Source organism: Chrysemys picta, chromosome 2 (genome assembly GCF_011386835.1).
Source record: "Chrysemys picta bellii isolate R12L10 chromosome 2, ASM1138683v2, whole genome shotgun sequence".
NCBI lineage: Eukaryota > Metazoa > Chordata > Testudines > Emydidae > Chrysemys > Chrysemys picta.
Genome location: NC_088792.1, coordinates 285,469,735 through 285,540,959, shown reverse-complemented (window position 1 = coordinate 285,540,959; position 71,225 = coordinate 285,469,735). Strand labels below are relative to the sequence as shown.

Below are 71,225 nucleotides of genomic sequence, written 5' to 3'. Positions count from 1 at the left end.
ACATACAGCCATGCCAAGGGTTGTGTGAGAAGAAGATTAAAAGGGTGGAGCCATTTGTTCGGGCCTCCCTGCAGGGCAACGTAGCTCACCCTGTTGCTATGCTCTGGAGACGGCTGCTGGTGGTCTCTCCTTGCTTCTTGTATTTGCTCCCCTTTTTCACCTTTATTTTTCCCCGGAATGACTTAACAGTCAATGGGTGCCTTGGATGTCCAGTAATTGCAGGAGCAGCCGCTGACGCTCAGAAGGGTGAAGTTCTAGTGGATGGGATAACAGTAATTTTGGAAGTGAAGAGACTCTTTAATCCACTATTGAAATTAACATGAGCACAGGTGGCCCAGTTTATGTCTTTGAAGGAGAACGGTCCAGGAGGAAATGAAAAGGTAGTCACCAGATCTCAGGGCACAAGCTAATCACCAGTAATACAGTATTGCAGAAATACATGCATTATGTGAGATCTGTCTTTATGTCAAGCATCTGGCATTGACCACTGTCAGAAAGGCTGCACGGATCATTGGTCTCTCCAGTATGGGAATTACTGGGTAAGTATTACAAGCAGATTCATTTTCAGTAATTGCACACCAGGCCCACTGCCCAAGATACCTTGCAGGAGACAGTACAGTATACATTCACATACCCACACACCTCACACTCATCTCCCTCCAAAACACAGGACTTCCTTCACTCTCCTATACACTCTTCCCCAGGTAGATATTGACACACACTTCCCTTGAACTCACACACACTCCTTCCCCTCCCCCAGCACATTCTCACCCATATTCAATCAATCAGTCAGTCAGACACACTCCCTCTAGAGCACATACATACACCTACCCTCACCATAGGGTGACCAGACACCAAATATGAAAAATCAGGACAGGGGGTGGGGGGTAATAGGAGTTTATATAAGAAAAAGACCCCAAAATTGGGACTGTCCCTATAAAATCAGGACATCTGGTCACCCTACCTCACATACATGCACCAACAAAGGCAACAAACACACACTCATACAAATGTTCACACACTCTGAGAGTCTTTTAAAAGAACTTTTCCTCACGAATTTAGCTTTTGTACTGGAGGGCTGGGAACATGCTCCTAGACTTGAGAGCAGGAAGTGGAGCAGCACAAGTAAAACAAACACCATGAAATTTATTGTAGCAATCCTCCCACGCTGGGACTGGGATCTGCATGTCACCTAAGGCCTTCTTCATGCTGGCTAACAAATGAGTTGTAAACACATTGGCAGACAAATCAGTTTCTGACATGAGTTGTGCGGACTAAAGATAAACTATGTTAAACTCATGTTTTCAAAAAACCCCAAACAAGTGTGTGTCTAGATTTAATAGGGCTATTTTAAACATTATATAATTTGGTTGACCCATCCATCCCATTTATTTAAAAATGAATGTTGCAATTGTGGTCCCATTGAAGTCCATGGCAAAAATCCCAAAGATAAACCATTATGACCATAAGCCAGAACTATACTGTACTATAACATTCAGTCTTTCATTTATATACAAAATAGGTAGCACAGGACTGCTAAGCAGAAAGTAATATTTCTACACCAAATACCCATGTTTCCACCTGTGTATAAAAAACACTGCACCATCTAAGGCTTGGTCTACACTACCCCCCTAATTCGAACTAAGGTACGCAACTTCAGCTACGTGAATAACATAGCTGAAGTCGAAGTACCTTAGTTCGAACTTACCTTGGTCCACACTCGGCAGGCAGGCTCCCCCGTCGACTCCGCGGTACTCCTCTCGCCGAGCTGGAGTACCGCAGTCGACGGCAAGCACTTCCGGGTTCGACTTATCGCGTCCAGACTAGACGCGATAAGTCGAACCCAGAACTTCGATTTCCAGCCGTCGAACTAGCTGGTAAGTGTAGCCAAGGCCTAATTCTGGGGCCATCAGTATAGAATAAGATAGTGCCATGTACCTATGAATAACAATACAGTACTCTGTACTATATACATCTTTGTAGAACAATGTTGTACCAAGTGTCTGTATTCCAAAAAAAACAAAACAACCCCCACACCCAAAACAACAACAAAAACTGTCTAACAAAGAGTTAAGTGTGCTAAGTGATAGTGTACTTCCTTCTGACAACATTTACAAAATTCAAGCATTTAAAAGCAACAAAATGAATACTTAATATCAGCAAAATCCCTATGCTGCCTACACAATAAGCAAACACATTGTTATCAAGTGTAAAGAAATGCATATTCCATCACAACAGCTTTAAGTCTAACCCATGGGAAGTTATTGTATTTTATTTTTATGATCTTGGTTATAATATCTAAATATCTTGATTGTAGCAGCTAATTTTTTTCAGTGATGTTGTTAAATGTTAAATCGTATCAGTTACTTATCAACTAACAGTAGAACTTTGACAGGTTTCAGAGTAGCAGCCGTGTTAGTCTGTATCCGCAAAAAGAAGAACAGGAGGACTTGTGGCACCTTAGAGACTAACAAATTTATTAGAGCATAAGCTTTCGTGGACTACAGCCCACTTCTTCGGATGCATATAGAATGGAACATATATTGAGGAGATATATATACACACATACAGAGAGCATAAACAGGTGGGAGTTGTCTTACCAACTCTGAGAGGCCAATTAATTAAGAGAAAAAAAACTTTTGAAGTGATCTGTACTGGGCTATCTTGATTATCACTTCAAAAGTTTTTTTTCTCTTAATTAATTGGCCTCTCAGAGTTGGTAAGACAACTCCCACCTGTTTATGCTCTCTGTATGTGTGTATATATATCTCCTCAATATATGTTCCATTCTATATGCATCCGAAGAAGTGGGCTGTAGCCCACGAAAGCTTATGCTCTAATAAATTTGTTAGTCTCTAAGGTGCCACAAGTACTCCTGTTCTTCTTTTTTAATAGAACTTTGGGGGGAAATACTTGAAATTGAGAATAATTCCGTATATATGATTCAGCCAAAAAAATGCAAAACATCATTGGTTTACGGTAACCTGTATATATGTAAATGTATATTTGAGGCTGATCAATATGGATCATTAATGTATAAATTTGCAATGTTCATGTTACCCTTTCAAAAGGATTGTGTGTCTTGTTTATATTTTGAAGTTACTCATGAAATAATGCAGTTTATTCTGGATCACAGTTAAGGCTGTGGCATTACATTAAGGAATTTGAGGAGAACACAGTAATGTATTTATTATGTTGGCATTGTAAGAGTAATATAGTGTAATATCTTTAACTATTAATTTCCTTGCTAATAAGGGAACGGATTTTGTAAGTGATTAAATATGTTACTGTTGTCATTTAGCAACCTCCCCGCCCCCTTTTTTTAAAGCAAAGTTTGGTTTTGGAATTGTCTGGGGTTATTTTATTAAATATTTTTCCTCCCCTCACCTCCCCCCACACCATTAGTTTAGGTAAAAGAAGATACTGGGGTGAAATCCTAACCCCATTAAAGCCAATGGGATTTTTGCCATGGACTTCAACGGGACCACAATTGCAACATTCATTTTTAAATAAATGGGATGGATGGGTCAACCAAATTATATAATTAAAGGCGTGAACAGTGCTGGTCAAGTGAATAATGGATCCTGCATGGAGCTGCCTTGTTCCATGCACACATTCACTAGCACAGCTTACCTTCACACTGAACATTAGTAAAGAGTTCTAAAAACGCATTAAACATCAAGCCCCAGGGAGTGTGTTTCTTGAGGACTGTTGTGCTCCTTGATTACTGGCAGAAATCCGAAACCCAAGTGAGTTTAACTCTGCTGAGAAATTCAATATATAACCTCCAAGTGCCCTGTTTGAAACATCTTGATGCTGTTATGAAACTGAATTCACTAGTCCAGAAGAAGACATAGGCTGCCTTCTACTCCCTCTCCCTGGGCTGATCCTGCACCACTGGGATTTTTAGTATAGACTTCAATGACGTCAGAATCACGGCTGCTGTGTGTGTCTATGCTCCACTACGTTCTTCATCTCATTTGCAGTTTTCCATCTGCATGCTTTTTCTGAGTCACCCGTTACGCTGACCCCAGCCTTCCAATTAATATTCACCTCCCTATCTTCCTCTTTTTAAGAAACTCCAGAAAACCAGCATCTGTCGTGAAGATTCCAGCTGTAATACCCACATGCCATGTGGTTCACTGCTATTCAGGGCCGGCTCCAGCATTTCTGCCGCCCCAAGCAAAAAAAAAAAAAAAAAAAAGCCGCGATCGGCGGCGGCAGTTCAGCGGCAGGTCCTTCGCTCCTAGAGGGAGTGAGGGACCTGCCGCCCCCGAATTGCCACAGGTGCCGCCCCTCTCCCGTGGCCGCCCCAAGCACCTGCTTGTTAAGCTGGTGCCTGGAGCTGGCCCTGCCGGTCCCCACATCTAAAGTAAAAAGGTCACAGGAGAAGGAGAAACGCCTCTACCCTGGCCCCAGGCTGCTGTGGTGAGAGAGGCATGGGGGACGGGGGGTCCTCTCTCCCAGCCGCAGCCCCAGGGCAGCCTGCACTCCAAACCCCTCATCCCCGGCCCCAACCCAGAGCCCGCACCCCCAGCCTGAGCCCTCATCCCCCTCACTCCAACCCTCTGCCCTAGCCCTAAGCCCCGCATGGATCTGTAAGTCACTCATTTATACAGTTGGGGTCTTTGATCTGTGGAGATCATGAATGGGACATCAGCCAGACAATGGGCCACTCCTCAAGGCAAAGCTTCGATAGGGCCCAGTCTTTGCATAACCTGAGGGGTAATTTGCGTTCACTTCCCCCTAGGTATTTCTTGGGAACCTAACTTAACTTTGTTAGGCACATTGTTTAAAATAGTCCTTTGAAGCTCCCCACGGTTCATACTGGCCCTAGAGAAGTTACAGACAACTGCACTATACTATATAACTTTGCATTTTGAAGACACTGGACTCCAAAAATACTTAAACTGTGTGTGTTCAGGATATTGCAGGAAATTGCCAAATCTGTCACAAGTCATATCCAGGCTGAAGGAAAACAGAGGCATCTGGATCAATAGTTTTCAGCCTGTGGTTTGCAGACCCCAGGGGGTCCTCAGTCAATGTTTAAGGGGTCCGTGAAAGGTTGTCGTTACCACAGAACAGTGGTTTTCAATCTGTGGCCTGTGGACCCCTGGAAGTCTGCAGACTATGTCTAAGATTTCGAAAGGGGTTCGCACCTCTGTTTGAAATATTTTAGAGATCTGCAATTGAAAACCACTGAGCTAGATCATCTGAGAATGAAGCCTCTGCTCCTACCGAATTCTAAACCATGTTGTGTGCTCCTTTTGCAGGTCACTCGTTGATGTGCTACACATGCCAAGGGGAGACGTCTAACAAGTACTGTATGAAGATATCTATGTGCGCAAAAGAAGACAATTATTGTGTGACAATCAAGGATGTTGTAGGAGCTGGTACGTTTTGGAATCATCCATCGTTATAACGCATTATTTGTATTGTAGTGGTGTCTAGGGGCCACAGTCAGGGATTGGGGCGTTCTTGTGCTGGTTGCTGTACAGACATTCCATTAAATGACTGGCCCAAAGAGCTCATGATCTAGGCAATGACTAGATTCAACAGGTAGATGAGACAGACAGACTGGGGTGGGGAGAGGGCAAGGTAACAGGAAAGGATGGGGTTTTCAAAAGCACCTAAGTGGCTTAGGAGCTCAGGTCTCACTGACTTTCAATCCCAACCATGGTGAGCCTATTATACCCTAAACAGAGGTCTCTGCTCACCACTTTTGCCTAGCTTTAGAACTACCAGACCAGATCCTGAGCTGGAATAACTTGGGGTTTCTCCACTGAAGTCAAGAGAACTCTGCAGATTATACCAGCCGAGGCTCTGGCCCACCAAAGGTATTTCTAAGGCTCTAGTGAACATGGTGTCTAAGGGTAGGTCTACACTTACCCGGTAGTTCGGCGGCGAGTGATCGAACTTCTGGGTTCGACTTATCGCGTCTTGTCTGGACGCGATAAATCGAACCCGGAAGTGCTCGCCGTCAACTGCGGTACTCCAGTTAGACGAGAGGAGTACCGCGGAATCGACGGGGGAGCCTGCCTGCCGCGTGTGGACCAAGGTAAGTTCGAACTAAGGTACTTCCAACTTCAGCTACGTTATTCACGTAGCTGAAGTTGCGTACCTTAGTTCAAATTAGGGGGTTAGTGTAGACCTGGCCCAAGTGACATACAAATCGATTTATGTATCAGAGGGGTAGCCGTGTTAGTCTGAATCTGTAAAAAGCAACAGAGGGTCCTGTGGCACCTTTGAGACTAACAGAAGTATTGGGAGCATAAGCTTTCGTGGGTAAGAACCTCACTTCTGTCTTGCATCTGAAGAAGTGAGGTTCTTACCCACGAAAGCTTATGCTCCCAATACTTCTGTTAAATCGATTTATGTAGTATTAAGCACAGCATTATTTAATCTCCCTCTCTTAGGCCACGCTTCCAAGTTTTTGTGGCTCCCCCCCCACCCCATCTTCTTCTGGAAGGATAAATAAATGATCACTGAACAGCAAACTGCCGAGCAGCAGGAAACTTCACCCCACCAAGAGGCAGTCTCCTTGGGAGGGGATCCTCCCAGAATCTCACTAAGACACACTAACGGGTGGGAGAGCCCAGTGGTGGTCTGGAAGGTTTGGGGTCTGGTGAGTGATTGGGATGAAGCCAGTGGAGGCAATGCCATACATCCGGCAGGTCAGTGGGCAGTACCATGCCATCCTGCCTTGTCATGCCCCCCATACTGGCTGTAGTCCTGCACTGGTCCCATTAGGATTTCCCCTAGATGATCCTACAGGAATATTGGGGAAGAATTCCTGTTCCACCCACCAGTGAATGTGCCATGCCATGTCAGAGGGCATTACTGTATCACATTATTGTGCTCAGCTGAATTTGTTGCTCACATATGCACTGCTTGGGTGTGTACAGGGCACTCACCAAACTCTCAAATTTCCATCCTAGCATGCAGTGGGCTGAATCTAAAATCGGGACTGGATTCTCTATGGGCCAGTCTATTTTTGGATGTTCCATCTCTCTAGGTTCTTATATGGTCCCTATCACCATAGTGCCTGTCTGGGTCAGGAATCTAAAGGGCATGTTAGAGGCTACTACCTAGCGAGCGGTCTTTAAATACTAAGTGCTGTAAAATGAACACCATAGCCTGAGTCTAACCATTATCTAAAAGCATCTGGTTCCTGCATTTCCTGGCTTATAAAGACTGACTGGGGTAAGAGCCTAGTTGGTCATTAATTGTAAAGAAATTCCACCCTGTTGGTCATTATTGCATAGGCACTTTGATACTATTATCTCCTTGGTACTAAATGTAGTCAGAACTCGAGGGAACTTTTCAGCAACGATTCCTCTCTTTGTTTCCTTTTCCCGGGTAAGGTTACAAATCCAAATACCGCATCTCCAAGATGTGCTCTCCAGAGTGCCCAAAAGCGATCACGAAGCAAGGCAAAACGGGTGCTAAAGTGTTTTGCTGCGATAAACTATTGTGCAATGTGAATGGAGCCAGCAGCATGGAAACCAGCTACTCGATGATTTCCATGGGGATCCTGGCTAACTTCATCTACATCTTCAGATCTGGACTGTGACGGGCCAGGAAAAGAGGACTTTATGCCCCGAAGAACCTGCTCAGGCCCCACTGAGACACCAAAAAGCCTACTCTGTGCAAACTTTCCTTTGGGCTAACACTTCCCCCTATATTCTAAGCGTCACTTCAGACCCCCTTAGCAAATATCATCTCTATCACTTTTCACACCATGGTTCTTGTCTCTCCCGCTGGGTCCAGGGCCACAGCTCTCAGATCCCAAGCGCCACCTTCCATATCTGTGGTTTTGAAGACCTGGAAATATCAACTGAACAGGGCTGGCTCCAGTGTTTTTGCTGCCCCAAGCGGCGGAAATAAATAAATAAATAAATAAATACATATATTTTTTAAAAAGCCAGCAGCTCTACCACCGCCGCTTCATTCTTCGGCGGTAATTTGGCGCCAGGTCCTTTCCTCCAAGAGGGACTGACGGACCCGCTGCCGAATTGCCGCCAAAGAGCCGGACTTGCCGCTCCTTTCCGTTGGCCGCCCCAAGCACCTGCTTGCTGCGCTGGTGCCTGGAGCCGGCCCTGCTGTAACCGATGGATACATCCGACCAGATGATGTACAAAGTACTTATACAGGTCCTGATCCGGGAAAGCACTTAAAGCATGTGCTTAAATTGTAATGAACTCCTTGCCCATGTAAAGAAAGGAGCAGTGAGTAGGAGTGGAGAGGCGATTTTACCTCCGAAGACAGCACTGGAGAGACTGATACTGGAATACTGGGTCCAGTTCTACTGTCCCCATTTGTAAAAGGATATTGAAAAATTGGAGAGGGTATGCAAAGAAGAGCCATAAAAATTATTTGAGGGCCAGAAAAAATGCCTGCCAGTGAGATACTTAAAGGACTCAATCCATTTAGTTTATCAAAAAGAAGATGAAGAGGTGACGCTTTTATTTACTGCAGGGAAAGTTCCCTCACAGTCGTTTATTCCAGCCAAACAAACTGTGCTGTATTTGGCTTTTCTGACCGCTTGGAAGCACTGCCATAAGGAAAAGGATCAGGTGGGCTCTCAAAGATTCCTGGATTCCCTCACTCTTGTTTTCCTGGCTCCTGAACAACCAGGCTTCCCAGGTTCAACATAGGCCCCAGCCCTGCAGCTCTGAAAAGTCTACCGGCTGCTAAGCTGAGTTTTGGGAATTCCCTGGCACTGTCCTGTGATTCCCTGTGAGTGAAGTGGTATCCAGCGGTGGCTCACAGATCTTCCTGCCCAGTCAGATTTCAGTGGGGATGAGGCAGTAAAAAAGCTGGGAAGACTGAGTGTGTGGGGGGATGCGGGGGGGGGGGGGTAAGAAGCCTTTAAAGGTCAGGGAGGGAGAGGGGAGCAGCGCAGGGTAAGCTGCATCGGGGAGCAGCCAGAGCGGGAAGTACAGGCCAGTAGCGTAGCTAGCGGGGTGCAGGGAAAGCAGCCACTTCCCCCGGCTTTCCAAAAGTGGCCGGAGGAGCGAGGGGGGGGGCGCAGGCTGGTGTCCCGCAGCGTGGCCGGCAGCCATGGGGGGGGGCGGTGGGCACGGCCGGAGGAGCGGGGGGGGGCGCGCCCGGAGGAGCGGGGGGCACAGCATGTGGCCTGCAGCACGGCCAGCAGCCGCGGCCGGAGGAGCGAGGGGGGGCGCAGGCTGGTGGCCTGCAGCGTGGCCGGCAGCCATGGGGGGGCGGTGGGCACGGCCGGAGGAGCGGGTGGGCACGGCCGGAGGAGCGGGGGGCGCAGCATGTGGCCTGCAGCGCGGCCAGCAGCTACGGCCGGAGGAGCGAGGGGGGGCGCAGGCTGGCGTCCCGCAGCGTGGCCGGCAGCCATGGGGGGGCGGTGGGCACGGCCGGAGGAGCGGGGGGGCGCGCCTGGAGGAGCGGGGGGCACCGCATGTGGCCTGCAGCACGGCCAGCAGCCGCGGCCGGAGGAGCGAGGGGGGGCGCAGGCTGGTGGCCGGCAGCCATGGGGGGGGGGGTGGGCGCGGCCAGAGGAGCGGGTGGGCACAGCATGGCGGCTGGCAGCCATGGCCATAGAAGCGAGGGGGGGCGCAGCATGCGGCCCGCAGCCGCAGCCGGAAGAGCGAGGGGGCGCAGGCTGGTGGCCGGCAGCCATGGGGGGGCAGCGGGCACGGCCAGAGGAGCGGGGGGGGGGGGGGGGGGATGACACAGCATGGCGGCTGGCATCCGCGGCCAGAGGAGCAAGGGGGGGAACACGGGGGTGGCACGGCAGGGCCGGAGGAGCCATGGTGGGGGAGGGGCGGTGCGGCCGGAGGAAGAGGCAAGGGGGGCATGGCCAGAGGAGGAGCCAAGGGGGGGCGCCTTTTTTATGTTTGCTCCCCCCCTCTTAGAAGCTGGCTACGCCACTGGTACAGGCATGTCTTCCATGTTGTCCATCTCCCCCGCCCATGAGCCCTTGGGCAGTCCATGGGTAAGCACGGTCTGAAGGAGATCTCCCCTGACAGCTAGTGATGAGCTAGGCAGCGGTTCTCAAACTTCACTGCACCGCAACTCCCTTCTGACAACACAAATGACTACATGACCCCAGGCTGGGGGAGACAGGGTAGGCAGAGACGAAACCTGAGTCCCACTGCCCCGGGCGGGGGGGGAGGGAGGGGCAGAGCTAGAGCCCTGCCCCCCCAGGGGCTTCAGCCTGGGGCGGCGGAGCTCAAGCTTCAGTTTCAGACCTGGGCCCCAGCGAGTCTGACATGGGCCCTGGCGTAGCCTGGTCTATAGATTATGAATAGAAATTCCCAGTTATCACTTTGAGGGTTGACAGGTTCTTGTCCCAAGATCAGGCCCAGTGTTATTCAAATGATTCTATAGTTGGGAACCCCGATGTGCACAGGTGTAACACTCACTCTATAGGAACTCTTTTATATTTACAAATAAATAATTCATTAATACATTTAGCAAAGTCACACACACGCTACCTCAGTAAGGTAGATCGAGATAATACAGAAAGTACATCTGAACATCCATCCTCCCGCCATCCCTTGCCGAACAACCTGCAATGTTAGCCATTATCTTCCTCGTCATCGTCACCTTCCTCATCTTCACCAGTGGCCATCATTCTGGCCCCTCCCAAGGGCTACATCTCTCTCCCCTACTGCCCTGGGATGCCACTTTTATAATATGTTACGCTGACATTACCATGTCTAATGCATATTCAATAGGCGTTTCTCCCCTCTTCCTTATATGTATTTCCTCCCCTTACCAATGTTAAGGTGTCCTCCTTCTGTAGGTTAGTGTATTTAAGATTTCACCCCATTATCATATACATCAATTTGTTACCTAAGTTTATCTATGCCAAAGTTCGTAGGCCTCAAGCCTCATGCTAACTGCTGAAGCCAATGTCTTACAGGATACAAGCCTGTAGGTTCCTTGTGTAAGGGGACTGTTGCCCCCTTACTAACATTCAGTGGGGGTGTTTTGGTTGGCTAGCTCCCAGCACTAAAAGGGGAAGGGTCGAGGGCAAATCAGGAGCCTGAGACTGACAATCCCCAGGAACCATGGGGAGAGGCCAATGCTCCAGATCAGCCTGATTGACAGGGCGGGCAGGCTAATCAGGGAGTCAGGAGGCCAGAGGGGGTCCCGTCCTCCGTGTGAACTGGAATGGCCTGAGTCAGACTGAGTGGGGCCGAGCTAAGGAGAGAGCAGGGGCCCAAGCTGAGCTGGAGAGCAGAACCGTGCCAGATCCAGAGCCAGAGACGCAGCCCAGGGAGAGCAGATCCTGTGCTGGGAGCAGAGGTGCATAGGGTTACCATATTTTGTGCCTCCAAATGGAGGACACTCCACGGCCCACGGCCCCGCCCCCAGCCCCGCCCACACCCCCCGCCCAACCCCTCCCCCTCCCCAAAGTCTCCGCCCCCTTCCCTGCTTCCCGCGAATATTTGATTCGCGGGAAGCCTGAAGCAGGTAAGGGGGGTGTGGGGGGAGGAGGCGTGGCCCAGGCTGGCCCCCCCGGCATTTCCAGCCTGGGTCAGCTCGGGCCCTGGGGTGCCGGCCCCGGCCGACCACCCCCGGCCCGCCCAGCACTGCCGGCCCCCGGCGGCCCGGCGCACCCCCCGGCTCCCGGCCCCGCGGGCCCGGCTCCCCGCCGGCCCGGCTGACCCGGCTCCCCGCGGGCCCGGCTCCCCGCCGGCCCGGCTGACCGGCTCCCCGCGGGCCCGGCTCCCCGCGGGCCCGGCTGACCCGGCTCCCCGCCGGCCCGGCTCCCCGCGGGCCCGGCTGACCCGGCTCCCCGCCGGCCCGGCTCCCCGCGGGCCCGGCTGACCCGGCTCCCCGCCGGCCCGGCTCCCCGCCGGCCCGGCTGACCCGGCTCCCCGCCGGCCCGGCTCCCCGCCGGCCCGGCTGACCCGGCTCCCCGCCGGCCCGGCTGACAGGCTCCCCGCCGGCCCGGCTCCCCCGGCTCCCCGCCGGCCCGGCTGACCGGCTCCCCGCGGGCCCGGCTGACCTCCCGATTTTCCCGGACATGCCCGGCTTTTGGGGATTTCCCCCCGGACGGGGATTTGAGCCCCCAAAAGCCGGACATGTCCGGGAAAATCCGGACGTATGGTAACCCTAGAGGTGCAGCCACAGAGCCAGAGACGCAGCCCAGGGAGAGCAGATCCTGTGCTGGGAGCAGAGCTGCAGCCACAGAGCCAGAGACGCAGCCCGGGGAGAGCAGATCCTGTGCTGGGAGCAGAGCTGCAGCCACAGAGCCAGGTGTGGTGAGCAAGTGGGGCCAGCCAAGGGGGAACCTGGGCAAAGGGCCCAGCACAGAAAGACACCCCCAGACAAGGGCCCTTGCAGGCCAGACCGGGAGGGGGACCTTAACCCTACGGGGGGCTGACGCTGGGAAGAAGGGTCCCACCACTCAAAGCCCGGAGGTGTGTGGCCACCACCATTGCAAGTGTCCAACCCGCAGCGTCTCTGCAGCACGGCCTGGGCCTGAGAAGGAGGCCTGGGACCTACAAGAAGCAGACTGTGACCTGCCCTGACATTCCAGAGACACTGGTTGTGATGTTCCCTGCCATAGAGCAGGGTGATGTGTTTTCCTCTAACCTTTCCCTTTTTTCCTTGTTCTTTTCTTTAGATTAATTGTTAATTAAACAACTTGTATTTGCTTTAAATTGTATGGAATAATCAGTGGGTCAGGGAGGTGCCCAGTGTAAAGAGAGTACCCCGGAGTGGGGACACCCTAGCCCCTGTCCTAGGTGACCACAGCAGGGTTGGGGGTCGAGCCCCCCAGGAATCCTGGGCCCAGCCTTGTTGGGGTTACGAGGACTCAGCCAGACAGGAAAGTGAAAGGGGAGCCCTCAAGGGCAGGGAGGCCTCTGGGTAAAGGAAGTGGGAGCGGGGACTCAGATCCTTTCGCTTGCCCACCTCACCGGGGTAGTGCAGAAGTCAGGAAATTTCCCCACAATAGCGGAACCATTCCCCCGCTTACACTTGCATCATAGGCGCCAACTTTCCCTGGCACTGGTGGGTGCTCACACCCTCCAACCCCCGTGAAAATCACTGCCCAGCCTGCAGCTTCCCCACTGATCTGGGTTCTGTGGGGGAGCCTCAAAATGTGTTATGGTAGAGAGGGGCAGGTGGCAGCGGAGAAGCAGCAGCATCAGGGTGAACGAGGGTGGCTGCAGCGGCCAGCGGGAGCAACGGCAGAGTGAACGGCGGCAACCATGCGAGGTAGCCATGGAAGCATTGCTCAATGCTTCCCCACCCCTCCTTCCCGGGGGTGGGAGAGGAACCCTCACGAAGGCACCTCTGAGCCTTTGCTGCCCAAGGACAGCAACTGGGAGTGGAGTGCAGTGGAGGGAGAGGGGAGTGATGTGCTACAGGGACATTCGTTCATCAGACTTTCCCACCGCAAAGTGGGAAACTGAGGAAAAGGACACTGCCCCGCGTGCTCTAGGGTCAGTTTGGCTCATGACTGCCCGGTTTTGAATGTGGTTGTGGTATTTTCCCAAACTAATGCCTTTCTCTTTTAATACAAGTTCTCTTTTGTTATACACAGACTCAATGCTTGTGAGAGGGGAAGTACTGCCTCTTAGCGGGGTGCTGTTTAGTTTTTCCAGATTACCGGGCGGGGGCTCGAGCCGGTTCTGTGTTGTAGGGTTACGAGGAACCCCTAGGTATTGAACCCGGCCCTTGTTGCTGCTGTCTTCATCTGGCAGAAGGGTTACACATGCCACAGTTGATAGGGACCCACCTGTCTCTCCGGTTTCTCAGGATCAAGTCCAAAGGTGCTGCCAACCCCAAATTAGCATGAGACGGACCGCAGAGCCCAGAGGCTGGCACAGTAACAACAACCAGCCCCACTGTTGTTCATCTGGTTTTCCAGCTTTTCTGGGGAAGACGCTGGCCCCGGTGGTGTGGGATCATTCCAGGGTCCAAACGCACTTGGAAAGACGTACACAAAGTAGCAGCCTCCCCAGAGAGGGGAACTGCTCATTCTGCCCTGGCCCCTGGGGTGAGAGAACTGCTATCATATCATTCCCCATCCCCCTTTCACTCTAGCTCCTCCCCGCCCCCGTCAGTCCCCTGTTCCAAGCACTCTCCCCCACACTCTCTTGACCTGCTAAACCCAGGGTTGTGAGTTCAATCCTTGAGGGGGGATTTGGGGCAAAAATCTGCCTGGGGATTGGTCCTGCTTTGAGCAGTGGGTTGGACTAGATGACCTCCTGAGGTCCCTTCCAACCCTGATATTCTATGATTCTATGACCCTCATCTGCGCTCGGTATTCCCTTACCCCTGCTCATTCCCTCCCTTTCCCGCAGTCTCCGACCCCTCACTCCCCCCTACATGCCATCAGCCTCCGTCCTTCTGCCCACATTCCAATACATGCCCCTATGCCTCCCTTAGCCCTACCGTCCCCTGCCCCCTCATAGGTTCCTAGCCATGGAGTCCAGCTTCCCTGGGGGCAGCCTGGCTTTGTTGCCATTGGAAACCGTGGGAGATGGTGGCCATCTTCACTAGGTGCAGCCTCACTGACACCAGCCAAGGCTGTTGTGAAATCACAGCTGTTTTGGCCTGGGGCTTCAGCCCCATTGCCCGTCGTGAGAAATGGCAGCCATTTTGAGAGGGCAAAAATTTGTGAGAAAGACGCAGGACATCAGGAGAAGCTTAAAAAACAGCTATTGTGAGAATTGGGAGTTCTGGGTAGCCCTGAATCAGTGCATGCCCTCCCACTGTGGAGCCCTGCCTCGCCCCTAGGAATTACCCCTAGTGCAACAACAGCTGCCAGTAGTGTCCATAGAAATAGGGCTGCCTTCCAGAGGGCCGTTAAACAGCAGCTATTCGAGTCGGACTTTTTTAAATCAACAGGTCCAGATAAATTGCATCTGAGATTGGACTTTTTTTCCCTAAAAGATCTGCTTTAGTTCAAATAGGAATTAATTCAAGGCTGTCCAATGGCCTATGGTATGCAGGAGGTCAGACCAGATGACCACAGTGGTCTTTTCTGGCCTTATACTCTATGAATAAGGAGCCTTGTGGAATGTGAAAGCACAATGCTCCATGCGTTGGCAGTGCTGGCCTCTGACATATCCCTGAGATCTGTGTGGAAACTGGAGGAATCACGTGGTTAGGGAAAAAGCCCTCGTATGTCCTGCATCTGCACCCCTCAGTCTACAGAGGCATGTCAGGGAGGGGACCTTGAAATCTTTGCAGTCCCTTACCCATTTATTCCTGCAGTATGGACTGATCTGGGCGTGGTTATTTACAGTACTGGCCCTGGCTTGAACCCTTTCATACAGTAGAATACGTTGCTGAAAGGGAAACACAGCCAATTCAGAGATCACTTTTCTTAAAGTGACAACCTGACTTTTTTCGTGTAACTTTACCACAGCTACAACCAAAAATAGTCGCAGAGGGGAAGAAGGTTAAAGATGGAGGAAGTGAAAGAGATTTTTTATTTTAATTGCTCAAGTGCTTCAGAGGAGGGTTAGAGGAAACCAGACGAATCACATAAGGACTATGGTGGTGGTGGTGGCTTTCTGTTAGCAGTTCAGATATTCTGATGATCCATGCTGTGCAAATACTGATACCCGAGAGAATCTTCTGAACATTATTATTTATTGACGGTTGTACCCGCAAAATGGTGGGCGTTTTCAAAACATTTAAGGAGGGCTGGTCTTCAGGCCGAGGAGCTCACTGCCTAAGAACGGCCATACTATCATGGCTCCATCTAGCCCAGGATGCTGTCTTATGACTGTGGCCAGCTCCAGAGGGAATGAACAGAACAGAGCAATTATTGAGTGATACATCCCGTTGTCCAGTCGTAGCTTCTGGTAGTCAGAGGTTTAGGGAGCCTCAGAGCATGGGGTTGCATCCCTGACCATGTTGGCTAATAGCCATTGATGGACCTTTCTTGCATGAATTTATCTAGTTCTTTTTTGACCCCTGTTACAGGTTTGGCCTTCACAACATCCTCTGGCAATGGATGTTTGCCAGCTTGGGGCCAGCTTGACTGTGCATTGTGTTAAGAAGGACAGACAGACAAGCAGATGGAGATTAGGGACAGGGGAACAATAAAAGGCAATTGATCTACAAGTCTGTTGGATTCACAGTAGGCTGCATGGCTGAGGTGTGTCTTTAAAGGTGTAGGGACCTCACAGAAGAGCTAAGGGAGGCCATACCACGCACAGGGGCTGTGTGGATGACTGTTTGAATGACCAATGGTAGGACAAGGCTGGGGAGGTTGGTGGAGGATGGGGTGCAATATGAAGTTAATGAGAGAAGAGCAATGTTATGTAGACCTTTGATTCACCAGCCGATGGGGAACCACTAGGGGGATCTCAATGGTGAATGTGTGAGGTCCCTGGAATAGATGGCGGCTGTTTATATTTTGAATATTTATTTATTATTGTGTATGTTTCTAATGGGGATATAAATGATCAAATATGGGAAATAGGAGCTACCTCTTTAAAAACAGGGTGGAAGCACAGTGTGTGAGTTAGTTCGGGGGCTAGTGTGTGTGTGTAGGTACCGGGTGTAGCTGGTGGTGCAGAAGGAGGTTGGCTCGTGACTGGCCATTGATATCTCTACTTGCACAAAACCCTTAAACAAAAGGTGTGAATTCTCAGAATAACCCAAGTTCTCTTTTAAAAGCTGAGTCTTGTGACTGAGGGTGTAACAAGAGCTTGTTATCTGATGCTCAGTTTTACTTCCTGTTCTCAGGCACCTGGAAATGACATCCACCTGTGACGGGTTGGATCACAGAAACCCCCTTGGGAGCTGCCACCCGATGTGCAAAGACTACCCCTGCTTCTGTTTTCCCTGCCAGCTCAGGACTCTAGCACCCTGTCTTGCTGAGCCAGACACTCCAGTCTGCTGCAACACAGACTCAGGGTCTGAATCACTTGCCCCAAAGCTGCAAGTTTACCTGAAAACAGCTCACAGAAGTGTGCTTGTCTTTAGCACTCAGATGCCCAACTCCCAATGGGGTCTAAACCCAGATAAATCCGTTTTACCCTGTATAAAGCTTATGCAGGGCAAACTCATAAATTGTTCGCCCTCTATAACACTGATAGAGAGATATGCACAGTTGTTTGCTCCCTCAGGTATTAATACATACTCTGAGTGAATTACTAAATAAAAAGTGATTTTATTAAATACAGAAAATAGGATTTAAGTGGTTCCAAGTAGTAACAGACAGAACAAAGTAAGTCACTAAGCAAAATAAAATAAATTGCACAAATCTATGTCTAATCAAACTGAATACAGATAATCTCACCCTCAGAGATGCTTCAGTAAGTTTTTTCTCAGACTGGAGACCTTCCAGGCCTGGGCACAATTCTTTCCCCTGGTACAGCTCTTGTTGCAGCTCAGGTGATAGCTAGGGGATCCTTCATGATGGCTCCTCTCTCCCCTTGTTCTCTTCCACCCCTTTATATATCTTTTGCATAAGGCGGGAATCCTTTGTCCCTCTGGGTTTCCACTCCCCCCCCCCCACTGGAAAAGCACCAGGTTAAAGATGGATTCCAGTTCAGGTGACATGATCACATGTCACTGCAAGACTTCATTACTCACTTGCCAGCACACACATATACAGGAAGACTAACAGGTAAACACAGCCATCTGCAGACAATGGTCCTTGTTAATGGGAGTCATCAAGATTCCAAACCATCATTAATGGCCCACACTTTACATAATTACAATAGGCCCTCAGAGTTACATTTTATATTTCTAGTTTTAGATACAAGAGTGGTACATTTATACAAATGGGATGATCACACTCAGTAGATTATAAGCTTTGTAATGATACCTTACAAGAGACCTTTTGCATGAAGCATATTCCAGTTACATTATATTCACTTATCATATTTTTATAAAACTATTCCAGTTACATTATAATCACTTCTTATGATGTTTTTATAAAACCATATAGACTGCACAACGTCACACCACCTACTCCCATATGCCTCCGGCAGTTCATGTGTGCACCCTTCCCCATCTGCACTGGTGGTCCTGTGTGTAGCTATCTCCCATTTTCTCAGTGGAAACCCTTTAACAGATGAATGCCCTAAATGCCCTCCTTGCAATAGCTGCCATAGAGCTCTGAAAATATATAGGTCTCTGAGGGAAGATCTCAAAGCAGGGCCTCGAGGGAAGAAGTGGAGCAGGGCCAGAGCCTAGCGGGGGAAGAAGTGGGGCATGGGGTGGTGTAGAGAAAGAAGAGTGGTCCCTTCTTCTTCTGCTCCCAAATTCTATTAATGCCTCCCTGTAGCGGAGTGGACACCCCGCTCCTGCCCGGAGGGGTTAGAACAGCCCTGGAGCCAGGGTAATCAGGGCCCAGTTGGCCCTAATGGGAGGGCGGTGGGCCAGAAGAACAGACACTCTCTCTCTCTAGCCTCTTGAGAGAGAAGGACCTGGCTGCCTGGGAAGCTGAGGAGGGGACCCGAGGTGGAATAGGGTTGGGGAAGGGCAGAGGGAGCTGGGGGAGATCCAACCTAACAAAGCCCCAGGCTACGGGCCAAGTTCAGGGCCCACAAGCGGGTACTAGGGTTGCAGAGGCTGCAGCCTGGGTTTAAGCAGAGGCAGCTGGTTCAAACCCCACTTGCCAATGATGAGTGGCCTTGGCAGACTGCCGTCTGCCCCAGGGAGTGGGGGCTAGATGGTGACTGGCAGTAGCCACTGAGGTGAGGTGGGGATAGGGAGTTGGGGGTTCCTTGGGGAGGGGAGACCCAAAGTGTGGGGGCACTGCCAGGGGGCAGCACCCTAAGGAACAGGGGCACCGGGGTCTGGGAGGGACATGGGGGGCCAGCGACAGGCGAGACACTGGCTTGCAGAGGGCGCTCTGGGCTGGAAGAGCTAATTCCCAGGATGACCAGCAGAAGGTGCCGCGCCGGTGAGTCTTCCCCCTGCCACACTCCCTCTGCCCCCAATGCAATGAATGCTGCTGGCCCCACCCTCAAGTCAATTCAGTGGGATGAGGCTGACCCTACCCGAGGGCTCTTCTATTGTTGCGGCTGCCCTTGCCCCCCTTAGCAGCTCCTCCAGCATCATCCCTGTGCCCTGATTGGGGTCCCTGGTGCTACCGTAATTTAAATCTTAAATAGCTCACTCAAGAAGCTACATTAAAGTTTCAAAGTCAAGCACTCGAAAACTAGCAAATGCCAGGTAGGTTTTAGTTGCCCTAGCAACCTAATTCTACCCCTGTGTGTCCATCCTTGGATGTACTGAATGAGCATGCCAGGTGGGCTGTGACTTGGAGGCAAGTAGGTGCTGCAGCTGCTAGGCTGTATAGGGGCTAGCCCTGGGGTGGGTCCCAATAACCGCTACGAACCATGGGTAATGGAAAGGGTATTTTACTAGGCCTGGCAGGAAAGGGAAGGTTGCAAATCCCCTTTGTGATGTTACAGTTCACAGTAAGTAATAGCAGCTCTTGTTCGAGTCAGGTCTTTTCAGACCCAGTGCATGGGGTGCCCTCTCCAGTCCAGTCCCTATGCAAGCAAATAGGAGCTCCCAGGTTTCCAGGCCAGGTTCAGTGTCTCTCACTGGGGCCCCTCTGCACTGGCTCCTTGCCCCAGGGCCGGTGCAAGGAAGTTTCGCGCCCTAGGCAAAACTTCCACCTTGCGCCCCCGCCCCCAACCCCACTGCAGCTCCCCGCCCCCCCGCTCTGAGGGCCCCCCCCCCCGCATGGCAGCTCCCCACCCCCGGCAGCTCCCCACCCCAGCTCACCTCTGCTCCGCCTCTTCCCCAAGCACACCGCCCCCGCTCTAATTCTCCTCCCCTCCCAGGCTTGCGGGGCCAAACAGCTGATTGGCGCTGCAAGCCTGGGAGCCAGGAGAAGTGGAGTGGCGACCGCCCAGCCCAGGAATGCTATAAAAAAAAATTGGGGGCATCGCTTTTTGGTGCCTCCAAATCTTGGTGCCCTAGGCAACCGCCTAGTTTGCCTAAATGGTAGCACCGGCCGTGCCTTGCCCAGCTTCTGCTGGTCCCCTGTAAGCCCCACACAGACCGGCACCTGTCTGCAATGCCCGGCACACACAGTCCGTTCCACACGTGGCTCTGCAGACAGTTCTTTGTATATCGCTTCTGTAAGGGGACTGGACTGTTGTCCCCTTACTGACATTCAGTGGGGTGTTTTGATTGCTAGCTCCCAGCACTAAAAGGGGAAGGGTCGAGGGGAAATCAGGACCCTGAGACTGACAGGCCCCAGCAACAATGGGGAGAAGCCAATGCTTCAGGCAGTCTGACTGACTGGGCGGGCAGGCTATTGAGGGAGTCAGGAGGCCAGGGGGGTCCCATTCTTCCTGTGAGTCAGACAGAGTGGGACCGAGCTAAGGAGAGAGCAGGGACCCGAGCTGAGCTGGGGAGTAGGGCCGTGCCAGCCAGAGGGGCCGGGAAGCAGGTCAGAGCTGGGAGAGAATCACAGAAGCACCCTAGGGAGAGCAGATCCTGTGCTGGGAGCAGGGGTGCAGCCACAGGGCCAGAGACGCAGCCCAGGGGGCTGGAGGCAGAGCAGCAGCAGCAGTGCTGAGGCCAAGTGGAGCCGGAGCTAGAGCAACTGGGGCCAGCCAAGGGGACCCTGGGCAAAGGGCCCAGTGCGGAAAGATACTCCCAGCCAAGGGTCCTTGCAGACCAGACTGGGGAGGGGGTTCTTAACCCGACAGGGGGCTGACGCTGGGAAGAAGGGTCCCACCACCCAAAGCCCGGAGATGTGTGGCCACCGCCATTGCAAGTGTCCAACCCGCAGCATCCCTGCAGCACAGCCAGGGCCTGAGAAGGAGCCTGGGGCCTACAAGGAACAGACTGTGACCTGCCCTGATGGAGGGAGTCTCGGGGGGCGGGGGGGGGCGTGGACGGGACAAGGAGCAGGATGGGTTGGGGATTCTGAGGGGGACAGTCGGGGCGCAAGAAGTGGGTGGGGGTTGGATAGGGGGCAGGGGCAGGCTGTTTGGGAGGCACAGCCTTCCTTACCTGGCCCTTCATACAATTTTGGAACCTCGATGTGGCCCTTGGGCCAAAAAGTTTGTCCACGCCTGCCCTAATGTCTCTCTCTCTCAAAAAAAAGTGGCTTTGCGTTTTAATTTAATCGCATGATACGCTCTATGTGGAAAGCCTGCGTTCGCTCGCAGCCTGCGTCCCCACTACTCCGGCGCCGCATTACCATTGGTCCTCCCCTCCCCTCCGACTACTATTCTAGGAAATTCTTTGACCTATATAAGCGGCCGCATCAGGCATGCCCAGCGCAGTGTCTACAGTGTTTGTAATCTTTGTCGCGTGTACTCTACTGAAATAGCATAACAGGCCCGTGGCTTTACATTTTAATTCAATCATATGATACCCCCATTTAATTTTAAAATATGGATGAGTTCGTTGTTAAGATAAGAAAAGGAGCAGACAAGCTGTTCATGTGAAAGAACCTTTTCAAAGCTAGCACATGTAAAAAACAAACTAAGAAGTACAATGTCCCAACAGCGCCTCGCTCACTCATGATTTTGTACATTGACCAAGAATTGGCTTCATCAGTTAATTACAATGATGTGATTGAGGAATTGAAGTCCATAACACCATGAGGGCAGGGGACTGGACTCGATGACCTCTTGAGGTCCCTTCCAGTCCTAGAATCTATGAATCTATCACAAAAAAAAACAACAACCTGGTAAGCGACGTCTCATTCTCTAGGACAGGAAGATGAAGAAACTGTAACGTGTTTTGGTCAGTTTGGGTTAGCTCATTATCTGGTTAAAGATAAAGATCATGAAAACTGACTGTATCTTTGTATACGCCTGGTTATCACTACAGCAAAAATGTGGTATTTTGTGTCTCATTTTTAAGTAAAGTTTGGTTGTTAATTTAAAAAATAAATAAATTTAGTTAAGTTTTCGTTCCTTTAGTTTGTTGGATGAATAAACATAATGTCCTTTACGATTGAGTAGTCAATAAATGTTTGTCTTTTAAAAAAAAAAATTCCCTGGGTGCACACCCTAATGAAATGTGCTGCGCACGCCTATGAGTGAGGGTCATTAACCATTGGAACAATTTACCAGGGTCATGGTGGATTCTCCATCACTGGCCATTTTTAAATCAGAATTGGCTGTTGTTCTAAAAACTCTGCTCTAGGAATTATTTTGGGGGCGGTTTTCTGGCCTGTGTTTTATAGGAGGTCAGCCTAGATGATTCAGGGCCCATTTTGCCGGCTTACAAACATTAAAAAGCAGTCCCTGCCCTGGAGAGTTTATAGTCTAAAGTAAGACACAGTGTAATAAGGGGGTTGAACACACGATTGGATGGGGGCTGGGTTAGGGTTACTGTGCTAGGAACGCAGATTAGCCCCAGAGAAATTGGACAGTTTCAAATCAAAGGACATTTTAAAAATGTACCTATAAATATATCAGTGAACGCGGTTCGCGGGCGGCCAAGCAAATGTAAGCAAACTGGCGGCCTGCCAGCGGATTACCGTGATGGGCTGTGTGCTGCCCGCGGGCTGCAGGTTGCCCACCACTGCTCTAGGAAATGCACCTTGCCTCTCTATTTGTTTCTATAAAGCATCTAGCATGATTCTGACACTGTAATAATAATGACCAAGCTTGTTTGGCAAGTCAGAATGAATTCTCTGGTCTTCCATGTGATACCCATCTATAAATAACACATCATGTCATTCCCACTTCATTTGTCAGAGCCAGTGTGAGCTCATATCTCGATTGCCACCCACCATCCATTGGCACCTGTCCCTTTGCAAATTAGTCCTTATAAAATATTGGACCAGCTCTAGCCAGGAAGGAGTTGTTTCCCCCATGCATATTAGCCCCGGTGCGCTGGTGATTTTTGTGCCTTCCTATGAAGCATCAGGCAATGGTCACTGCAGAAGGGAGGATGCTGAACAACTGGAACATATGGTCTTATCTGGGATGTCACGTCTTCTGTATGTAACAGTGACTACGTAATACAGACATGGTAATCAGAGGGGACTGAACCTAGAGTCTTGAGCCCCAAACTGTAGGCCTGTATCACTCAAACTAAAGGAGAACACTTGTAGCTATAAGTAGGAAGTTGTTGAAATTACTTGGACCAACCCATAGAGGGAGGAATGCTCACTCTCTTAGCCAGTGTCATAGAATCATAGACATGTCGGGCTGGATGAGACCTCAAGAGGTCATCAAGTCCAGCCCCCTGCACGGAGGCAGGACCAAGTAAACCTAGACCATCCCTGACAGGTGTTTGTCCAACTTCTTCTTTAAAATCTCCAACGACTGGGATTCTACAACTTCCCTCAGAAGCCTCACAGTTCAGGTTTTCTAAACCTTTTATCAGTTTGTTGCTCTCCTCTGGACTCTCTCCAATTTGTCCACCTCTTTTGGTGCCAAGAACTGGACACAGTACTCCAGCTGAGGCCTCACCAGTGCCAAATAGAACAGGACAATTTCCTCCTCTGTCTTACATACACCACTCCTGTTACGACACTCGAGAATGATATTAGCCGTTTTTGAAACTGTATCACATTGTTGACTCATATTCAATGTGTGATCTACTATAACCTCAGCTCCTTTTCAGCAGTACTAGCACCTATTGTTCCCTATTTTGTAGCTGTGCATTTGATTTTTCCTTCCAAACTGTAGTATTTTGCACTTAACTTCCTTGAATTTCACTTTGTGGATTTCAGACCAATTCTCGAATTTGTCAAGGTCATTTTGAATTCTAATCCTGCCCTCCAAAGTGCTTGCAACAACTCCCAGCTTGGCATCATCTGCAAATGTAATAAGCATACTCTCCACTCCATTACCCAAATCATTAATGAAAAGATTAGACACTACCGGACCCAGTACTGGCCTCTGCAGGACCCCACAGGATTCGCCTTCCCAGTTTGATACTGAACCATTGATGAAAGTCTTTCAATCATTTGTGCACCCGCTTATAGGAATTTAATTTAGAAAACCTGTCTTTATTTTGCTTATGGGAATGTCATATAGGACTGTGTCAAAACCAAACTATATCACACCTGCTCCCTTCCCCCTATCCACTAGGCTAGTTGTCAAAGAAGGAAATGAGGTGGGTTTGGCATGATGTTTTCTTGAGAAGTCCATGCTTATTTTTTTCTTATAACCCTATTACCCTGTCGGTAACATTATGGCTGTGGAAAGGAACATGCGGAGAAATTATTTACAAATTGGATTCACAGAGGGCGTTGGGGGAACTTTTCAGAGGCATAAATAGCAGTTGGGTGCCCAGCTGCCATTTCTGCCTTCGAAAATTTCCCCCTCTTTGTTTTGGGTCCAGTCCTGAAGTCCTTACTCAGTCGATGCACAGGGAAACCTATCACTGGCTTCAATGAGAGTTTGGCCTGAAATAGTGGCTGAGAACATCAGGATATGGTGCACTTTGATGACCATTTGCAGCAGGTGACAGGGATGGGGATTGTAGACCAGGAACAAATAACATATTCCTGCAAGCCTCTAACATGGGGTGTGTTTTCCTTTTGCAGCTCACTCACTGCTGTGCTTCACCTGTAAGGATGCATCCTCCAACTGGGGTTGTCTGGCACCAACTATATGTCGAAGTGGTGAAAACAACTGTGTGACAGAATATAGTATTTTAGAAACTGGTAAGTTTGGGCATGTTCTGCCTGTTGTCTTTGCCTAGCACTTTCCCAGACGACGTGCTGCTCCCATTCCATATGACTCGGTTTTCCTTCTTCTATCTGCTGGAAGGATGGGACATTGCTGATGTGGAATTGGGGAATCACTCCTTGAAACCGAATGGCAGGAGAACTTTGCTGGGACGCGCTAAGGGGGCGGGAGCCCCTGTACTCAGTAGTGAGGTTTGCAGCCGAGTGAGTGACTGAGAGGAGGGCAGGGCAGGCAATGTCAGGCTTCCTCTACGCCAGTGGGGGGGCTCCGTATCTACCCCTCCAGCATTGGCTGAAGTCCTGAAATGAGGCTCTTTATAGCCCAGTCCTGCAGCCGCTCCCCAGCAGTGGGTGTTGCTACTGCTGAGGTGCGCAAGGGCTGGGACTGAGTTCTCACCTGCTCCTCAGCGGCTCTGCCATGGGCGTGAAAGGGAAGGAGGCTGCCTGCCCGAGTGGCTGCCAGCCCTGAACGCAGCGAGGGAGCAGTTAGAAAGGGCTCAGTGGATCCTCTGCTTCTCAGCAGTGGTTCTCAGGGAAGCAGCCTCCTCTGCTCTGCTGTATTCTTGTGGCATCGAGCCCACGCCCCTTTCCCTCCGGTTTGGTGGGGGGAAAAGATGGCTGCTTTTGTCCCTGGGAGGAGTGGTAGATACGCTGGAGGGTAGGGATCGGATACAGAGGGACCTAGACAAATTAGAGGATTGGACCAAAAGAAATCTGATGAGATTCAACAAGGACAAATGCAGAGTCCTGCACTTAGGACGGAAGAATCCCATGCACTGCTACAGACTAGGGACCGAGTGGCTAGGCAGCAGTTCTGCAGAAAAGGACCTAGGGGTTACAGTGGACGAGAAGCTGGATATGAGTCAGCAGTGTGCCCTTGTTGCCAAGAAGGCTAACGGCATTTTGGGCTGTATAAGTAGGGGCATTGCCAGCAGATCGAGGGTCGTGATCGTTCCCCTCTATTTGACATTGGGGAGGCCTCATCTGGAGTACTGTGTCCAGTTTTGGGCCCCACACTACAATAAGGATGTGGAAAAATTGGAAAGAGTCCAGCGGAGGGCAACAAAAATGATTAGGGGGCTGGAGCACATGACTTATGAGGAGAGGCTGAGGGAACTGGGATTATTTAGTCTGCAGAAGAGAAGAATGAGGGGGGATTCGATAGCTGCTTTCAACTACCTGAAAGGGGGTTCCAAAAAGGATGGATCTAGACTGTTCTCAGTGATACCAGATGACAGAACAAGGAGTAATGGTGTCAAGTTGCAGTGGGGGAGGTCTAGGTTGGATATTAGGAAAAACTTTTTCACTAGGAGGGTGGTGAAGCACTGGAATGGGTTCCCTAGGGAGGTGGTGGAATCTCCTTCCTTAGCGGTTTTTAAGGTCAGGCTTGATGAAGCCCTGGCTGGGATGATTTCGTTGGGGATTGGTCCTGCTTTGAGCAGGGGGTTGGACTAGATGACCTCCTGAGGTCCCTTCTAACCATGATATTTTATGATTCTATGGACTGCAGGGGAAAGGACGTCTCCCAGCTGTGCCCCTCAACCGCCCGATTGCACCCAGCAGCAATTATACTGCCAGTGTAAATGTCATTGCCAACCTCTGCATTTTGAGCGGACTGAAAGTAGCCAGTTCATGGGGAGGCGCACTGATACTACTTGCGATGTGGTTCAGTTAACAAAAGTAGTGCCAGCCTAGTGAGTAGTGCAGGGATATCACCCAGGGCATGAGACCAGTTGGATTGCAAGCCGTTGTAACTGCCCTGAATAACTGACATTATGGGCCTTGCTTTCCCAGTCTGGCCTCCTTTCGCACCTGGGGAAGCCAGGAGATGGTTTAAGCACCAAATATTTCACGTGCTGGTGCAAGGTTCCACTATTGGCATGTGCAAGTGAGAGAATTTGCATGCTCCAATCCCAGTGCCTCGACAAAAGGAGGCTGGGTTGAAGCTTTTTGGGTATATAACCCTCTGAGCTGTGCAACACTGCGAATGACTTCCAGCTTCCTTCTGTTGCTGGATCACGTGATGGTTACCTGTTCTGTTCATTCCCTCTGGGGCATCTGGCCTTGGCCACTGTCGGAAGACAGGATACTAGATGGACCCTTGGTCTGACCCAGTAGGGCCATTCTTATGTTCTTAATGAGCTGTGCTTTGACCTGACTACTACCAGCTCTTTAAAGCTCTGAGGCTCAATAGCAGGAGACAGGACTCAGTCCCCTCTGGGCTGCATCCCCGCAGCCCTCCCTGAACTCCCAAAGTCCTGTCCCAGCATGCAATGGGCAGAGTGTGACAATCTGGAATGGATTCTCAGGGTTCTCTGGCTGTTCCCACGTCCTGGCCAGGAATCTGAAGGGGATGTTCCCGGATGGTTACATACGGGTCTGTAACTGCTAGGAAGAGACTGGTGCTGTTTTCAGGGTATATAACAGCAGTAGTGACTTCTAAAGGCTGGGCATTCACTGGCAGAGCTAAGGCTGTGAGGCTCTTAACTGCTGAGAAATGGCCTCCTCCTCTCAGGATTGCTTAGCTACATCGGTACAATTATCTCCTTTGCAGAGCTAAGGAGCTCCTGTCCGAACTCTGGGAAACATTTTAATCTTGAGTCTCTTTCTCTTGTTTGTGTTTCCGGTTCAGGTGGACATTCCGGTCAGAGCATCTCCAAGCGGTGTTCTGTAGATTGCCCCAGTGGTGTTTCCTGCTGCAGTTTTTCCTTCTGCAACTTCAGCAGTGCCAGCCGCGTGAAAGTCAGCTACTCGGTGCTGGCCATGACGATCTTGGCCAGCTTCGTCTATATCAGAGCCGGACTGTGATCGGGCCAGGAAAAAAGAACTTGATGCCCTGAAGAACCTGCTCAGGCTTCTCCAAGAAGACACCAAATCCCCCTCTGTGCAAAGCTATACTGGGGTTACCGATGGTGCCATTTCTTCCAAACTCTCGGTCAGATCTCCAGATTGTGGAGATGCCCGCTTCCACTCTTGACCTATCAGGAAATGGTGGATAATGTTGGCAGGGTTTCTGCTTTTATACCTGTAGTACCTGTTGATGGGGCTGATTTTAAAAAATAAAGTCAGGGCTCATCAAGAAATGGTTATCCCAAACCACCTCTTAAACACCCCTGCCTCTTGCTACCACAGAGATATTTTCCATACACGTCACGCTAGGGATCAGTGCCAGATTGGCTGGTGGGAAGGCATGATTCAAAAACAAACCTCAGATACATTCACCCCCATCTGGATTCTGTTTTTTTACATTGTTTTCTTTTTTCTGCTCCTTGTCTCACTTTTCTTATGTAAAATGAATGCAGTGCTTTCACTGTGAGGAATGTGAGCATCACACCTGAATAAACACCTTACCTGTTCTTGCCTGAGCCCAGATGTATTGTGTGTCTGTTTGCTTGCTGGAAAAACAGGGTGTGTGAGGTGCCCTGAGCCGAAAGATCAACTCATGGGTGCAGCACAACTGCTCCTTGGGACAGCTGCTCTGTGGTTCTCAGCAGCACCATCTCTCTTGTCACTTTTCATCCTAACACAGACCTTTACCTCTGTGACGTTATTAACAGAATCTGTAACCGTATAGATCACTGTTGCAACCGCTGTTATATATTTGCAGCAAATATTGTACAAAGGTTGTAGTGTGAGGTGTCTATGGAGAGGTTATGGTTTGCTGGTTATGATTATGCTGTCTATATGCGTTTATCATTTTTGTAGTTGAAGTTATGAATATTGGCTCTTTACTATCTGTATTTCAAATTTATTCTATGCTTCTGGGTGACACCCCAGACAAGTTGGTGTCAGCTCTGCCTAGCCTGCTTGATGGCCCATTAAGGACCATCAGCTATACAATTGACCCATTGAGAGAAGGCAGATCCCTCTTGTGACTCAGCAAAGTATGCAGGGACTTGCCCATGTGACTCCAAACTCCATTTTCCTGTAATGTTCTTACACCTGGAAAAGACTATAGAAGGCTGATGCCTCATCTCCATCTGGTCTTCAATCCTGCTTCATACCTCTGGAGGAAGTTTGCTACAAACGGAAGCTCTACACAAAGGACTGATTACCCATCCCAGCTGTGGATGCACTCATGAAATTTGATTTGAACCTGCAGTGTATTCTATCGCTGTTACTAGCCTGAACAAGAACTTTGCCATTACTGTATGTAGTTGATTCCATTTAACCACTTCTAGCTCTCATCTAGATCTTTTTCCTTTTATGAATTAACCTTTAGATTCTAAAGGATTGGCAACAGCGTGATTTGTGGGTAAGATCTGATTTGTATATTGACCTGGGTCTGGGGCTTGGTCCTTTGGAATAGAGAGAACCTCTATTCTTTTACTGGGGTATTGGTTTTCATAACCATTTGTCCCATAACAAGTGGCACTGGTGGTGATACTGGAAAACTGGAGTGTCTAAGGGAATTGCTTGTGTGACTTGTGGTTAGCCAGTGGGGTAAACTGAAGTCCTCTCGGTCTGGCTGGTTTGGTTTGTGTTAGAGGTGGAAAAACCCCAGCCCTGGGCTGTAACTGCCCTGTTTTAAGCAATTTGTGCTGAATTGTCACTCTCAATTGGGTCCCACCAGAACCAGCATCATTACAACCTCCCATGCCTGCCCCCATCCCCCCTCCACTATGGGCCCTGAAGAACACTTGAATTGATTATTCACCTGTTCTTCCCAGCTGTGGTAGCTGTAACTTGTCCCACAGACCAGATGCTGCCTTGTATCATTGTACTCCCTAAAAGCCCTTTCGGATTCAGTCCATATAACTGAGGCTGGACAGGATGAAGCGTGAGTCTAGTCTACCATTGATGTGTCATATGGGACTGGAGCAAACACTATGGGAGCAAAACCACTGCGGGGACAGCCTGTACGTTAGATATTAGCGTCTCTCCGATCAGCGCCAGACTGACTGCTGGGAAGGCATGATCCAAAACCAAACCTCAGATACATTCACCCCCGGTTGGATTCTGTTTTTTTACATTGTTTTTTTTTTTATTCTGCTCCTTGTCTCACTTTTCTTATGTAAAATGAATGCAGTGCTCGCACGTGAGCATCACACCTGAATAAACACCTTCCTGTTCTTGCCTGAGCCCAGATGTATTGCGTGTCTCTTTGCTTGCTGGAAAACAGGATGTGTGAGGTGCCCTGAGTCGAAAGATCAACTCATGGGTGCAGCACAGCTGCTCCTTGGGACAGCTGCTCTGTGGTTCTGAGCAGCATCGTCTCTCCTGTCACTTTTCATCCTAACACAGACCTTTACTTCCCATGCCTGCCCCCATCCCCCTCCACTACGGGCCCTGAGGAATGAACACTTGAGTTGATTATTCACATCTTCTTCCCAGCTGCGGTACCTGTAACATGTCCCACAGACCAGATGCTGCCTTGTATTGTTTTACTCCCTAAAAGCCCTTTTGGATTCAGTCCGTGTGTCTGAGGTTGGACAGGATGAAGCGTGAGTCTGGTCTACCATAGACGTGTCATATGGGACTGGAGCAAACACTATGGGAGCAAAACCACTGCGGGGTCAGTCTGTAAGTTAGATATTAGCGTCTCTCCGATTCCTGCCTTCCATCGTCAGTGAGTGGTGACGGAAAACCCTGCGGCTATATTTAAAAACAGCCATAATGAGCAATCTCTTTTAACCCCTTGTTGTCATCCCAGAGCGCCCCCATGCGGGCAGGTGTGGTGTTGCAGGCGAGCCCTTACTTTGTTTTCTCGTCACCCAGGGTAGTGGCAAGTCCAAACAGCCTGTTAAATGCTAAAGCGCACCCCCTAGTGGAGGGTGTCATTTATTAACAGAAAAGCCCAGGCAGAACATCAACAAAACTTTCACCCCAACATCGCGGCGGGTGACGAGGTCATCTCAGTCCATGTCTCCCAACTGAGTCCCATGTTCTCCTCTACCCCGGGGTTCCCTTGGTGCCAGTCTCTGCCCTGGGGTTGTGCTTCTTGCCCCTGCTGGTGTAACGTCCATCTCTGGAGCCAGTGGGTCGGGGAAGTCCGTCCGCTGTGACCCTTCTCCAGGGAAATCAAGTGATCCAGGTGAGGCCGGGCTTCCAGCCTGTGTCTGGGTGACCACTGGCTGACACCAGGTCCTTTTGGGTGCCTGCAGACTGACGTCCTCTATCTAGGAGGTGCCCGTCTCCATGAGCTCCTCTGAGAGGCTCGCTGTCCCGATAGGTCCCCAGAGAGCCCTGCTCAGCCCTCTGCCTCAGGGTTCTCCTGCGAGCTGCCCTCCGCTCCACAGGAGCCTCCCATCTCCCATTGGAGCTGCCCTCTAACTGCGCATGGGGAACCATTATGAATTAACCAGCTGGGGCAGCCAATTACCCCCACTAGGGCTAGAAACTTACTTTTTCTTTAAGGATATATGCTGAAATCATCACATAGCCACCTCACTCTAGGGGATTTAAGAAACACAACAATTATCATGTATCAGAGGGGTAGCCGTGTTAGTCTGGATCTGTAAAAAGCAACAGAGAGTCCTGTGGCACCTGAAAGCTTATGCTCCAATACATCTGTTAGTCTTAAAGGTGCCACAGGACTCTCTGTTGCTTTTAACAATTATCATGAGACTCATGAGAGTTGGCAATGCTGAGTTTCATAGAATCCAAGGCCCAAAAGGGACCATCTTGATCATCTAATCTAACAAAAACCAGAGAAAAAATTCCTAAGGATTATCCTTTAGAAAAACATCCAATCTTGATTTAAAAATGGCCAGTGATGGAGAATCCACTACGACCCTTGGTACGTTGTCCCAATGGTTAATTTCCTTCACTGTTAGATATTTACACCTTATCTCCAGTACAATGAAAGCCTTTACATGTAACACTTTATATCTCAAATGCTTTAACTGTCTCCCCCCTCCCATTTTTTCTGTCTTTAATAAAAGGTTGAATAGATCTGAATGACAGTTGTTACAATCGCAGTCAGCGGTGGTAGCTTGATGTGGACATTCCAACGGTGTCTTGTGGAGGCACCGTAAAAACTGTCTGTAAGTAACTTGCCAAGAGTCACCCAGAAAATCTGTGGTGGAGAAGACAATCAAACAATGGTCTTCCAAGTTCCAGACCAGCATTCTAGCCACTGGCTCCCACCAAAGACTTTATTTGCCTAGCTGGAGAGGAAGGACTGAGGAGGCAGCATTTACAAATAATGCATAATCCAAAGGGATAGCCCTAGAGACTAGACATGAAGATCAGTTATCTCTATACTTTCTTGCCCTCCAGAGGACTTTGGCTCGTAGTCACATTGCTTATCACCTTTCTTATATACAGGACAGGGAGGCTAGCTGCAACTTTTCCATTCTAACTCTAATAAATGACTGCTTGTGTGCACCCATAGGGGTTGTATTTTTTCTTCTTAAAGCCCCAGCTCCTGGAGTCATGAGATCATGTGAGAACTTCAGATTTCATTTATTTATTTTTTAAAATATTTTTAATCCCTCCTGGTTGCAGAGACAAGCTCATGAGTTTTAAGCCAGACTCATAATTTTGAGGGGCTTGATGTATGGTTTTGGATGCGTGGGGTTGGCCACACAGACCATTTAGTCTCTGTGGAATTATAGGTCCAAATTCCATCAGGAACAACTCAGACCTTCACCTTTCGCAGACAGATAAATGGTGTCCCCGGCACTTTACTGAGTGGGAGTAGTTTGGATGAGACCTTAAAAAGCAGGTCAGATCTGCTCTGTATGAACACTAGAGATTTTAGCACACTTTTCATAAGAGAGGAAGGAAGAATTTAGCCAGAATTTCCCCTCTTTGGAGAGTAATTTGAACTGGTTGGTTCCTGCCTTCCACCCCAGAAAGCATTTCATTGGTGGCCACATGTTTTAACAGTCGTTGCTGGTACTTACACAAGATCACAAGAGTTTCTGTTCCAATATGCCGTTTGCACATGCCCATAATTTGCCAACATTTTCATTTTGGGGGCTGACATTTTCCATGGTGGCTGCCTGCTGAAAGGTCATTTTTTTGCAAAGTTTGGACAAAAATCCCTTCAGTAATTGTTGAATTATTTGGGGGAAAAAAACACTTTTCTGTATGTAAAAAACCCCTCTAATACTACCTTTATAGAACAGGACGGCAGCCAAAACAATTGTGGCTTGATAGTTGCCATGAATGTCGTCTAGAAAGGATGAATGCTTTTGCTCCTATTTGATTTACCAAAGTTATGGAGAGCCTGGAGATGTTTTCCATTTTCAAGGCTTTCTTTGCAACGAAAGGGGCTAGAAACATGCTAAATGAAACCTGAAGTTAACCTTGGTATTTCTAGCATCCCGTCCCCCCAAACCAGTGGCTGGAGCACAGCTATGGGCTTCAGAACACATGATCAGCTGTGAGCTTAACTATAAATATGGCCCTACCAAATTCACAGGCATGAAAAACGCACCACGGACCATGACATCTGGTCTCACCCGCATGAAATCTGATCTTTTCTGTGCTTTTACCCTACACTATACAGATTTCACAGGGGAGACCAGCATTTCTCAAAAAGGGGGTCCTGAAACCAAAAGGGAGTTGAGTTGCAGGGGGTCACAAGATTATTTTAGGGGGGTTGCGGTATTGCCACCCTTGCTTCTGTGCTGCCTTCATAGCTGAGTGGCTAGAGAGTGGCGGCTGTTGGCTGGGCACCCAGCTCTGAAGGCAGCACCCCGCCAGCAGCAGCGCAGAAGTAAGGGTGGAAATACCATATCATGCCGTCCTTACTTCTCCGCTGGTGCTGGCTCTGCCTTTAGAGCTGGGCTCCCGGCCAGCAGCCGCCGCTGTCCAGCTGCCCAGCTCTGAAGGCAGCGCCGCCGCCAGCAGCAACGCAGAAGTAAGGGTAGCAGCACAGCAACCCCCCCTACAATAACCTTGTGACCCCCCCCAGCAACTCCTTTTGGGGTCATGACCCCTACAATTACAACACCGTGAAATTTCCGATTTAAATAGCTGAAATCATGAAATGTATTACTTTTAAAATCCTATGACCCTGAAATTGACCAAAATGGACCGTGAATTTGGTAGGGCCCCAGCTATAAACATCAGCGCATGTGAAAGCACCTCTGAACTCTGAGTCTCCACTGACCGAGGACAACACCGGTGAGTGTTAATGAGGCTGTTAAGAATCATAGAATCATAGAATCATAGAATCATAGAATATCAGAGTTGGAAGGGACCTCAAGAGGTCATCTAGTCCAACCCCCTGCTCAAAGCAGGACCAATTCCCAGCTAAATCATCCCAGCCAGGGCTTTGTCAAGCCGGGCCTTAAAAACCTCCAAGGAAGGAGACTCCACCACCTCCCTAGGTAACGCATTCCAGTGTTTCACCACCCTCCTAGTGAAGTAGTTTTTCCTGATATCCAACCTGGACTTCCCCCACCGCAACTTGAGACCATTGCTCCTTGTTCTGTCATCTGCCACCACTGAGAACAGCCGAGCTCCATCCTCTTTGGAACCCCCCTTCAGGTAGTTGAAGGCTGCTATCAAATCCCCCCTCATTCTTCTCTTCTGGAGACTAAACAATCCCAGTTCTCTCAGCCTCTCCTCATAAGTCATATGCTCCAGACCCCTAATCATTTTTGTTGCCCTCCGCTGGACTCTTTCCAATTTTTCCACATCCTTCTTGTAGTGTGGGGCCCAAAACTGGACACAGTATTCCAGATGAGGCCTCACCAATGTCGAATAAAGGGGAACGATCACGTTCCTCGATCTGCTGGCAATGCCCCTACTTATACAGCCCAAAATGCCGTTAGCCTTCTTGGCAACAAGAGCACACTGTTGACTCATATCCAGCTTCTCGTCCACTGTGACCCCTAGGTCCTTTTCAGCAGAACTGCTACCTAGCCATTCGGTCCCTAGTCTGTAGCAGTGCATGGGATTCTTCCGTCCTAAGTGCAGGACTCTGCACTTGTCCTTGTTGAACCTCATCAGGTTTTTTTCTGCCCAATCCTCTAATTTGTCTAGGTCCCTCTGTATCCGATCCCTACCCTCTAGTGTATCTACCACGCCTCCTAGTTTAGTGTCATCTGCAAACTTGCTGAGAGTGCAGTCCACACCATCCTCCAGATCATTAATAAAGATATTAAACAAAACCGGCCCCAGGACCGACCCTTGGGGCACTCCACTTGAAACCGGCTGCCAACTAGACATGGAGCCATTGATCACTACCCGTTGAGCCCGACGATCTAGCCAGCTTTCTATCCACCTTACAGTCCATTCATCCAGCCCATACTTCTTTAACTTGGTGGCAAGAATACTGTGGGAGACAGTATCAAAAGCTTTGCTAAAGTCAAGAAATAACACATCCACTGCTTTCCCCTCATCCACAGAGCCAGTTATCTCATCATAGAAGGCAATTAGGTTAGTCAGGCACGACTTCCCCTTCGTGAATCCATGCTGACTGTTCCTGATCACTTTCCTTTCCTCTAAATGTTTCATAATTGATTCCTTGAGGACCTGCTCCATAATTTTTCCAGGGACTGAGGTGAGGCTGACTGGCCTGTAGTTCCCCGGATCCTCCTTCTTCCCTTTTTTAAAGATGGGCACTACATTAGCCTTTTTCCAGTCATCTGGGACCTCCCCCGATCGCCATGAGTTTTCAAAAATAATGGCTAATGGCTCTGCAATCTCACCCGCCAACTCCTTAAGCACCCTCGGATGCAGCGCATCCGGCCCCATGGACTTGTGCACGTCCAGTTTTTCTAAATAGTCCCGAACCACTTCTTTCTCCACAGAGGGCTGGTCACCTTCTCCCCATGCTGTACTGCCCAGTGCAGCAATCTGGGAGCTGACCTTGTGCGTGAATGCTGGAGACACAACACAGTTGATGTGAACAAACATGGCTGTGGCATCCTACTTTCTATTTAAGCAAGAGATACCACACACTACAAACTGGAGGCCAATGTTAAGTGCATTGTCACTTGTTTATCCTGAAGCTGAACACTGGTTCCGAACAAGACCAGCAAATGCTCACTATCTTTCTGCAAGTAACTCCACTGACTGGCTAGAAGCATGCGGTGCAACTGTGAAAGACTCAACAGTTGAAAAAGTGAAGAACTCTCTCACCACATTCCAAAAATTTGCATACATGGCCGATGAATGCACTGATGCAAATGGGAATCAAGTACTAAGTCATTGTGTACATTATCTTGATGTCAGTGGTAGGCCAGTAGATGCATTTCTAGATGTTCAAGTTATAGAAGACACATCGGCTGCATCTGTGACAACCCACATCTTAGAAGAGTTAAATGCTTGTCAATTGGACCCCAAAGAGACGGCTGCTTGTGCATTTGATGGAGCTGCAAACTTCTCTGGAAGGCATGGTGGAGTACAAGCTTTTCTCAGAGAAAAGTGTAACCCTAATCTCTCCTATACACACTGCAGAGGCCATCTACTCCAACTAGTGCTAGTACGAGGTGCAGACTCTTCAAAAGACATTAAAAAGGCTATAAATTTAATGTCTTCATTATGTTCTTTTTTCAGCAAGTTCAAATTAGTCCAACCTGAGAAAAACCCCTGGCTTTCTCATGAGAGATCCTTGGCTGTTGTCTTAAAATTACTCCAGTCATTGTTACTGGCTTTGGAAAGTATCTACCAAGATGGAATGGATCTAAGTAGTGAGGCTGGTGGATTACTTTTGCTACTACGTTCAGAGAAGACTATGGTCATTCTCTCTCGTAAGTCTACTGTTGAAACCATTTGGGTCATTAAACAGTGCCATCCAGGCATCTGCTACAATAGTAGTAGATCTTTGTCCAGCAATAGAAGCTACATTTGGATCAATCCGAGAGCTATCCATTGAAAACGTACTGGAAGAAGCAAAGCCTTCAGTCCAGAAGTTGACTAATGAAGGCATTTATATTCAATCCTTAAGTGAAGAGGACAAGAAGTGTTTGTTAAGACAATTGAAAAAGTACACAGACTTGATTCTTAAAAATCTACAACAGTGACTTCCAGTTTCTACTCAACCTCTACGTAGCTTTTACAGATCCCTGTCCTACAAAACACCGACAGCTGAGTGGAGTGAGGCACTACCAGTACTTGTCTCAGTACTTGTGACTCAGGCAGTCGGTCAAGCAAAATACCTGTCCCCACCCTCTCTCTTGATGCCCTCAATCAGCACAGGCTAAGTACAGTTCTACTGCCCTTTACTCATAGATTCATAGATTCTAGGACTGGAAGGGACCTCGAGAGGTCATCGAGTCCAGTCCCCTGCCTGCATGGCAGGACCAAATACCGTCTAGACCATCCCTGATAGACATTTATCTAACCTACTCTGAAATATCTCCAGAGATGGAGATTCCACAACCTCCCTAGGCAATTTATTCCAGTGTTTAACCACCCTGACAGTTAGGAACTTTTTCCTAATGTCCAACCTAGACCTCCCTTGCTGCAGTTTAAACCCATTGCTTCTGGTTCTATCCTTAGAGGCTAAGGTGAACAAGTTTTCTCCCTCCTCCTTATGACACCCTTTTAAATACCTGAAAACTGCTATCATGTCCCCTCTCAGTCTTCTCTTTTCCAAACTAAACAAACCCAATTCTTTCAGCCTTCCTTCATAGGTCATGTTCTCAAGACCTTTAATCATTCTTGTTGCTCTTCTCTGGACCCTTTCCAATTTCTCCACATCTTTTTTAAAATGCGGTGCCCAGAACTGGACACAATACTCCAGCTGAGAGCTTATTCATACAATAAGAATAACAACATTTCATTCCCCTCCCGCCCCCAAGCCAAAATCTATCACTTGGGCAACACAGCTCTGTTTGCTGGATACCTAGGTAGATTAGGTGTGGATGTAAATACAATCTGGTCCTGAAGCCTTTCCCCCCCAGCCGCCAGCTCATCACTAGCGGTCAGGGAGAGCTCATTTTGACTTCGCTTACAAATCATCATTTGAAATGATTAGTTGGCCACCATCACCGGAATGAACGCACTGACATCGTCATCAAAAACAACAGCTGTGTAAGGAAGCGCGTCTATGCTCAGACTTTTCAAATCTATACTTCTTCAGATACACGTATTTTATCATACACTTTCTATGCTTTTAAAGTGTGTATTAATGTTTCAATTTCAATTCAAATGTCCAAACAATCACTAAATTGGCAACACTACATGTAACTAGTTCACAAAACTGTGGGGGAGGGGGGGGTGTACACCAGCTGTAGGCAAATCCCTGTCCTCCTCCCTCCAGACTGCAGCGGGGAAACGAAACCAAACACAAAGACATTTCCTGGGGCTCTGGATTCCGTTAAGACTCTGAGCCTTGTTGCCTCTGGCTGCTCTGGAACTAAGAAAAAAAACCCATGTGAGCAAACTCCCCTGCCTATTCCACACCCAGCCCAGCCATCAATCTCCTGTCTCCTCCCCACTAACACGCAGTCTTTGCATGCGCTGCCTTCACAGGCAACCACCAAGATCCTCATTTATAACCAGCCCCCCAAGAAGCAGCTGCCTTTCTGCCCAGGCTGTGACGGCAGGCCGAAGATGAAGGCTTTTCTTCTCACCCTGCTGGTGGCGGTTCTGTGTGTGGAGCAAGGTGAGATGCTGCTAATGATTCCTCTGTGCCTGAGAGAGAGCCAGGGAAGCAGCTAGAAATGGGGGGGCAGAGGGGGATTTTTGCAGCACCGTTGGCAAAGATTCTACCTTGAACTGGGAGCTGGCACTTCTGCAAACCTCCCTTTGCAGCCGGTCGCTTGGTAGCCCGGCTGGTGCGGTGGCTGTCTTTTGAGCACTAGCTTGTGCGGATGTAATAAAAATAGCTCAGTGCAGGCATAGCAAGTTATCTCCATTTCATGATGCTTAGGGGGATGCAGTGCTCTGGGTGCAAGAGGGAGCACGCTTCTGTGGATCTGAGCTCCTTCCAACAGCAGCATGTCTTGAGAGGCTTAGAGGGAGATGGGGGGGGGGGGGGCTGACTAGCCCTAGAGACCTGTCTAGTCATCTCATAAGGAAATCTTTTATACGGTTATCCTCTGAGCCAGGCTCTTTTACTCAGGGCGATCAGGGCTCCTCAGCATTGCTTTCTTGCAACCATAACTTTGCAAGTCCTTCTCGTGTTATTAGCTAAAAACATAAGGGTCTGATTGATCCCAGATACAGCGGAGTAAATCAGGAGTCACTGCACTGAATTCAGTTAAGCTGGCGCAGTGGAGCATCGGCACAAGTGAGATCAGACTCAGGCCCTGCGTTCTTACAATGCTGCAGTGGAATCCCAGTAATATTGGACGGGGGTCACAGCAGTAGGTTCTGGTGGGAAGAGCCACTGGTTGATTCTTAATGGAGGATAATTTTACTCCTCCAACTCTTCCTGAGCTCATCTGGTTTTAAAAAGAAGGAGGTCTGGGGCAGTTTGATACTTGGATGGGAGACCTCCAGGGATAAAAGGTGTTTGTGGAACAGGTTTTTATTTGTTTATTTTTTTGCAACAAAACCTAGGAAGAACCGGCTCAGTTATTAACCAATGAATGTCCACTTGTTCGAAGATTTCCCCATTTATAGTCTCCCAGGTGCTCTTGTTTTTTGATCGTCTGTACAAATGTATTAACCCCCTCTCTTACTGTTTACTCACATTAACACACATAAATAAATCACCCCAAGACCTGCACCAGGTGCCAGGATAAACTACAGCCTGAGCCCAAGGAAACTGACCAGCTCCAGCCATCTGGGTTTCTGGCTCTGTGGGATCCATAGTGAGAAACAACTAGTTGGTTTATCGCTGCTCTTAAGATGATCTTAGCTGCCCCCTCTAGATACTCACTCCGGATCCCACGCCACAGTATCTAAGCCCATCGTGATGTCAACCAAGTGGACACAGAGAGTGTGTTATTTTCCCAGTCCCAGTCTGTGTGTGATCAAATCCAGCCCAGAGCGTGAGAAATCTGCTGGAGTTTGTGGCTGGACAGTAGACACCCTTCATCAGGCAAATGGGGTTATTGCAGGTAGCTGTGTCCCCAGAGCAACAGGAATATTCCTTTTGCCATGCAAGGAGCCTCTCCTGAGGAACTCCCTTTGCTTTAGCTGGCTACTCACTAACCTGCCTTGAAGACACAATGTGGTGTTTAAGTGCCAAGTACTGGGCTGTTGAAGGAGAGCAGTGGCTGTGTGGAGAACACAGACAGAGCTGGCGTGGGCAGTAACGGCTTGATCCAAAGCCCAGAGATGTCAGCGGGAGTCTTTCCACTGAGTGCATTGGGCATTGGGTCAGGGTTTGAAAGCCTTGGCCGAGCTCTGCTCTTTGCAAGGTCAGATTCCACAGGTCCAGAGGCATTTGTTGTATCTCACGAGTTCTTCAGCATCTCCAGTAGCTGAGCACAGAAAGCTTCTTCCCCTGGCAAATTGTTCCATTATCTGATTGGTGGCAATTGGTTTTTCCTCTTGCATTGCTTAGGTTCTTTGTTCTGTAGTTTCAGTCACTGACTCCTGAAATAATTCCTCCCTCTTCATTACATTTTCTATTTTTAGACATTTTTCATGAGCCCGTTGTTTCTGGTTTTCCTCTGTAATGTACTTATTAGTACTGGCATTTGTCTTGGTACCGTGTGACATTTTGATGTAAAACTAGAATGATAGAACGTGAGCCTGGCACACATTGACTACGGCCACGTCTGCCCTAGCGTGCTTACAGCGGCACAGCTCTACCGATGCCGCTGCCCCTCTGTAAGATCTCTCCTGTAGCTGCTGTCTGCCGACCGGATAGAGCTCTCCCCTTGACAGAATTAAACCACCCACAATGAGTGATTGTAGCTGTGTGGGCGGGTGAGCGACATAGCGCTGTCCACACTAGCAGTTAGGTCAGTGTAACTTATGTCACTCAGGCATGCTCATTCCCTTAGCCAGTGACATAGAATCATAGAAATGTTGGGCTGGATGAGAGCTCAAGAGGTTATCAAGTCCACCCACTACTGAGGCAGGACGAAGTAAACCTAGACCATCCCTGACAGGGGGTTGTCCAACTTGTTCTTAAAAACCTCCAATGACTGGCATTCCACAACCTCCCTTAGAAGCCTCACAGTTCAGGTTTTCCAAACCTTTTATCAGTTTTGTTGCTCTCCAATTTGTCCACCTCCTTTGGTGCCCAGAACTGGACACAGTACTCCAGCTGAGGCCTCACGAGCAGGGGCGGTGAGTTATATGGGCCTGTGGTGCCCGGGCTCCAGCAATAATCAGGGCCCAGGGGCCCGGCTCCACCAGTGTTTGGGGCCGGGTCTCTCCTCCAGCCCCGTGCGCCGCGCCTGAGTGTCCTCCAGCCCCCACTTGCTGCCCCTGCGCGCCTCCCCTGAGTCCTGGAGCCTCCCCGCCTCTCCCCTGCAGCTCGGCATCAACTGCCAGTGTAGGCTCCTAGTGCCCCCCATCCCCACTAGTGCCAGGGCAGGCTGCCCCTGCCCCTGCCCCTGCCCTTCCTCCTCGGACCCTTCCCTTTTCCAGCGGGACCCTCTGCCAGCACAAGGGGACCCCCCCGCCCGCAGTCACCGCTCCTGCCCCATGCTGGGCAAGGGGCAGCCACATGCACCACCCACAGTGAGGCTACAGTGAGGGGAAGCAGCAGGGGAGTGTGCTGCCGGGTGGGGGGAAGGGGGACCCCTCCCTCGGAGGTCTCTGTTGATGGCAGGGAGAGGGCAGGGGGGAGTCCTCCTCTCTGGCCCCAGCACCGGGGCAGCCTGCCGACACCCCAAACTCCTCATCCCTGGCCCTGCCCCACCCCAGAGCCCACACCCCCAGCCAGAGCCCTCACCCCTCACCCCAACTCTCTGCCTGAGCCCCTCCCACACCGCAAACCCCTCATCCCCAGCCCTCACCCCAACTCTCTGCCTGAGCCCCTCCCACACCGCAAACCCCTCATCCCCAGCCCCCAGCCCTCACCCCAACTCTCTGCCTGAGCCCCTCCCACACCCCAGACCCCTTGTTCCCGGCCCTGTCCCACCTCAGAGCCCGCACCCCCAACCAGAGCCCTCACCCCAACCCTCTGCCTGAGCCCCTCCCACACCGCAAACCCCTCATCCCCAGCCCCCAGCCCTCACCCCAACTCTCTGCCTGAGCCCCTCCCACACCGCAAACCCCTTGTTCCCGGCCCTGTCCCACCTCAGAGCCCGCACCCCCAGCCAGAGCCCTCACCCCTCACCCCAACCCTCTGCCTGAGCCCCCCCCCCCAAACCCCTCATCCCCAGCCCCACCCCAGAGCCCTCACATTTTTAAATTCTTTTTAAAAATATATATCGGCGTACAAGGCAGGTGTGGGGAGGTGGGACTTGGACCTGTTCTGGAAACCACCAAAAATTATACAAACCTGCCACCTCTGCTCACCAGTGCCAAAAAGAACAGGACAATTTCCTCCTCTGTCTTACATTCAATACATCCTGTTACTACACTTGAGAATATTAGCCGTTTTTTAAACCGCATCACATTGTTGACTCATATTCAATGTGTGATCAACTATAACCCTCAGCTCCTTTTCAGCAGTGCTTCCACCTAACTAGTTGTTCCCTATTTTGTAGCTGTGCATTTGATTTTTCCTTCCGAACTGTAGTACTTTGCACTTAACGTCCTTGAATTTCACTTGGTGGATTTCAGACCAATTCTCGAATTTGTCAAGGTCATTTTGAATTCTAATCCTGCCCTCCAAAGTGCTTGCAACAACTCCCAGCTTGGCATCATCTGCAAATGTAATAAGCGTACTCTCCACTCCATTACCCAAATTATTAATTAAAATATTGGACAGTACCGGACCCAGTACTGGCCTCTGCAGGACCCCACAGGAATCACCTTCCCAGTTTGACACTGAACCATTGATAACAGTCTTGCAATCATTTGTGCATCCGCTTATAGGAATTTAATTTAGAACACCTGTCTTTACTTTGCTTATGGGAATGTCATATAGGACTGTGTCAAAATCAAACTATATCACACCTGCTCCCTTCCCCCTATCAACTAGGCTAGTTGTCAAAGAAGGAAATGAGGTGGGTTTGGCATGATGTTTTCTTGAGAAGTCCATGCTTATTTTTTCTTATAACCCTATTACTCTGTCGGTAACATTATGGCTGTGGAAAGGAACATGCGGAGAAATTATTTACAAATTGGTGTCACAGAAGCCGTTGGGGGAACTTTTCAGAGGCATGAATAGCAGTTGGATGCCCAGCTGCCATTTCTGCCTTTGAAAAATTCCTCCTCTGTGTTTTGGGTACAATCCTGAAGTCCTTACTCAGTCGATGCACAGGGAAACCTATCACTGGCTTCAATGAGAGTTTGGCCTGAAATAGCGGCTGAGAACATCAGGATATGGTGCACTTTGATGCTCATTAGCAGCAGGTGACAGGGTGGGGATTAGACTAATAGAATCATAGAAGATTAGGGTTGGAAGAAACCTCAGGAGGTCATCCAGTCCAACCCCCTGCTCAAAGCAGGACCAATCCCCAACTAAATCATCCCATCCAGGGCTTTGTCAATCCAGGCCTTAAAAACCTCTAAGGAAGGAGATTCCACCACCTCCCTAGGTAACCCATTCCAGTGCTTCACCACCCTCCTAGTGAAATAGTGTTTCCTAATATCCAACCTAAACCTCCCCCACTGCAACTTGAGACCATTGCTCCTTGTTCTGTCATCTGCCACCACTGAGAACAGCCGAGCTCCATCCTCTTTGGAACCCCCCTTCAGGTAGTTGAAGGCTGCTATCAAATCCCCCCTCATTCTTCTCTTCTGCAGACTAAATAAGCCCAGTTCCCTCAACCGCTCCTCGTAAGTCATGTGCCCCAGCCCCATAATCATTTTTGTTGCTCTCCACTGGACTCTCTCCGATTTGTCCACATCCTTTCTTTAGTGGAGGGACCAAAACTGGACGCAATACTTCAGGTGTGGCCTCACCAGTGCCGAATAGAGGGGAATAATCACTTCCCTTGATCTACTGGCAATGCTCCTACCTATACAGCTCATTATGATGTTAGCCTTCTTGGTAACAAAGGCACACTGTAAACCAGGAACAAATAACATATTCCTGCAAGCCTCTAACATGGGGTGTGTTTTCCTTTTGCAGCTCACTCACTGCTGTGCTTCACCTGTAAGGATGCATCCTCCAACTGGGAGTGTCTGGGATCAACTACATGTCAAAGTGATGAAAACTACTGTGTGACCACGTATGTTGGTGCAGGAATTGGTAAGTTTGGGCATGTTCTGCCTATTGTCTTTCCATAGCACTTTCCCAGATGACATCCTGCCCCAGCTCCAGATCACTGGGTTTTCCTTCCTCCTTCTACTGGAAGGGTGGGACATGGCTGATGTGGAATTGGGGAATCACTCCTTGAAACTGAATGGCAGGAGACCTTTTCTGGGATGCGTTAAGGGGGCGGGAGCCCCTGTGCTCATTAGTGAGGTTTGCACATGAGTGAATGACTGATAGGAGGGCGGTGCAGGCAATGTCAGGCTTCCTGTACACCAATGCAAGGGCTCTATATCTACCCCTCCAATATTAGCTGAAGTCCTGAAAGGAGGCTCTTTATAGCCCAGTCCTGCAGCCACTCCCCAGCCATACAATGGTTTAAGTACCAAACATCTCACGTGCTGGTGCAAGGTTCCACTATTGGCATGTGCAAGTGAGAGAATTCACACGCTCCAATCCCAGTGCCTGGCTGGTTGTGCCTGCACAAAAGGAGGCCGGGTTGAAGCCTTTTGGGGTATATTGGTGTCTGCTGCTTAATGAGCTGTGCTGTGACCTGACTACTACGAGCTCGTTAAAGCTCTGAGGCTCAACAGCAGGAGACAGGACCCAGTCCCCTCTGTGCTGCATCCCCGCAGCCCTCCCTGAACTCCCAAAGCCCTGTCCCAGCATGCAGTGGGCAAAGTGTGACAATCTGGAATAGATTCCCAGGGTTCTCTCTGGCTGTTCCCACTTCCTGGCCAGGAATCTGAAGAGGATGTTCCCAAATGGTTACATACGGGTCTGTAGCTGCTAGGAAGAGACTAGTGCTGTTTTCATGGTATATAACAGCAGTAGTGACTTCTAATGGCTGGGCATTCACTGGCAGAGCTAAGGCTGTGAGGCTCTTAACTGCTGAGAAATGGCCTCCTCCTCTCAGGATTGCTTAGCTACATCGGTACAATTATCTCCTTTGCAGAGCTCAGGAGCTCCTGTCCGAACTCTGGGCAACATTTTAATCTTGAGTCTCTTTCTCTTGTTTGTTTTTCTGGTTCAGGTGGACATTCCGGGCAGAGCATCTCCAAGGGGTGTGCTTCAGTTTGCCCCAACAGTGGGATAAACATAGGGATAGCAGCCGCCTCTGTTTCCTGCTGCAGTTCTTCCTTGTGCAACATCAGTGGGGCCACCAGCGTGAAAGTCAGCTACTCGGTGCTGGCCATGGCGATCTTGGCCAGCTTTGTCTATATCAGGGCTGGACTGTGATCGGGCCAGGAAAAAAACCTTGATGCCCTGAAGAACCTGCTCAGGGTTCTCCAACGAGACACCAAACCTCCCTCTGTGCAAAGCTATACTGGGGTTACCAATGGTGCCCTTTCTTCCAAACTCTCTCTCAGATCCCATTAGACAATACCTGTCCTCTTCCCGTTCACAAGGAAATCCCGCTGCTGTCACTGGGTGCCCCTCTGTGCCTCTCAGCAGATCTGGATTGCTGCTCCCATGGTTTTGGGCGTAGCAGACCTGGGAAGCTCAACTGAAGAGTGCAGCCCCTCTGGGGAGATGTCCGCTTGCACTCTTAACCCATCAGGAAATGGTGGATAATGTTTGCAGGGTTTCTACTTTTATACCCATAGTCCCAGTTGATGGGGCTGATTAAAAAAAGGTCAGGGCTCACCAGAAAATGTTTATCCCAAACCACCTTCAAAGTGGAATACTTAAACACCCCTGCCTCTTGTTACCGCAGAGACATTTCCCATCCACGTCACGCTAGGGATCAGCGCCAGACTGACTGCTGGGAAGGCATGATCCAAAACCAAACCTCAGATACATTCACCCCCGGTTGGATTCTGTTTTTTTTACATTGTTTTCTTTATTCTTCTCCTTGGCTGACTTTTCTTATGTAAAATGAATGCAGTGCTCACACGTGAGCATCACAGCTGAATAAATACGTTCCTGTTCTTGCCTGAGCCCAGATGTATTGTGTGTCTCTTTGCTTGCTGGAAAACAGGGTGTGTGAGGTGCCCTTAGCTGAAAGTTCAACTCATGGGTGCAGCACAACTGCTCCTTGGGACAGCTGCTCTGTGGTTCTCAGCAGCGCCGTCTCTCTTGTCACTTTTCATCCTAACACAGACCTTTACCTCCCATGCCTGCCCCCATCCCCCTCCAGGATGGGCCCTGAGGAAAGAACACTTGAGTTGATTATTCACCTGTTCTCCCAGCTGTGGTACCTGTAACATGTCCCACAGACCAGATGCTGCCTTATATTGTTTTACTCCCTAAAAGCCCTTTCGGATTCAGTCCGTATGTCTGAGGCTGGACAGGATGAAGCGTGAGTCTGGTCTACCATAGACGTGTCATATGGGACTGGAGCAAACACGGGGAGCAAAACCACTGTGGGGTCAGTCTGTACGTTAGATATTAGCGTCTCTCTGATTCCTGCCTTCCATCGTCAGTGAGTGGTGACGGAAAACCCTGCGGCTATATTTAAAAACAGCCATAATGAGCAATTTCCTTTAACCCCTTGTCGTCATCCCAGAGTGCCCCCATGTGGGCAGGTGTGGTGTTGCAGGCGAGCCCTTACTTTGTTTTCCCCTCACCCAGGGTAGTGGCAAGTCCAAACAGCCTGTTAAATGCTAAAGAGCACCCCCTAGTGGAGGGTCATTTATTAACAGAAAAGCCCATCAAAAAAACATTCACCCCAGCATCCTGGCGGGTGACGTGTTCATCTTAGTCCATGTCCCCCAGCTGAGTCCCATGTTCCCCTCTACCCAGGCTCTTCCCCTGGGGTTCCCTTGGTGCCAGTCTCTGCCCTGAGGTTGTGCCTCTGGCCCCTGCTGGAGTAACATCCTTCTCTGGAGCCTGGGGGGTCGGGGAAGTCCCTCCACTGTGACCTTTCTCCAGGGAAAGCAGGTAATCCATGTGAGGCCGGGCTTCCAGCCTGTGTCTGGATGACCACTGGCTGAGACCAGGTCCTTTTGGGTGCCTGCAGACTGCCGTCCTCTATCTAGGAGTTGCCCATCTCCAGGAGCTCCTCTTAGAGCAGTGGTTCCCAAACTGGGGTTCGTGAACCCCTGGGGGTTTGCAAAGTGTTATAGGGGGTTCTTGGGAAAAAATTCACTAATGGCGGACAGAGCTGTCCCTAGGGACCCCGGGTAGCACGGGGCCCGCAGCCTGGAGCCCCTGGATTTTCAAGAGCTAAGCAGATCAAAGCAAGCACATCTATCACACTGAGGAGATTTAAACTTCAAGACTCCTTAGAAGAAATGTAAAGGGAGGTGGATATTTTTTGCTGTTTTTAAAATTAAATAGGCAGCTAGTATTGTTTTTAAAATTATTATGAAGAATAAGTTTAAGGTTTGTTGTAATGTAACGTGCATTGTTTGCCTGGACTGCTCAAGACCTGAATGCTTGTGTAGGAGGAACTCTTTGAGTTGGCTTCTTAAATACCTTCCTGCTGTTTCCCATCTGACACTCCTTGATAAAACATAGGAGCCTTGTCTTATAACTGGCTTATTCAAAGCGATACAAGCTACGAAAGCGAGATCTTGGAAGAGCGTTGCCATTTTCATAATGTAATAAAAATACTTTAATGATAAATAATAATGAACAATAAATAGTGTGTAATAAGCATGTCATAAAAACAAATTTTATATCTCCAAGATCACTGCTTTTATAATTTATATTCAGGTAAAGGAGAAAATCCCTGGAAATATTCATTTTTAGAAGGGGGTTGGCGAGACCCAATGTCTGAGAGGTTCGCTGTCCCGATGGGTTCCCCAGAGAGCCCTGCTCAGCCTTCTGGCTCAGGTTTCTCCTGCGAGCTGCCCTCCGCTCCACAGGAGCCTCCCATCTCCCTTTGGTGCTACCGTCTAACTGCGCATGGGTAACCTTTATTAATCAGCCACCCAGGGCAGCCGATTACCTCCACTAGGGCTAGAAACTTACTTTATCTTTAAGGATGTAGGCTGAAATCATCACATATCCACCTGACTCCAGGAGCTGGGGCTTTAAGGAAAACAATAATTATCATGAGACTCATGAGAGTTGGCAACGCTGAGTTCCTCAGGGAACTGATGGGCAGCATCCCCTGGGAGAATAACATGAGGGGGAAAGGAGTCCAGGAGAGCTGGCTGTATTTTAAAGAATCCTTATTGAGGTTGCAGGAACAAACCATCCCAATGTGTAGAAAGAATAGTAAATATGGCAGCCGACCAGCTTGGCTTAACAGTGAAATCCTTGCTGACCTTAAACGCAAAAAAGCGTACAAGAAGTGGAAGATTGGACAAATGACCAGGGAGGAGTATAAAAATATTGCTCAGGCGTGCAGGAGTGAAATCAGGAAGGCCAAATCGCACTTGGAGTGCAGTTAGCAAGAGATGTTAAGAGTAACAAGAAGGGTTTCTTCAGGTGTGTTAGCAACAAGAAGAAAGTCAAGGAAAGTGTGGGCCCCTTACTGAATGAGGGAGGCAACCTAGTGACCGAGGCTGTGGAAAAAGCTAATGGACTCCAGTGCCCTAACAAGGGCGAGGCCAGTGAGGCACTTGCCTCGGGCACACAAAGCCGGAGAGGAGGGGGTGCAGAAAGCAGTGGAGGAAAAAAAAAAAAGGAGCAGAGAGTCCCTGTCTCTCCCCTGCAGCAACTGCTGCCGCAGGGTCCTAGCTCCCCCCATCTCAACTGCCAGGGCAGACTGACTCTGAGCCTGCCCTTCCCCCTCAGACCCTTTCATTTTCCAAAGGGACCCTCCAGCAGCACAGGCCTCCCCCCGGCCGCAGTCACCGCTCCTGCCCCATGCAAGGAGGCAGCCCCATCCCTCACCCCCAGTGAGGCTACAGTCAGGGGCAAGAGCAGGGGTGGAGATGCACGCAGCACCCCCCGGCACCCACCATGGGGGAGACGAGGGAGATTCCTGGACGTGAGAGGGGCCCTAGGAGCACATGCAGTGACAGTGGTGGGGGTGAGTGTGCTGCTGGGGGGGGTGGGAAAGGGGGGCTCCTCCCCCACAGCTCGCTGCTGCCGGCAGGGAAAGGGCTGAGGGAAGTCCTCCTCTCTGGCCCCTGTCCCGGAGCAGCCTGCCTGCACCCCAAACTCATCCCCAGCCCTGCTCCCACCCCAGAGCCCACACCCCAGTCAGAGCTTTCACCCCCAACTGCACCCCACACCTCTGCCCCAGCCCTGAGCCCCGCCAGCACCCCAAACCTACCATTTCCTGCCCCACCCCAGAGCCCTCACCCCCCACACTCCTACTCTCACCCTGAGCCCCTCCCACATGCCAAACCCCTCATCTGCAACCACAACACACAGCCCTCACCCCTGCACCCCTTCCCTCTGCACCCCTCCTATCCCCAAACTCCCTCCAGAACCTACACCCCCTCCCTCCACACCCCCTCCCATTCCCAAACTCCCTCCCAGAGCCTGCACCCCAATCCCCTGCCCCAGCCTAGGATCTGCACCTCAGACCTCCTCCCTCACCCAAACTCCCTCCCAGAGCCTTGGGCGGGTGGGGGGATGGAGTTTGGGCGGGGCGTGTTCTGGGCACCACCAAAATTTCTACAAACTTGCCACCCCTGATCCTGCCCTGCAAACCTGAACTCCCAGCATTCTCAGGACACATAATGATCCCTAGTGGCCACTCCTGATATCCAGCACCTCCCTCCTCTCTTAACTGTGAGTCCCTCTCTGGATTGGAACTGGACTGGAACCAAAGACCATCTTGGAAGCAACATTACCATCCCAAGCAGTCAAAAATTATGAGTTAGACCCCCCAAAAGCACAGGCTCTATCGCCGCTGCTTCATTGGAGAGTCCCAAGGGTCGGTTCTGGGGCCGGTTTTATTCAATATCTTCATTAATGATCTGGAGGATGATGTGGACTGCACCCTCAGCTAGGGTGACCAGACGTCCCGATTTTATCGGGACTGTCCCGATATTTCCTTGTTTGTCCCGCGTCCCGACCGACATGCGGTCGGGACACTGGACAAACAAGGAAATGTCCCGGAGCCTAGAGCCCGGAAGTGCTCGCACCCCCCCCCCGCCCCGACTCCGCCCCCTCCTCCCCCGATTGGCTCCCTCCCCGAATCCCCGCCTCTTCCCCGGGCTCACCATTCCCCCTCCCTCCACAAGCGCTGGAGGGAGGCCCGGGAGACACAGGGGAAGTGCGGGGCCGGGGTGAGTAACAGTCCGGCCTGGCCGTAGGGAGAGGAGGGGGGCGGCCCGCGGGGCCAGGCGGCGGCTGCTCTCCCCCCCGGGCAGCGGGACTCGGGAGCAGCCGCTGCTGCAGCTCCCACTGCCGCGGGGGAGGAAGCGGCCATGGGGCTCCGCGGCTGCAGCTCTGGCGCCCCCGAACCCCCCGAGCTGGGGCCTGCTGCGGGGACCCAGCAGCGCGTACGCTGGGCCCAGCCCCTGGCTAGGCGCGTCTGGGCTGCCCAGCTGGTGCTATCCCGCGGCGGCCCCGGGGCGGAGGCATCGGCAGCCCAGTCCCGTTCGTTCCCCTGCGGTACCCGCCCCCCGCCACGCCCCCCCCCCCCGCGTCACCCCCCCCCCCCCGCGTCCCAATATTTGTCTTGGGTGATCTGGTCACCCTACCCTCAGCAAGTTTGCAGATGACACAAAACTGAGAGGAGAGGTAGATATGCTGGAGGGTAGGGATAGGATACAGACGGACCTGGACAAAATAGAGGATTGGGCCAAAAGAAACCTGATGAGGTTTAACAAGGACAAGTGTGGAGTCCTGCACTTAGGACGGAAGAATCCCATGCACTGCTACAGACTAGGGACCGTGTGGCTAGGAAGCAATTCTGCAGAAAAGGACCTAGGGTTCACAATGGACGAGAAGCTGGATATGAGTCGACAGTGTGCCTTTTTCGCCAAGAAGGCTAACGGTATTTTGGGCTGTATAAGTAGGGGCATTGCCAGCAGATCGAGGGACGTGATCATTCCCCTCTATTTGACATTGGTGAGGCCTCATCTGGAGTACTGTATCCAGTTTTGGGCACCACACTACAATAAGGATGTGGAAAAATTGGAAAGAGTTCAGAGGAGGGCAACAAAAATCATTAGGGGTCTTGAGCACATGACTTATGAGGAGAGGCTGAGGGAACTGGGATTTGTTTAGACTGCAGAAGAGAAGAATGAGGGGGGATTTGATAGCTGCTTTCAACTACCTGAAAGTGGGTTCCAAAGAGGATGGATCTAGACTGTTCTCAGTGGTACCAGATGATAGAAGAAGGAGTAGTGGTCTCAAGTTGCAGTGGGGGAGGTTTAGGTTGGATATTAGGACACACTATTTCATCAGGAGGGTGGTGAAGCACTAGAATGGGTTTTTAAGGTCAGGCTTGACAAAGCCCTGGCTGGGATGATTTAGTTGGGAATTGGTCCTGCTTTGAGCAGGGGATTGGACTAGATGACCTCCTGAGGTCCCTTCCAACCCTGATATTCTATGATTCATAGAATCCATGGCCCAAAAGGGACAGTCTGACCCCCCTCTATAACACAGGCCAGAGAACTCCCTGGAAAAAAATCCTAAGGATTATCTTTTAGAAAAACATCGAACCTTGATTTAAAAATGGCCAGTGATGCAGAATCCACTACGACCCTTGGTACATTGTCCCAATGGTTAATTCCCTTCACTGTTAAATATTTATACCTTATCTCCAGTACAATGAAAGCCTTTAAATGTAACACTTTATATCTCAAATGCTTTAACTGTCCCTCCCCCCCACCTCCGTTTTTTCTGAGTTTAATAAAAGATTCAATAGCTGTGAATGATGGTTGTTACAATCGCAGTCAGCGGTGGTAGCTTGATGTGGACATTCCAACGCTGCCTTGTGGAGGCACCTTAAAAAATGGCTGTAAGTAACTTGCCAAGAGTCACCCAGGAAATCTGTGGTGGAAAAGACAATCAAACGATGGTCTCCCAAGTTCCAGACCAGCATTCTAGCCATTGGCTCCCACCAAAGCCTTTATTTGCCTAGCCCAAGAGGAAGGACTGAGGAGGCAGCATCTACAAATAATGCATAATCCAAAGGCGATAGCTCTAGGACTAGACATGAAGATCAGTTATCTACTCTCTTGCCCTCCAGAGGACTTTGGCTCATAGTCACATGCTTATCACCTTTCTTATATACAGGACAGGGAGGCTAATTGCAACTTTCCGTTCTAACTGCTCTAGTAAATGACAGCTTTTCTATTAATGGTGTGTGTGCGCCCATATGGGTTGTTGTTTTTTCTTAAAGCCCCAGCTCCTGGAGTCATGAGATCATGTGAGAACTTCAGATTTCATTTATTTATTTTTTAAAATATTTTTAATCCCTCCTGGTTGCGGAGACAAGCTCATGAGTTTTAAGCCAGACTCATGATTTTGAGGGGCTCGACGCATGGTTTTTGGAGTCGTGGGGTTGGCCACACAGACCATTTAGACTCTGTGGAATTATAAGTCCAAATTCCAGCAGGGACAACTCAGACCTTCCCCTTTCGCAGACAGATAAATGGTGTCCCAGGCACTTTACTGAGTGGGAGTAGTTTGGATGACACCTTAAAAAGGAGGTCGGGTCGGCTCTGTATGGACATTAGAGACTTTATCACACTTTTTATAAGAGAGGAATGATCTCTTGAGCCAGAATTTCCCCTCTTTGGAGACGACTTTGAACTGGTTGCTGCCATGGTGGTTGCCTGATGGAAGGTCATTTTTTTGCAAAGTTTGGACAAAATCCCATCAGCAGTTGTTGAATTATTTTTTGGGGAAAAAACACTTTTCTGCGTGTAAAAAAACCCCTCTAATATTACCTTTATAGAACAGGATGGCAGCCAAAACAATTGTGGCTTGATAGTGCCATGGATGCCGTCTAGAAAGGATGAATGCTTTTGCTCCTATTTGATTTACCAAAGTTATGGAGAGCCTGGAGATGTTTTCCATTTTCAAGGCTTTCTTTGCAACGAAAGGGGCTAGAAACATGTTAAATGAAACCTGAAGTTAGACTGGCATTTCTAGCCTCCCGTCCCTCCAAAACAGTGGCTGGAGCACAGCTATGGGCTTCAGAACACATGATCAGCTGTGAGCTTAACTATAAATATGGCCCTACCAAATTCACGGACATGAAAATCACGTCACAGACCATGAAAGCTGGTCTCACCTGAATGAAATCTGATCTTTTGTGTGCTTTTACCCTATGCTATACAGATTTCACAGGGGAGACCAGCATTTCTCAAAAAGGGGGTCCTGACCCAAAAGGAAGTTGCAGGGTGGGGTCACAAGATTATTTTAGGGGGCTTGCGGTGTTCCCACCCACTTGCTTCTGTGCTGCCTTCATAGCTGGGTGGCTGGAGAGTGGCAGCTGTTGGCCAGGGACCCAGTTCTGAGGGCAGCACCCCGCCAGCAGCAGTGCAGAAGTAAGGGTGGAAATACCATACCATGCCATCCTTACTTCTCCCCTGTTGCTGGTGGTGGCTCTAGAGCTGGGCTCCCAGCCGGCAGATACCACTCTCCAGCTGTCCAGCTCTGAAGGCAGCGTTGCCGCCAGCAGCAGTGCAGAATTAAGGGTTACAGCACCACAACTCCCCCTACAACAACCTTGCGACCTCCCCCCCACCCCACAAGTCCTTTGGGGGTCAGGACCCCTAGAATTACAACAACGTAAAATTTCCGATTTAAATAGCTGAAATCATCACATTTATTACTTTTAAAATCCTATGACCCAATTGACCAAAATGGACCATGAATATGGTAGGGCCCTAGCTATAAACTCTCACCAGACGTGAGCAAGCACACAAGGTCTCCTATCCAAGCCCTGTGCAGCCCCACCCCTACTTAGCTTCTGAAAGCAGGCATGTTCAGGGTGGCACGGCCAGAGATAGAAAACAAGGTGGAAAATTATAAATCTTTATGTAGTTACAAGAATCCCTGAGAGAGGCCGTCACGATGGGCTTTATTCACCATGGCCCTGCACAGTGTGCAATTATTCCTCCCTGTGCAAAGTGGGTGTCAAACGGTACCAAATAACAATGGTAGCATTTTACACTCACTTTGCACTTTAGCAAACAACTTCATAAGGTGCTAAGTCTGGAGCACAGGATCTGGTCCAAAACGTGACTATAGCTGGCCGCGTGGTAACAGTGATCATAATATAATTAAATTTAAGATTCCTGTGGTGGGGAAAACACCAGAGCAGCCCAACACTGTAGCATTTAAACCCCTATGAGGTTTTAACTTTTCATCCGGATTTGGGACAGAAAGATTTATCGTCAACTGGAACTTTTACACAGGCTGGAGCTTCTCTGTCCTGGCCAGCTCCACTGGTGACCCCCCTCCCTCTCTCTGCGCCTAGAAGGCAGGGAGCAGGGTCCGCACCCTCTTTGCTATTGGAACCCGGTATGGAAAAGGTTAAGAATCACCGGATTAGACACTAAAGTAGGGATTTTCCACCATGGTGTCTGGCTTATGCAGTGTATTAACCATCTCCTTGTGCAAAAGCGTTTGGCACAGGAATGCTTTAGTCCTGATTTTCCTCCTCCCTCCAGACTGCAGTGGGGAAATGAAACCAAACACAATGAAATTTGCTGGAGCACTGGATTCTGTTAAGACTCTGAGCCTTGTTGCCTCTGCTGCTCTGGAACTAAGAAAAAAACCATGTGAGCAAACTCCCCTGCCTATTCCACACCCAGCCCAGCCATCAATCTCCTGTCTCCTCCCCACTAACACGCAGTCTTTGCATGCGCTGCCTTCACAGGCAACCACCAAGATCCTCATTTATAACCAGCCCCCCAAGAAGCAGCTGCCTTTCTGCCCAGGCTGTGACGGCAGGCCGAAGATGAAGGCTTTTCTTCTCACCCTGCTGGTGGCGGTTCTGTGTGTGGAACAAGGTGAGATGCTGCTAATGATTCCTCTGTGCCTGAGAGAGAGCCAGGGAAGCAGCTAGAAATGGGGGGGCAGAGGGGGATTTTTGCAGCACCGTTGGCAAAGATTCTACCTTGAAGTGGGAGCTGGCACTTCTGCAAACCTCCCTTTGCAGCCAGCCGCTTGGTAGTGCGAACAACGGCTGGTGCGGTGGCTGTCTTTTGAGCACTAGCTTGTGTGGATGTAATAAAAATAGCTCAGTGCAGGCATAGCAAGTTATCTCCATTTCATGATGCTTAGGGGGATGCAGTGCTCTGGGTGCAAGAGGGAGCACACTTCTGTGGATCTGAGCTCCTTCCAACAGCAGCATGTCTTGAGAGGCTTAGAGGGAGATGGGGGGGGGGGGGTGACTAGCCCTAGAGACCTGTCTAGTCATCTCTTAAAGAAATCTTTTATCCGGTTATCCTCTGAGCCAGGCTCTTTTACTCAGGGCGATCAGGGCTTCTCAGCATTGCTTTCTTGCAACCATAATTTTGCAAGTCCTTCTCGTGTAATCAGCTAAAAACATAAGGGTCTGATTGATCCCAGATACAGTGGAGTAAATCAGGAGTCACTGCACTGAATTCAGTTAAGCTGGCGCAGTGGAGCATCGGCACAAGTGAGATCAGACTCAGGCCCTGCGTTCTTACAATGCTGCAGTGGAATCCCAGTAATATTGGACGGGGGGTCACAGCCGTAGGTTCTGGTGGGAAGAGCCACTGGTTGATTCTTAATGGAGGATAATTTTACTCCTCCAACTCTTCCTGATTCATCTGGTTTTAAAAAGAAGGAGGTCTGGGGCAGTTTGATACTTGGATGGGAGACCTCCAGGGATAAAAGGTGTTTGTGGAATGGGCTTTTATTTGTTTTGTTTTTTTGTCACAAAACCTAGGAAGAACCGGCTCGGTTATTAACCAATGAATGTTCACTTGTTGGAAGATGTCCCCATTTATAGTCTCCCAGATGCTGTTGTTTTTTGATCGTCTGTACAAACATATTAACCCCCTCTCTTACTGTTTACTCACATTAACGTACATGAATAAGTCACCCCAAGACCTGCACCAGGTGCCAGAATAAATTACAGCCTGAGCCCAAGGAAACTGACCAGCTCCAGCCACCTGGGTTTCTGGTTCTGTGGGGTCCAGAGTGAGAAACAACTAGTTGGTTTCTCGCTGCTCTTAAGAGGGCAACTACAATGATCTTAGCCGCCCCCTCTAGATACTCACTCCGGATCCCACACCGCAGTAGCTAAGCCCATCGTGATGTCAACAAAGTGGGTACAAAGAGTGTGTTGTTTTCCCAGATCAAATTAAGCCCAGAGCATGAGAGAAATCTGCTGGCCCCTGTGCCTGGACAGTAGACACCCTTCGCCAGGCAAATGCTTTTGAAGGAGAGCAGTGGCTGCGCGGAGAACGCAGACAGCTGGTGTGGGCGGTAATGGCTTGATTCAAAGCCCAGTGATGTCAGCGGGAGTCTTTCCACTGACTGCACTGGGCTTTGGGTCGGGGTTTGAAACCCTTGGCCGAGCTCTGCTCTTTGCAAGGTCAGATTGCACAGGTCTTATCTGAGACATTTCATTAGGGCTGTGTTGTAACTCACGAGTTCTTCTCTAGTCGCTGAGCACCGAAAGCTTAAAATACTGGCACTAGAAAAGGTTCAGAAAAGGGCAACTAAAATGATTAGGGGTTTGGAACGGGTCCCATATGAGGAGAGATTAAAGAGGCTAGGACTCTTCAGCTTGGAAAAGAGGAGACTAAGGGGGGATATGATCGAGGTATATAAAATCATGAGTGATGTGGAGAAAGTAGATAAGGAAAAGTTATTTACTTATTCCCATAATACAAGAACTAGGGGTCACCAAATGAAATTAATAGGCAGCAGGTTTAAAACAAATAAAAGGAAGTTGTTCTTCACGTAGCACACAGTCAACCTGTGGAACTCCTTGCCTGAGGAGGTTGTGAAGGCTAGGACCATAACAGCGTTTAAAAGAGAACTGGATAAATTCATGGTGGTTAAGTCCATTAATGGCTATTAGCCAGGATGGGTAAGGAATGGTGTCCCTAGCCTCTGTTTGTCAGAGGGTGGAGATGGATGGCAGGAGAGAGATCACTTGATTATTGCCTGTTAGATTCACTCGCTCTGGGGCACCTGGCATTGACCACTGGTACTGGGCTAGATGGACCTTTGGTCTGACCAGTACGGCCGTTCTTATGTTCATGTTCTAAGATTCTTCCCCTGGCAAACTCTTCCATTATCTGATTGGTGGCAAGTGGTTTTTCCTCTTGCATTGCTTAGTCACAGCCGCTTAAATAATTCCTCCCTCTTCATTATGTTTTCTATTTTTAGACATTTTTCATGAGCCCGTTGTTTCTGTTTTTCCTCTATAATGTACTTATTAGTACTGGCATTTGACTTGGTGCCGTGTGACATTTTGATGTAAAACTAGAATGATAGAACATTAGCCTGGCACACATTGACTACGGCCACGTCTGCCCTAGAGTGCTTACAGCGTCACAGCTCTACCGATGCTGCTGCACCTCTGTAAGATCTCTCCTGTAGCTGCTGTCTGCCGACCGGATAGAGCTCTCCCCTTGACAGAATTAAACCACCCACAATGAGTGGTTGTAGCTGTGTGGGTGGGTGAGCGACATAGCGCTGTTCACACTAGCAGTTAGGTCAGTGTAATGTATGTCTGTCGGGCGGGGGGGAGCGGTGTTTTTTCACAGCCGTGAGCAGCGTAAATTTTGCTGACATAAGTGGTAGTGTAGACCTGGCCTAAAAGCTGGCTAACTGATAGGTGTCAGAATGTAATTATGAATGGGGAATGGTCAATGAGTGGGTGTGTCTCCAGTGGGGTCCTGCAGGAATCAGTTCTTGGACCTACGCTATTGAACATTTTTATCAATGACCTGGAAGAAAAGAACATCATCACTGATAAACTTAGAGGTGACAGAAAAACTAGGGGAGTGGTAAATAACGAAGAGCTCAGGTCACTGATAGAGAGCAATCTGGATCGCTTGGTAAGCTGGGTGCAAGCAAACAAGATGTGTTTTCATACGGCTAAATGTAAAGGTCTACATCTAGGGACAAAGAATGTCGGCCATATTTACAGGAGGGGGGGACTCTACCCTGGGAAGCAGTGACTGAAAAAAACTCTGGGAGGCCATGGGGGATAATCTGCTGAACATGAGCTCCCAGTGTGACCCTGTAGCCAAAAGGGCTAGTGTGATTCTTGGATGTATAACGGGAATTTTGAGTAGGAGTACAGAGGTTATTTTACCTCTATATTTGGCACTGGTGCGAGCGCTGCTGGAATCCTGTGTCCAGTTCTGGTGTCCACAATATAAGAAGAATGTTGGTAAATTGCAGAGGGTTCAAAGAACAGCCATGAGAATGTTTAGGATTAGAAAAGGACCTCAATGTATTTAGCGTAACAAAGAGAAGGTTAAGGGGTGGTTTGATCACAGTCTGTAAATGCCTGCACAGAGAACGAATACTCAGGGGCGGCTCTAGCTCTTTTGCCGCCCCAAGCACGGCAGGCAGGCAGCCTTCAGCGGCATGCCTGCGGGAGGTCCCCAGTCCTGCGGATTCGGCGGCTTGCCTGCGGGAGGTCCCCGGTTCTGTGGATTCAGCGGCATGTCAGCGGGAGGCCCGCCAGTCCCGCGGCTTCGGCATACCTGCCACCAAATTGCTGCTGAATCCGCGGGACCGGCGGACCTCCCGCAGGCATGCCGCCGAAGGCAGCCTGACTGCCGCCCTCGCAGGGACCGGCAGGGCGCCACCCGCGGCTTGCTGCCCCGGGCACGCGCTTGGAGCGCTGGTGCCTGGAGCCGCCCCTGCAAATACTTAATAATAGGCTCTTCAATCTAGCAGAGAAAGCGATATCAATATCCAATGACTGGAAGTTGAAGCTGGACAAATTCAGACTGGAAATAAGATATAAATTTGTAACAGCGAGAGTAATTAACCATTGGAACAATTTACCAAGGGTCATGGTGGATTCTCCATCACTGGCCAATTTTAAATCAAAATTGGCTGTTTTTCTAAAGGCTCTGCTCTAGGAATTGTTCTGGGGGCAGTTCTCTGGCCTGTGTTTTATAGGAGATCAGCCGAGATGTTGACAATGATCTTATGAATCTGTGACTCTAGTACAGACATTGTTTATTGTACATGTTACAGGAGGAGGCAGAAGCCACAGTTATGATTCAGGGCCCATTTTGCCAGCTTAGAAACACATTAAAAAGCAGTCCCTGCCCTGGAGAGTTTACAGTCTAAAGTAAGACTCAGTGTAATAAGTGGGTTGAACACATGATTGGATGGAGGCTGGGTTAGGGTTGCTGTGTTAGGAACGCAGATTAGCCCAGAGAAATTGGACAGTTTCAAATCAAGGACGTTTTAAAAATGCACCTATAAATATATCAGAAATATTGAGATCAGTAATTGCTATGGGCATGAATACAACAATGTTGTAAATTGCACCTACCTACTCAACACGAGTATTTGGAATTATGATAAAGAATTCATTTTCACTCCTCTTTAACCATGTTTGCCAGTGTAGCGCTGGGAGAGGGAGTGGTGCTGGATTTTATCCTGGCTCACACATCCTCAGAATTGTTTAAATGTGATCATAAAATGGTTATTAGTGAGAGGAAGGATGATCCGGTAGATCGGGCCCTAGAGTAGGACTTGGGAGACCTAGGTTTAAATTCCTGTTCTGCTACAAACTCCCTGCATGTCCTTGGGCAAGTTACTTAGCCTCGCTGTGTCTCAGTTTCCCTATATGTAAATACAGGGGTGTTGTGAGGGTAAATACGTTAAAGATTCTGAGGTGCTCAGATGCTATGGTGTGTGTGTGTGGGGGGGCTGTATAAGAACCCCTGTTAAGAGCTAGGTTAGTGGTGATGAGTAAACAGGAGTGATCCAGGTTAAATTTGTGGCACTGATGGTTAAAAATGCAAACTGAACAAAGACCATCTGCCTTAGAGTCACCGAGGGACAATCAATGTGGAATCTCTGTGATGCCATTTGTACTGACTCAGAATTGAACCATCAAATTAATTCACTGATTCATGGGCTCCTCGGAGGACCGTGCCGTCTGAGGCTGTGTCAATGGGAGGCTTTTCTCTGGCTTCCATGGGATTTGAATCAGACCTGTGGCTCTGTAATCCTGCCAGGTAGCTGCAGTTTAAACTGCTCTGCAGACTTGCTAGGAAACCAGCCCCTTCCTTCGGGATCAGGCAGTGACATTTTGACCTGATGATGCAATGCATGTAACTATATATTCTTGCGAGGAAGTGATGGGGGTGGAGCTGTTTGAAAACCGGTCTCGGCTTGTTATAGCTGCATTCTCCAGACCTCCCACTCATGCCGTTCAATTAGTCTGTCTTAATAAAGCATCTGTTGATTTTTCTGCTTTGACCCTGGACTCCTAGTAGCCTTAGTCCTGAACCAGGACTGCATTACGCCAGGTGCTGTATAAACACAGCACAAAGAGCTTACACTCTGGGTGCTCAGTAATAATGAACAGTGACCCCCAAAGTGCACATAGCTGTTCGAGTGCGCCAGGCCAATAAGCCAATCATCACAATGTCTGTATTAAAAAAATGATGGAACCATCAAGATGCACCCATGCCTGTGTTCAGCCGCTGATCAGAGCCCAGCTCTCCTGCCTTTGCTCACTTTACTGAGGAGCATTTCAAAATCTTGCCCTTCTTTTCATCAGACAGACAAGAAGCAGAATAGAAGGTGCTGGCTTCATGGAGGGTCCGGGAGCCGTCGTGCTGCTGGAGGGGGTGACAGGTTCCCCCTGGGGTGCCACCTGGGACTGGGGTACCATTTGTGACAGTGTACCCCATAAGGCTTTATGCGGGGGTGCTCATAAATGTATGTATGATATAACTGGAATAGGGTTTTGCTACATATGCCGTGTAACATATCTATGTAAAGGTTATGATCTACTGGTTATGTTCATCCTAGTTGTATGCAGGCACCATTTGTGTGTTCAAAGTTATGAACATTGGTTGTATAATTGCTTGATTTTTAAGTAGCCTTAGTTAGAACATTTGGTCACTTCTTGGGAAAGGAATATGCAAATTAAGTGCTCAGTCAGGAAGCACTTAACAGACAAAAGAGCTTGGAAGACTCCAATCCACATAAGAAGTCTACCTGAGGATGTTCAAAGTAGTATGTGGGTAATGGCTGCTACCTGCAAGTCCTGAGTCATGCATGGGCATGTGACTTGCCCATGTGATTCCGAATCTCCATTTTGTGACTGGATTCTACACAGGGTGAGGAGGGGGTCTCCACCCACAAGAGAAAGTCTATTTAAACCCTTGGGAGACCCCTCCATTTTGTCTTCAGCTGGCTAAAGAAGGAGCCTCTCAACCCCCCAGGATACTTGAAGGAAACTGGAACAAAGGACAGTAACTAGAGGGGGTGTGAGTGATTGCTGGACCCAGGCTAAAAGGAGATTAGTCTGTAAAAGGGAGCATGCGGGAACTGGTGAGGATCTTATCTGTATTTAGTTTGATTAGACATAGATTTGCACATTTTATTTTATTTTGCTTGGTGACTTACTTTGTTTTGTCTGTTAATACTTGGAACCACTTAAATCCTACTTTCTGTATTTAATAAAATCACTTTTTAATTAATTATCCCATCTCCTAGAACTGGAAGGGACCCTGAAAGGTCATTGAGTCCAGTCCCCTGCCTACACTAGCAGGACCAAGTACTGATTTTGCCCTAGATCCCTAAGTGGCCCCCACAAGAATTGAATTCATAACCCTGGGTTTAACAGGCCAATGCTCAAACCACTGAGCTATCCCTTCCCCCACTTTTGACTTATTAATTAACCCAGAGTATGTATTAATACCCAGGGGAGCAAACAACTGTGCATATCGCTCTGTCAGTGTTATAGAGGGTGAACAATTTATGAGTTTACCCTGCATAAGCTTTATACAGGGTAAAACGGATTTATCTGGGTTTAGACCCCATTGGGAGTTGGGCATCTGAGTGGTAAAGACAAGCACACTACTGTGAGCTGTTTTCAGATAATCCTGCAGCTTTGGGGCAAGTCATTCAGACCCTGGGTCTGTGTTGGAGCAGACGGGAGTGTCTGGCTCAGCAAGACAGGGTGCTGGAGTCCTGAGCTGGCAGGGAAAACAGGGATAGAAGTAATCTTGGCACATCGGGTGGCAGCTCCTAAGGGGGTTTCTGTGATCCAGCCCATCACACCATTGACCACTGACCTGCCAGCCTGGGCTCCCTTTACACTGTACTGCTGTGACCAGCCTGCCAAGCCCTCTCCTAGGCTCCAGTCTGCACATTCTCCAGCACACACACAGGTGGGGACACACCCAGCTGCAGTTACATGCAGACGCTGCGATCAACTCTGCATGGGAAGGCTCCAGGTAAGGAACTGGCCAGATACTCAGGCAGGCAACCCCCTCTGGAGTGTAAACTGAAAACTATTCCGTCTTGCGCTGCACAGGGAACTGTACAGCATTAGCTCATGAAATTCACCCCCTCCCTCAGTGCGGAGAGGAGTATACAACAACTGTCTGTCCCAAGTTATGACTCCCTCACCCTGTTTTTAGACAAAGCAAAAACAAGTTTATTAACTACAAAGGATAGATTTTAAGTGATTATAAGGTATAGCAAATGGATCAAAGCAGATTACCTAGCAAATAAACAAAAATGCAATCTAAGCTTAATATACTAAATATGAACAGCAGATCCTCACCCTAAGTGATGATAAAAGCAGGCTGAAGATTCTTAAGGGACAAGCTGCACTTTCTTACAGCTTGGAATCCCCAGGTGTTCCATTCATAGGCTAAAAATCCCTTTAGCCTGGGTCCAGCACTTCCCCCAGTTCAGTCTTTGTTCCTCGGGTATTTCCAGGAGTCTCTTTGGGTGTGGAGTCAGTGAAGAACCTCAGTGATGTCACTCCCCTGCCTTAAATAGCTTTTGCATATGGCGGGAACCCTTTGTCTGAAAGCTTGGTTCCCACGCCAGTCTGTGGAAAAACACTGATATCTGTTACGAATTATACCTTTAAGACACATACAGTTCGTTCTAGGCCGAGGCACGTAACACAAACTTACCACTGCAGAGTATTACACAGCCAAGCCAAAGTTTATTGCGCCCGGGCGTGGGACCGTCCTACTAGTGAGGAGGGACCCCATACATTGTTTACAGCCAAGCTATATACAAAACGAAAGGCATGCAAGCCTTGTGCAACGTAAGTTTTAGCCAATGTACAAACATATTTTTTATTTACCACCTATTCCCGCTGGACACTCTCCCCGTGCTGACCAGTGTAGCAATGTGCTAGGAATTACTTTCCTCAGGAGGGCCTTAGGTCTGCAACTTACCACAGAAGGCAATTCTTGGCATTCCTTATCTCTGTTTCCAGATGTCTCCCTTCTTTCCCCGCCCTGGGTCCTGGTACATGCTGTATCTACTTGTAACTGATAATAGCCTTAAACCATAAGAAGCAGTTGCTTAAGCTAATTTTCCTTAACATATCCCAAGATGGAGTCCAGCATCAGGTGACTTGGTCACATGTCCCTGTGGTGTCATAGCAGCCATGAGTGGGAGGTTGTCTGCAGCGTCTTCAGGAAGGTCTCCAGGTGGGAGATGAGCCTCTTCTAAGAACTATTGTTTTCTCCAAAGGCCCTTCCCCACCCAGCTGTTCTAGTGGGCGTTCCCCAGGCATAAACACATTTGTAATACAGATACATAATCAATATTCCTAACTTAAGATACAAAAATGATAAATGCATACAAATAGGATAATCATATTCAGTAAATTATAACCTTTCCAATGATATCTCACATGACTTATCTTGCACAAAATATATCATAATTATGCCATAATCATATCAAATCTCTATGAAGAATATGGGGTGCAGCGTCACAGAGAGCAGGCTAGATCAAGGTGACTGGTGGGGGAGAGCCCGGTGTTCACCGTCTATGGCATGTATGCTGTGGGGCCAGTGGCGTAATCGTGCCTCCGCTCTCACTGGAACTGTGGGGTGTTAGTGGGTGTTGTAGCCAAAGCCAAGATCGGAGTGTGCCCTGCCCACTGCTAGGTGGTTGTGCTGGGAGAACTGGAGAAGAGGTTCTCTGCTCCCCACCTTTGCTAGGTTAGCTGCTAACTTTAAAAAATGATTAGCAGTTGAAAGAGCACTTGAGTCCCCACCTGGCCCCACTTGAGTCGTGTGAGTAAGGCACGTCCCAGTGTAAGTGAAGTAACTGCTTGTAAAATGAGTTGCATCCTCTTCTAGTGTCTGGGCCGCAGAGGATAACAGCCCACTACTGCTTCTAATTGGAGTTATTCCTTCCCTACCAGTGGTCAAGGTCTGTGTTGTGTTGCTGAAAGGCCTGAGTTCAAACTCTGCTGGTGACCCATGGAGGTGGAGGGATTGTTGCATAAAAGTGGCGAAATCAAGCCCTGGGATGAACTTAATGCTTTAGATCTTGTTTTTCCTTAACCCATCCCCTCCTTCTCTTTGTCACCTTCACGCATCACTTCCTGTCCAATTTGCACTATAAACTCTCTAGGACAGTGGTGGGCAACCCACGGCCAGTCAGGGTAATCCACTGGCGGGCCACCAGACAATTTGTTTACATTTGCATGGCTGCCTGCAGGTCCCAGTGGCTGCAGTTCGCCGTTCCCAGCCAATGGGAGCTGCAAGAAGCGGTGGCCAGCACATCCCTGCTTCCCGCAGCTCCCATTGGCTGGGAATGGTGAACCACAGCCACTGGGAGCTGTGGGCAGCCGTGCAAATGTAAACAAACTGTCTGGTGGCCCACTAGCAGATTACCGTGACGGGCCGCGTGCTGCCCGTGGGCCGCATGTTGCCCACCATTGCTCTAGGAAATGCACCGTGCCTCTCTATTTGTTTCTATGAAGCATCTAGCATGCTTCTGACACTGTAATAATAATAATAACCAAGCTTCTTTGGCAAGTCAGAATGAATTCTCTGGTCTTCCATGTGATACCCATCTATAAATAACACATCGTGTCATTCGCATTTCATTTGTCAGAGCCAGCGTGAGCTCATATCTCGAGTGCCACCCACCATCCATTGGCACCTGTCTCTTTGCAAATTAGTCCTTATAAAATATTGGACCAGCTCGAGCCAGGTAGGAGTTGTTTCCCCCATGCATATTAGCCCCGGTGCACTGTGGATTTTTGTGCCTTCCTATGAAGCATCAGGCAATGATCAATGCAGAAGGGAGGATGCTGCACAACTGGAACATATGGTCTGATCTGGGATGGCACGTCTTCTGTATGTAACAGTGACTACATAATACAGACATGGTAATCAGAGGGGACTGAACATAGGGTCTTGAACTCCAAACTGTAGGCCTGTATCACTCAAACTAAAGGACAATGCTTGTAGCTATAAGAAGGAGGTTGTTGAAATTGTTTGGAAGACCTGTAGAGGGAGGCATGCTCGCTCCCTTAGCTAGTGTCATAGAATCACAGAAATGTCATGTTGATGAGAGCTCAAGAGGTCATCAAGTCCAGCGCCCTATGCTGAAGCAGGACCAAGTAAACCTAGACCATCCCTGACAGGTGTTTGTCCAACTTGTTCTTAAAAACCTCCAATGACTGGGATTCCACAACTTCCCTTGGAAGCCTCACAGTTCAGGTTTTCTAAACTTTTTGTTGCTCCCCTCTGGACTCTCTCTAATTTGTCCACCTCTTTTGGTGACCAGAACTGGACACAGTACTCCAGCTGAGGCCTCACCAGTGCCAAATAGAACAGGACAATTTCCTCCTCTGTCTTACATACACCACTCCTGTTACTACACTCGAGAATGATATTAGGCTTTTTGAAACTGTATCACATTGTTGACTCATATGCAATCTGTGATCTACTATAACCCTCAGCTCTTTTTCAGCAGTACTAGCACCTATTGTTCCCTATTTTGTAGCTGTGCATTTGATTTTTCCTTCTGAACTGTAGTACTTTGCACTTAACTTCCTTGAATTTCACTTTGTGAATTTCAGACCAATTGTGTAATTTGTCAAGGTCATTTTGAATTCTAATCCTGCCCTCCAAAGTGCTTGCAACTCCTCCCAGCTTGGCATCATCTGCAAATGTGATAAGCATACTCTCCACTCCATCACTCAAATTATTAATGAAGATCTTGGACAAAATCGGACCCAGTACTGGCTCCTGTGGGACCCCACAGGATTTGCCTTCCCAGTTTGACACTGAACCATTGATAACAGTCTTGCAATCAGTTGTGCAACCGCCTTATAGTAATTTAATTTAGAACACCTGCCTTTACTTTGCTTATGAGAATGTCATATGGGACTGTGTCAAAATCAAACTATATCACACCTACTGCTTTCCCCCTATCCACTAGGTTAGTTATCAAAGAAGGAAAATAGGTTGGTTTGGCATGATGTTTCCTTGAGAAGTCTATGGGGTTTTTTTTCTTTTTTTTTTTTATAACCCTATTACTCTATCTATAACATTATGGCTGTGGAATGGAACATGCTGAGAAATTATTTACAAATTGGTGTCACAGAGGGTGTTGGGGGAACTTTTCAGAGGCATAAATAGCAGTTGGATGCCCAGCAGCCATTTCTGCCTTTGAAAATTTGCTCCTCTGTGTTTTGGATCCAATCGTGAAGTCTGGCTTTAACGAGAGTTTGGCCTGAAATACCAGCTGAGAACATCAGAATATGGTCCATTTTGATATTCATTTGCAGCAGGTGACAGAGATGGAGATTAGAATCCTAGAAGATTAGGGTTGGAAGAGACCTCAGGAGGTCATCTAGTCCAACCCGCTGCTCAAAGCAGGACCAATCCCCAACTAAATCATCCCAGCCAGGGCTTTGTCAAGCCGGGCCTTAAAAACCTCTAAGGATGGAGATTTCACCACCTCCCTAGGTAACCCATTCCAGTGCTTCACCACCCTCCTAGTGAAATAGTGTTTCCTAATATCCAACATAGACCTCCCTCACTGCAACTTGAGACCATTGCTCCTTGTTCTGTCATCTGCCACCACTGAGAACAGCCGAGCTCCATCCTCTTTGGAACCCCCCTTCAGGTAATTGAAAGCTGCTATAAAATCCTCCCTCACTCTTCTCTTCTGCAGACTAAATAACCCCAGTTCCCTCAGCCTCTCCTCCTAAGTCATGTGCCCCAGCCCCCTAATCATTTTCGTTGTCCTCCGCTGGACTCTTCCAATTTGTCCACATCCCTTCTGTAGTGGAGGGACCAAAACTGGATGCAATACTCCAGGTGTGGCCTCAACAGTGCCAAATAGTGTGGTATAATCACTTCCCTCGATCTGCTGGCAGTGCTCCTATTAATGCAGCCCAATATGACGTTGGCCTTCTTGGCAACAAAGGCACATTGTAAACCAGGAACAAATAACATATTCCTGCAAGCCTCTAACATGGGGTGTGTTTTCCTTTTGCAGCTCACTCACTGGTGTGCTTTACCTGTAAGGATGCATCCTCCAACTGGGAGTGTCTGGGATCAACTATATGTCAAAGTGATGAAAACTACTGTGTGACCACGTATGTTGGTGCAGGAATTGGTAAGTTTGGGCATGTTCTGCCTATTATCTTTCCATAGCACTTTCCCAGATGACGTGCTGCTCCCGTTCCAGATCACTCGGTTTTCCTTCCTGCTTCTGCTGGAAGGATGAGACATGGCTGATGTGGAATTGGGGAATCACTCCTTGAAACCGAATGGCAGGAGACTTTTGCTGGGACACACCAAGGTAGTGGGAGCCCCTTTGCTCATTAGTGAGGTTTGCACAGGAGTGAATGACTGATAGGAGGGCGGTGCAGGCAATGTCAGGCTTCTTGTATCAGGGGGTAGCCGTGTTAGTCTGTATCTACAAAAACAATAAGGAGTCTGGTGGCACCTTAAAGACTAACAGATTTATTTGGGCATAAGCTTTCGTGGGTAAAAACCTCACTTCTTCGGATGCACCGAAGGCTTCTTGTACATGAATGGGGGGCTCTATATCTACCCCTCCAGTGTTGTCTGAAGTCCTGAAATGAGTTTCTTTGTAGCCCAGTCCTGCAGCTGCTCTCCAGCCATGCAATGATTTAAGCACCAAACGTCTGATGTTCTGGTGCAAGGTTCCACTATTGGCATGTGCAAGTGAGAGAATTTGCCCGTTCCAATCCCAGTGCCTGGCTGGTTGTGCATGCACAAAAGGAGGCCGGGTTGAAGCCTTTTTGGGTATATTGGTGTCTGCTGCTTAATGAGCTGTGCTGTGACCTGACTACTACCAGCTCGTTAAAGCTCTGAGGCTCAATAGCAGGAGACAGGACTCAGTCACCTCTGGGCTGCATCCCCACAGCCCTCCCTGAACTCCCAAAGCCCTGTCCCAGCATGCAGTGGGCAGAGTGTGACAATCTGGAATGGATTCTCAGGGTTCTCTGGCTGTTCCCACGTCCTGGCCAGGAATCTGAAGAGGATGTTCCCAGATGGTTACATACGGGTCTGTAACTGCTAGGAAGAGACTGTTTTCATGGTATATAATAGCAGTAGTGACTTCTAAAGGCTGGGCATTCACTGGCAGAGCTAAGGCTGTGAGGCTATTAACTGCTGAGAAATAGCCTCCTCTCAGGATTGCTTAGCTACATCAGTACAATTATCTCCTTTGCAGAGCTAAGGAGCTCCTGTCCGAACTCTGGGCAACATTTTAATCTTGAGTCTCTTTCTCTTGTTTGTTTTTCTGATTCAGGTGGACATTCCGGGCAGAGCATCTCCAAGGGATGTGCTTCAGTTTGCCCCAGCGGTGGGATAAACATAGGGATAGCAGCCGCCTCTGTTTCCTGCTGCAGTTCTTTCTTGTGCAACACCAGTGGGGCCACCAGCGTGAAAGTCAGCTACTCGGTGCTGGCCATGGCGATCTTGGCCAGCTTTGTCTATATCAAGGCTGGACTGTGATCGGGCCAGGAAAAAAACCCATGATGCCCTGAAGAACCTGCTCAAGCTTCTCCAACGAGACACCAAACCTCCCTCTGTGCAAAGCTCTACTGGGGTTACCAATGGTGCCCTTTCTTCCAAACTCTCTCTCAGATCCCATTAGACAATACCTGCCCTCTTCCCGTTCACAAGGAAATCCCGCTGCTGTCACTGGGTGCCCCTCTGTGCCTCTCAGCAGATCTGGATTGCTGCTCCCATGGTTTGGGTGCAGGAGGCCTGGGAAGCTCAACTGAAGAGTGCAGCCCCACTGGGGAGATGCCCGCTTGCACTCTTGACCCATCAGGAAATGGTGGATAATGTTGGCAGGGTTTCTGCTTTTATACCTGTAGTCCCAGTTGATGGGGCTGATTAAAAAAAGGTCAGGGCTACCAGAAAATGTTTATCCCAAACCACCTTCAAAGTGGAATACATAAACACCCCTGCCTCTTGTTACTGCAGAGACATTTCCCATCCACGTCAGGCTAGGGATCAGCGCCAGACTGACTGCTGGGAAGGCATGATCCAAAACCAAACCTCAGATACATTCACCCCCGGTTGGATTCTGTTTTTTACATTGTTTTCTTTATTCTGCTCCTTGTCTCACTTTTCTTATGTAAAATGAATGCAGTGCTCGCACTGTGAGCATCACAGCTGAATAAACACCTTCCTGTTCTTGCCTGAGCCCAGATGTATTGTGTGTCTCTTTGCTTGCTGGAAAAACAGGGTGTGTGAGGTGCCCTGAGCCGAAAGATCAACTCATGGGTGCGGCACAACTGCTCCTTGGGACAGCTGCTCTGTGGTTCTCAGCAGCGCCGTCTCTCTTGTCACTTTTCATCCTAACACAGACCTTTACCTCCCATGCCTGCCCCCATCCCCCCTCCAGTATGGGCCCTGAGGAACGAACACTTGAGTTGATTATTCACCTGATCTCAGACCAGATGCTGCCTTGTATCACTGTACTCCCTAAAAGCCCTTTTGGATTCAGTCCGTATGTCTGAGGCTGGACAGGATGAAGCGTGAGTCTGGTCTACCATAGACGTGTCATATGGGACTGGAGCAAACACTATGGGAGCAAAACTACTGTGGGGTCAGTCTTTACGTTAGATATTAGCGTCTCTCCGATTCCTGCCTTCCATCGTCAGTGAGTGGTGACGGAAAACCCTGAGGCTATATTTAAAAACAGCCATAATGAGCAAGCTCCTTTAACCCCTTGTTGTCATCCCAGAGTCAGGGCCGGCTCTAGCTTTTTTGCTGCCCCAAGCAGCAAAAAAAAGCGCCGCTCCCCAGGCCCCCCACCCGAACTGAGCGCTGGGCCGCCCCCCCCCGCCGAGTGCTGCCGGAACCCCCCCAGAGCACCGAGCCCCGCGACGCCCCCCGCCGCCGGAGCCCACCCCCGCCCCCTGCCAAGCGCTGCCGGAACTCCCCTCCAGCGCTGCGCCCGTGCCGCACCCCCCCCCCCCCGAGCGCCGAGCCCCGAGCCCCGCGCTGCCGGAGCCCGCCCCCGCCCCCTGCCGAGTGCCGCCGGAACCCCCTTCTAGCGCCGTGCCCGCGCCGCCCCCTCGCCAAGCCCTGCGCAACCGGAGCCCGCCCCCCCTGCGCCGTGCCGCCAGAGCGCCCCCCCAGCCGTGGAATGCCGCGCCGCGCTCCCCCCGCCGCCCCTTACCAGGTGCCGCCCCAAGCATGTGCTTGGGTGCCTGGTGCCTAGAGCCGGCCCTGCCCAGAGTGCCCCCATGCGGGCAGGTGTGGTGTTGCAGGCGAGCCCTTACTTTGTTTTCCCCTCACCCAGGGTAGTGGCAAGTCCAAACAGCCTGTTAAATGCTAAAGAGCACCCCCTAGTGGCGGGTGTCATTTATTAACAGAAAAGCCCAGGCAGAACATCAACAAATTTTCACCCCAACATCCCGGCAGGTGAGTAGGTCATCTTAGTCCATGTCCCTCACCTAAATCCTATGTTCTCCTCTACCCAGGATGTTTCCCCAGGGTTCCAGTCTGCCCTGGGGTTCTGCCTGTTGCCCCTGCTGGAGTAACATCCTTCTCTGGAGCCAGTGGGTCAGGGAAGTCCATCTGCTGTGACTCTTCCCCAGGGAAAGCAGATGATCCATGTGAGGCCGGGCTTTCAACCTGTGTCTGGGTGACCACCAGCTGAGACCAGGTCCTTTAGGGTGCCTGCAGACTGCCGTCCTCTACCTAGAAGGTGCCCGTCTTCATGAGCACCTCTTAGAGGCTCATTTTCCAGAGAGCCGTGCTCAGCCCTCTGCCTCAGGTTTCTCCTGCAAGCTGCCCTCTACTCCAGAGGAGCCTCCCATCTCCCATTGGAGCTGCCCTCTAACTGCGCATGGGGAACCTTTATTAATCAGCCACCCGGGGCAGCCAATCATCCCCTGGTGGGACTTTTATCAGGCAGTCAGGGGAAGACTGGGCCTTGGTTCCCCATAAAGAGCAGCTAACCCCATGACACCCCTTGAGCCAATTCCCCTTGCATCTTACAATGTAGCGGGCCTGATCCTTCCTCGAATGAGTCAGAGTTTTCAGGATCGGGCCCTGGGTAGGAAAGGAACAAAGATGGGATAAATGGAAATTGATGTCAAACAGTTTGTGCACTGCTGTCATTTCAGACATTGGGGTTTCTGGAAGTTGGCCACTGAGGCACCCGCAGAATACAGGACATCCCCTTGGTTGCATGGGCCCACCCCCACCAGCGTGACCCTGT

General features: G+C 49.5%; 1 protein-coding gene and 1 long non-coding RNA gene across 3 annotated transcripts; both read left to right on the top strand.

Moving 5' to 3' along the window:
* The first annotated feature begins 9,709 nt into the window (after positions 1-9,709).
* Positions 9,710-12,650, top strand: LOC135981842 (uncharacterized). Its single transcript, XR_010599041.1, has 2 exons — positions 9,710-11,286; positions 12,106-12,650. It is a non-coding gene; the product is annotated as an uncharacterized LOC135981842 (long non-coding RNA).
* A 25,112-nt stretch (positions 12,651-37,762) lies between these two features.
* Positions 37,763-69,196, top strand: LOC103305872 (lymphocyte antigen 6E-like). Of its 2 annotated transcripts, none has more exons than XM_065586338.1 (3): positions 37,763-38,108; positions 43,596-43,715; positions 44,752-45,658. In XM_065586338.1, the coding sequence occupies exons 1-3, from the start codon at positions 38,057-38,059 to the stop codon at positions 44,955-44,957; spliced, it is 378 nt and encodes a 125-aa protein (XP_065442410.1). In that variant the 5' UTR covers positions 37,763-38,056; the 3' UTR covers positions 44,958-45,658. The 2 variants fall into 2 exon arrangements, with proteins under 2 accessions (XP_065442410.1, XP_065442411.1); XM_065586339.1 differs by lacking the exon at positions 44,752-45,658 and adding an exon at positions 68,292-69,196 and having other exon boundaries at positions 37,910-38,108.
* The last annotated feature ends 2,029 nt before the right edge of the window (positions 69,197-71,225 follow it).

Coding starts and splice junctions, on each gene's coding strand:
- LOC103305872 (XM_065586339.1), top strand. CDS start 38,057: ATGAAGGCTTTTCTTCTCACCCTGCTGGTGGCGGTTCTGTGTGTGGAG. Junction 38,109..43,595: donor GGTTCTGTGTGTGGAGCAAG/GTGAGATGCTGC, acceptor TTCCTTTTGCAG/CTCACTCACTGCTGTGCTTC. Junction 43,716..68,291: donor GTATGTTGGTGCAGGAATTG/GTAAGTTTGGGC, acceptor TTTCTGATTCAG/GTGGACATTCCGGGCAGAGC.